General features: G+C 36.2%; 1 protein-coding gene across 2 annotated transcripts; it reads left to right on the top strand.

Annotated features, from left to right (window-relative positions):
* The first annotated feature begins 14,292 nt into the window (after positions 1-14,292).
* On the top strand, positions 14,293-51,175 carry LOC131160256 (protein SET DOMAIN GROUP 40). 2 transcript variants are annotated; one of them, XM_058115708.1, is made up of 6 exons: positions 14,293-14,589; positions 14,701-14,848; positions 15,057-15,188; positions 15,360-15,500; positions 16,765-17,058; positions 50,457-51,175. In XM_058115708.1, the coding sequence occupies exons 1-6, from the start codon at positions 14,357-14,359 to the stop codon at positions 51,120-51,122; spliced, it is 1,614 nt and encodes a 537-aa protein (XP_057971691.1). In that variant the 5' UTR covers positions 14,293-14,356; the 3' UTR covers positions 51,123-51,175. The 2 variants fall into 2 exon arrangements, with proteins under 2 accessions (XP_057971691.1, XP_057971692.1); XM_058115709.1 differs by lacking the exon at positions 16,765-17,058 and having other exon boundaries at positions 14,299-14,589.
* Positions 51,176-72,089: the final 20,914 nt, after the last annotated feature.

Here is a 72,089-nt window from a genome sequence, read left to right as displayed (position 1 = left end):
ACCAAGGCACTCACCTTACTCAATAAGTTCTCAAGTGATAGATTAGTCTCGTACTCACATAGTTCATACAAAAGTTTACCGGTGAAGGCTCCCAAAAATAGGGAAATCTACCCGCCCATACAAGTAGTTTTCCTCTACCCTAGCACGTTATGCAGCCTATTGCTACACCTGATACAACCAGGGCACTCGCCTTTCTCAGCAAGCCTTTGGGTGAAGAGTTTGTCTTGCCCAAACGTAACATGTTCTACTAGCATAAATATTGATAATACCATAATACATTATTTTGTTTGCCATTATTCTACATTTCTCAACTGTTCATGTTTTCATCTTTTACATTTCATTTCATTTCACTTTATGTGGCTCTTTCCCATTTTACATTGTTCTCATTTCACATTTCATTTTCGTTTCATTCATTTCCATTTTCATTTCATTTCATAACATAGCCAGCATCTTTCAACTGTTTTACTCAGTATTTTCAACTATTTTACCTAACATCTTTGAGCTGTTTTACGCATGATTTTTTAACTGTTTTACCTAACATCTTTTAGCTATTTTACCCAACATCTTTTAGCTATTTTACCCAACATCTTTCAGCTATTTACCCAACATTTTTTAACTGTTTTACATGGTTGCATTAACACTCACATGCAACATATTTCATATAACATTTTCATACTCAATTCCTTTCCTGTATATCCTACATCTCATACATATAACATATTTCCACACAACGTTCCTATTTACTCATGTCATATTATTTAGGAGTAAAATTCATATATATTTCCTATAAAATAAGCCAGCCCACATTTAATATTTACATGCTGAAAATATACCTTCCATTTCTTAAATAATTATCTTGAAAGTATCTTTCACTTTTATTAGTTTAATTTCACATATACGTATCTAATATAACAGCCCTAGACTCAAAAAGCATAATTTAAATGGTTGGCATTTTAAACTCATACAAAGACATATACACGTATATTCATAACATATTTCATTTCCCAATTAATTCATAAAAATTTGGTTTAACATATATATTCCCCCTTACCTAGTTTCTTGAACTACGCCAACAGGGACCCCAAAAAGATACCTGTGGCGCTCACCCGGACCCTGAAATAAAAATCCTAATTCCATTAAATCAACCCTAAATAAAATACAATTTTAATATTTTCTAGGCCTATAAATTTCAAAGAAATGATTATACCCTCAAATACAACCAAGTTACTTAATTCCCCAAATCCCACTCTCGCTTTGGAGTGGGGCCTAGGAAACCCAAATTGGAAATTTACTCTACCCAAAAATGACGACGATGACGACTAGGACCTCGTAGTGGTGCCTGATCGTCGATTTAACGGCAGATTTAAGGAGAATTTGAGAAAATGAGGAAAGGTTACCTTACCCCAAGAATAGTGCCTCTGTCGCTCCCAGAACAAATACGCTACGCTAGAAATGTCAGTGGCGGAATTAGGAAACTAACAGTACCTTCCGTTTTTTGATTGGCCGAATATTTGCTGAAGAAATGAGTTGAGAGAGGAGGAGAAACAGAGAGGAGAGACGTGAGAGCGTGAGAAAGAAATAGAGATTGAGAGAGATGAGAAAGAGAGTACTGGAGGCAAGTTCAATCCAAATTGATTTTGGATATTTGAAAGAAGCTTCCTGAACTTAAACTAATTTATATATATATCCATCCTATTATTTTTTTAATTAATTTAATTTAACAATGTTTAATCAATTAATTTAATTTAATAATGTTATATTAATTAATTAATTAACTAATTTTATTTATTTATTTATTATTATTTTTTAGGGTCGTTACAACTGACATACTCTAATGACTCACCTTCTCATTTCAACTCAAGTTTCGCCTTTCCACTTAGAAACAAAACCGCCAATAGATTGTTGGGATTTTCTGAACCTTTCGAATGATCCAAAAAAACACAGAAGTCATTCAATGAATTTTTGTCTCTAGGTATACAAAGCTACACTCGATAATCTTATTCACATCTCAAACTCTAATATAGTCTAATCTACAGGACCTAGCAACCTAAGTTCTAAGCATATCCATAACTAGGCAGTGCAATTCACATCGCACTTCCGGTTGGCTATAGGCTCTGATACCATACTGTAATGCCCCGACCCTTTATATGGCCCCAGAGTGTTACTATACATACATAACCTATACAATCAGAAAACATACATCAAATACCCGCCCTAAATAAGGACATATGGGTATATCAAACTGATATGTACTTTCATATATTGTGAAAAATATAAACATTCTTATGGATTCTAATAGACATACCAGAGGATCTAACTGTTCCTTACATACATTCATCCGTACGTAAAACATAAACTGTATTACATTCCCCAAAAGAAACCATTCCTGGCTAAAAACCCAAAACTCGTACAAAACTTACGTCAACTAACCAAACTCTACGCTCCAAAGTTTTTCTAGAAAACTAGGACCGATTTCATGTAACTCCTGAAAGAAAGGTTGTAAGATTAGGGTGAGACACTTCTCAGTAAGGAGGAAGATCTTACATCAGTGTGTGACTGTACAGTTATATTCTTGTTGGAAAACAATTACATAGATTGCATATTCTCAATACTGTGACATATATAGTACATATATAAATTCCTGATAATAGATAACTCAGCAACATTACAAGTAAGAGTTTCCTAGGTTAGGATAGGGTATAGGCCCATACACTATACAATCCCTTTGCCCGATACTGAAACCTGTGACTTTGCCCATTAAAGCTTTTAAATCATGTATATGCATATCTAGAACACCGTTCATCTTGAAACTATCATAACTATGCCAATAACTCCCCGTGGCAAGGGTTGTGCGATAAGAAAGCACTGATTAAGCCTTGTTTGTGTAGGCATTATCAAGCATCATAACATACTACAGCCTAACTTGGCCATCACCACCCTGATCCCTTTTGACTAGTGGCCCTTCTTACCAAGCCTACTACTAGGTACCCACACTGAAAAATAACTGCGTGTGGTTGCACTGTATCTCTATTTTGGGAATGGTACCGAGCCTACATAAAATAAGCCTCTTAAGGCCACATATACTATTGAGCTTCTTATGCTCTGTGTATGTTCACAATCTCATTCATGTATACTTTCATTCATACTATGGTAAAAATCAGCTCGTAACCTCTCGATTTTACCCTTTTCTCATACTTGGCACGGTATCTAACCGGCACCTACTTTCTGCATTTTCTGATAACCACTTGGAATCTTAGCTCTCATAGTTCATATACATACATCTCAACTCAGTATAGATTCAATTCATATCATACGTTACACTCATTTGGTCAAATATATATTTCATATAAACTGGTTCGTAAAATATCATCTCTACTGCTATTAAGAGTTTCAAGCATCTCCTACTTTAGTTTTAGTACAAATAAATTAGTTTAAGAAGTTTGGAGATCATATGCCAAAAACCCCATTTTCGCCAAAATCGTAAAATCATGAAAACCGTAAGAATCGGCATCTATACCCGGTAAAAATTTGCAAATAAGCAGTCAAAAAGTACATATAAACACAAGCTACATATCATGTGGTTTTGTTTTCTAAAAATACCGATGTAAACAAATCCCCTTACCTTAATCCCAAAAACCGAAACACGAATGAATCGATCCAAAAGAACAACACGAGATACCCGAAACCTAAAAATCGAAGAACAATACTTCACTATAATCTCAACTACTGCATAACTACCGAACCAAAAATGAAATTAGATCCTTGCCTCGATTTTAGGAAAAAATCTGAAAGTCCTCAGATCAAAAATCTAATCTGCTATAACTATAGATATTCTCCTCCTAATCCACGTAGTGACGTTGGATTGTTGATTCCAGCAACAGACGACACAAAATCTTAGAGAGAGAGAGAGAGAGAGAGAGAAGGCTGGTTCGAGTTCTAAAGAGAGAGAGAGAGAGAATGGAGATAACTTAGCATGGAAGTAATGAATATTCTATTTATAACTAGGTTGACTCGGCTAGCCTCGTCGACGAGTCAGAGTTCTCGTCAACAAGCCAAAGAAAGTTGTTCGTGGCCGAGAAAGTGACCTCGTCGATAAGCTTGAGATTTCAAAATCTTTGAAAATCCCTTGGTATCTTATCGTCGATGAGTCCCCACGTCTCGTTTCCGAGTCACAAAAGAAACTTTGTCGATGATAAATGGAGCCTCGTCGACAAGTTCTACTATTTTATCTTTTTTAATTTCCCTTCTCTTTTCTTTATTTATTTTTCGTATTTGAGTCCCTATAGCTCCTGCATTTTTCAACCCAAACGACATTACTCTATAGCAATAGAGCCCTCTTTTAGTGATGAACGTGGTTTTCTCTTCATCCTGTGGATGTATGAAAATTTGGTTGTAACCTGAGTACACATCCATGAAATTTAAAAGTTCATGTTTTAGATGTGGAATCCACCAGTCGGTCAATTCATGGTAGAGGAAAGATATCTTTAGGGTATGCCTTATTTAAATATGTAAAATCGATGCAGGTCCGCCACTTCCCATTTGACTTCTTTACTAGGACTACATTGCTAAGCCACTCTGGATAATTGACCTCTCTAATGAAATTAGCTTTTAGGATCTTGTTTACCTCCTCGTCAATATCATTACTCATTCTAGAGCGAAACTTCTCTTCTTCTGCTTCACGGGGCAGTAGTTTGGATCTACCTGCAATCTATGCTCAATGACTATGGGGTCAATCCCTGACATATCATCAACAAACTAGGCAAAAATATCTGCATATTTGCCCAATAATCTTACCAGCTGCTCCTTCAATGACTTTGACAATCAGATTCCAATCTAAACACACTTCTCTTGGTTGCCTTTTATCGGAATGCTGACCAGGTCTTCTTCTAGCGTGCTGATCTAGGAGTACTCACCTCTTACCTCCAAATATTCTATTGTTAGGGTTTCCCATCCCTCTGTATTCCCTTTCAGTGCCATCACATAACAGTTACGTACCACCATCTAATCTCCTTATACTACTCCAACCCCATTTGGGGTAGGAAACTTGACCTTCAGATGATAAGTGGAAGTCACGGCTCGAGCTGTGTTGAGTGTTGGATGATCCAATATTATGTTGTAGACTGAACAATAGCCAACAACCACAAAGAACCTACTATGGAGGTGTCTTTATAGCCAACGAGAGTGTAATTGCGCCTAAAGGATGGACTATGTCTCCCTTGAATCCCACTAAAGGTGTTGAAATAGGTTTCAAGTGCTCCTTTCCAATCTTCATTTCCTATAGTACCGACCAAAAGATTATGTCATCATGGGGCTTCTACAAACCTTCTTTAACTTCTCTGGTGAAGGTGATGGTCTCTTCCTGCTTCTGCTTTTTATGATTTTGTTATTTTTCTTCCATCGGGAGCACTTATTTTGCATACCTCTTCAAGGCACCTCCGCTGTCACCTTCACTTGCTGGTACCCCAAAGGTTACATCGATCTCTCCCATGATCTGATTTATCTTCTACTCGTCCTTTGGTTTTTTATGGTTACGAGTTTCTATTTGGCGATCACCTTTTTCCACGAACCTTGATAAGAATCCACTTCTTATTAGGGTTTCAATCTCATTTCTCAAGTGGATACACTTGATTACACATCAAAGTTGAGTAATTAGGCATTTAAAATTGTGCATTAGATATTATAATTTTAATTAAATGTCTGATTATGTTTAATATTTTAATAGTGAGCCCAATTTATAATATTTTGGTTTTTATTCGATAAATTACGGATTTTTAACATTTTATTATTGTAGGACAATTTTTGGAAATTAAAGAAGAAATTAAAAATGTACGTGGGTCGTGCATGAGAGGAACTATGTACGTGAACCATGCACGTGATCGTATGCACGTATTTACTTGAAGCCGTGTATGTGAACCATGTGTGTGCGTGGAAGGAAGTTGGTCTGAGTCAAGGATTGCACGTGAAGCCATTCCATTCACGTGTGCACTAAGCTGGCCCTGAAGGGGAGCAGCATGACCAGGCCATGAGTTGGGCTTTACACTTGACGTGACCACGTCCATGTGGAATTGAGCTTGCCTATGCCTGAAGAAAAAAAAAAAGTGGCGCCGGGTCTCCAAAGGGCAGCCGAATATATATAAAAAGAAAGGAGAGGTTTTGGGAGCAGCTTTTGGTAGGGTAGGTTTTGCTTTTAGTTTTTGTTTTGAGTAGGGTTGCTTTTGTATTTATTGGGGAGTAGGCTAGGGTTTAGAGGATTTATTAGGTCTTTCTTTTTAGCTTTTGTTGGAAGCCGTCTGCGGGAAGGGAAAAGAGGGAGGGCAGCAGCTCCTCCTCCAACAATTCGGCTTGCTCTCTCTCTCTCTCTCTCTCTCTCTCTCTCTCTCTCTCTCTCTTACTCACTCATTCTCTCTCTATCTCTCTTGTTTGCATTTAAATCCTTATTTAAACTATTATTGTTATTTTCAATTGTGTTTTATTTAAAGTTTCTGTTGGAGTTTTAATTATTTTGGTTGGGAATATTTTCATTATTAAGTTTAATTTGTTTCTTTTAAAGTCATTCTTAGAATTTAAATAATTGTTGGATTTTATTTATCTTAAGTTCAATTTATTTAATGTCTGAGTTTTTATTGTGTTCTAGTTTATGATTTAAGTTGTTAAAGAGTCAAGTTTGTTTCTTTTTGTTGGATTTGGTTTAATCTTCATTTAAGTTCTTGATTGTGTTAAAGTTTAGTTTTTTTTTTTTTTTACTTAGTGTTTGATTGAGGTTTTTAGGGTTGCATGCTTCAGTTAAGTAATAAAGTTATCATTTTTAGCGTTTGTCCAAAATTTCAATCGTATGATTTTATTTCCTATCTGAATGGTTAAACGTAGGATTGTGTTCTGCATTTAATTTTGTTATCGTCTATCTTATTGTGCATGTTTCCCGTTTCTTGTCGTTAATTTTGTGCGTGTCAGGTTTATAGTTTAGATCTTGCTTCATTTCAATTTCATCGCAATATCTCAAAAATCCCAGGAATCAAATCTGAACCATATTCAATAAACCTTTTACACGAGTTTGGAATTAATTTGCATTCACTGAGGAGATGATCTGACCCTTGGGATAATAAGTACATAACTGAACTCCTATACTTGGGATAGTCTTTGTGCTGCTTATTTTTAGAGTGAGTCAAGTTTTTGGCACCATTGTCAGGGGATGTCAGATTTAGTTTCAAACTAGTATTTTTCCCTTTTATTTTGATTTTCCTCATGAAAAAAAAAAAAGAAGAAAAAAGTTTTGAAAAAATATGGTTGCACTTGCACCACGTGCGCTTATGGATTTTTTGCAGCCCATACAAATCACTACACCGTCTTACACTGCTTTACCTAATTATGCACTTAATTTCCCGATTAAGCATAGGAGGATGTTAGTGATACCTCAGTTCCACGATATAGAATCTGAGTGTCCTTATCAGCACTTGACGGATTTTAAGTTGACTTACAATAGTGTTATTACTAGAGCTGGAATTAATGAATTTACTAAACTTTGTTTATTTCCTTCCTCTTTGAAGGATAAAGCGAAGATGTGGTTTAATTCTTTGAGAGCTTACTCTATCTCAAATTGGACTGATATGGAACGTGAATTTCTACATAAGTTTTTTCCCTCACAGAGAACTCAATTTTTGCAGGAACAGATCAATCAATTTAAGCAATGAGCTAGCAAGACATTTCATAAAAGTTGGGAGCGATTTAAAGATCTGGTTAAAATGTGTCCCTACCATGGATTTGAATCATGACACCTGATCAACTATTTCTACACTGTGTTGACTCTTGCATCAAAACAGTTTGTCCATATTATGTGTTCAGGAGATTTCTTCGACAAGGAGCTTGATAAGGCATTGGGTTTTCTGGATCATTTCGCTGAAGATGCTCGGTAGAGGAACATTAGGATTAATAGAAAACCAAGTGCAGCTCAACCATTGAGAGCAATACATGGTGGAGAGTGGTATGAATTGATTGATGATATTGATGTTCAGGCACATCTGGATGAAATCACCAGAAAATTGGATGCTATGAAGATGGAAAAGGAGAATAGTACAGAGCAATATTGGAATCAACCTCCCTAGTTCTTTGCACCAACTTCTTAGCTGACATATTATTAGACTGCACCTGAACATCAGTATCAGCCACATTAGATTCCTCAGATCTATTATTTAGCAGCACCCGCTCCACCAACGAAGTTTCTTGAGGATATCATGGCGCAGATGGCTAATACACTTCAAAAATTTATGCAGATTAACACTCAGACTATAAATGAATTGCGGGGCACCATTAATGAGATGAGCACGCAATTGACTACCCTAGAAAAAAGGGAATTTTCAGCACAATCTCAGCCTAATCCTTAAGTATACTAGCAATAACATCAACAAGTACATAATGTCTCAGGGGATTCTTTTGAGATAGAGAAGACTGTTAGTACTCTGAGAAATGGAAATGAAGTTTCCCGACCTAAGATACCCATTAACAGACAAACAGTTGTCCTGACACCTGAAGTTACAACTGAGACAGATGAAGCTAAAGAAGAATTAGAGGAAGCGAGCCCGAAATTAAAGAAGTCAAGTCAAGCCCAGCCAAATATTCAAGTGCAAGTGATAGCCATGGAACCGTCATTACCTATTGTAGTAAATATTAAGGATTGTAATGTCAAAGCAAATCCCTGCAACGGTAAGGTAATTGGTGCACCAAATGAAGAAGTTGAGTAGAATGGTAAGAATTCAACTTTCAAGGAACTAGGTAAAAATTTTAATGTTGATGCATATGAAGAACTAAAGGTAACTGTTCTGACAACTTCTCCTCAAAAACCAGTTCTTGAAGAAGTAAATTTCCTGGAAAACATACTGAATAAAGATCCTTTCTTGTTAAAACAAGAAAGTCAATATGCACATGTATTGTCTGGTACATTAAAAAGCATTGATTTATTTGAGGCTAAAACATTGATTTATTTGAGGCTAACTTTTGTGCAGGTAACAAGACTGATTCATTATGGCGACTCAAATTTGGAGACCTGCTAGTTCCATTTATAAACTTGCACCCACCAGATGAAATTCCTCCTGAGCCTCTACCAGACAGATTTTGATGTTTTTCTTTCCTTTCTTTTCATTTTGTTTTATCTTGCTTTATTTTTAGGTACATTTTTCCTTAGTTTCAGTTTTTATTTTCCCTCACTTCTCCACCCAGGTATGCTCTACTTCCCTTATTATCATCTTTTTCTTTTCCCTTATGCTTTCACATTGAATACAATGTTTCACTTTAGTTGGGGGGGAAGGGTGACAAAACACATTAAAAAAAAAAAAAGTATATGGATGATTAGGCCATGATTAATGCTGACTTATACCTTTTACATACCTGCATATAACCTAAGAGTTACACACTTAGTCCCATCACTGACATGATTCTGTATGCTCTCTGACAATGTAGTGGGTTATTTATGTGCAGTTTCTTTTTATATGGCTAATCTAGGAATTGTAACTCTATGTAGGTTGATTAGTAGTTCATTTGTGTTAATCTGGTTAGATAAACTCTTGTATTTACATGGTATCTCATGAGGTTAAAAACACACATTCACGTGATTTGAAGCACTTAGGGTTCCTTGTGAGCATTGAGAGAGCACTCGTGGCGACTATGACACCTTGTGAGATACTCTTGAGCCATTTATCATTCTTTTGAGCTTTTGACGTCAACTCAGAGTTCATGAAACTCAATTTTTCCTTTTCTTCTGGATAATTCTTTGTACACTAGTCTCTGTTTTTTACTTGCTAGCCTAGAGGTGACATCTAGTGGGGAGATAAAAACCTAGGTCTTGTAGCTTACTCAAGATGTGAAGGCTGAACCAACCCTAGAAATAGACTTATTTCATGGACTCCTGTTCAAACTTAATTCACATGGGTGGTATGAAGACAATAAAAGAAGTGTAATGATTGTCCTAACTAACCATGAAAATAAAGAAATTGAAAAATGAGCAGAAGAAAGAAAAAAGGAAATAGAAATGCACTTGAATGAGGTGAAAGATTAATACATGCTCCACACAACTACAATAAAAATTCAGGGACACAACACATGTTCTCCACATATGAAGACTCTTCAACCGCCTAATGCCTCAGATGTATTCATGTCTAGTTTGTGAATAAGTTGATTTAGGGTAGTCTTGGTTGGATATGACGAGTAGGTGAGAAGAAGATATGGTGAAGAACTTAACACCTCACAAATAGGCTGGATCATTTTCAGACTAATCAACTCCGTACATTTAGCATTTGTTCCTTACAATATGTGGGATGTTTGATCATAATAGTCCTCCTTACATATGATGAGTGAACCCATCATTTTTTAGTATTTTTTAGGGTATACCAGGGAGACCGAGTCAAAACGACTGTTCTGTAGGTGTCCATGGATATCCTGGGTGTAACGAGTCATACACATTACACATGTCTCGAGATTTCATCTATTTATACTCGAATTTATATGGCTACATTAACTCTAAATTGTTAACTCTATGTGAGTATAATATTCTTAATAGCTATATAATGATGAAAGTTGCATGAGTGACTTGCTTCGGAGTTGTGTGTATAGTATAATTGTATATGAATGAGCTAGTGTGTAATCTAGTGATATTCCTATATGTGAAATGGTATATTTGTGTTGCATGTGCATTCATTTAATATTCATTTGAATTGGTGTTTGTGGGTATCACCCTGGAAACCCTCACAAAACTACAACCCATCCACTAGGATCGACTTAGGGGTTTAAAGCCTTATTGCATTTGGTAAATGCAATCGTGTTTCTCGCGAAAGAAGAGGTAGATAGGATTTGGTAGTTTTCTTAGTTTTTACTTTACTAGGGACTAGCAAAATGTTAGTTGGGGGTGTGATTACACATCAAATTTGCGTAATTAGGTATTTAAATTCATGTATTAGAGATTATAATTTTAATTAAATGTCTAATTATATTCAATATTTTAACAGTGAGGTTAATTTATAATATTTAGGTTTTTATTCGATAATTTACGAATTTTTGACATTTTATTATTGCAGGACAATTTTTAGAAATTAAAACCAAAATTAAAAATGTACGGGGACCGTGCGTGAGAGGAACTGTGTACGTAAACCATGCACGTGACTGTATGCACGTATTTACTTGAAGCCATGTACATGAACTGTGTGCGTGCGTGGAAGGCAACCGACTTGAGTCGAGGATTGCACATGAAGCCATGCCATTCACGTGTGCACTAAGCTGGCCCTGAAGGGGAGCAAATGACCAGGCCGTGAGTTGGGCTTTATACTTGACGTGACCACGTCCACATGGAATCGGGCCTGCCTATGCGTGAAGAAAAATAAAAGAGGCATTGGGTCTCCAAAGGGCAGCTGAATATATATATATATAAAAAGAAAGGAGAGCTTTTGGGAGCAACTTTTGGTAGGGTAGTTTTTGCTTTTAGTTTTTGTTTTGAGTAGGGTTGCTTTTATATTTATTGGGGAGTAGGCTAGGGTTTAGAGGCTTTATTAGGTCTTTCTTTTGGCTTTTGCTGGGAGCCGTGCGTAGGAAGGGAAAAAAGGGAGGGCAACAACTCCTCCTCCAACAATTCGACTTGCTCTCTCTTACTCTCTCTCTCTCTCTCTCTCTCTCTCTCTCTCTCTCTCTCTCTCTCTCTCTCTCTCTTATTCTCTCTTTATCTCTCTTGTTTACATTTAAATCCTTGTTTAAACTATTATTGTTACTTTCAATTGTGCTTTATTTAAAGATTCTGTTGGAGTTTTAATTATTTTGGTTGGGAATATTTTCATTATTAAATTTAATTTGTTCCTTTTAAAGTCTTTCTTAGAATTTGAATAATTGTTAGATTATATTTATCTTAAGTTCAATTTATTTAAAGTTTGAGTTTTTATTGGGTTCTAGTTTATTATTTAAGCTGTTAAAAAATCAAGTTTGTTTCTTTTTGTTGGATTTGGTTTAATCTCCGTTTAAGTTCTTGATTGTGTTAAAGTTTAGTTTTTTTTTAGTTAGTGTTTGATTGAGGTTTTTAGGGTTGCATGCTTCATTTACGTAATAAAGTTATTGTTTTTAGGCGTTTGTCCGAAATTTCGAACGTAGGATTTATTTCCCATTTGAATGGTTAAACGTAGGATTGTGTTTTGCATTTAATTTTGTTATCGTCTATCTTATTGTATCTGTTTCCCGTTTCTTGTCGTTAATGTTGTGCGTGTTAGGTTTATTGTTTAGATCTTGCGCCGTTTCAATTTCATCACAATATCTCAAAAATCCCATAAACTGAATTTGAATCATGTTCAGTAAACTTTTTACACAAGTTTGGAATTAATCTGCATTCCTTGAGGAGACGATCTAGTCCTTGGGCTAATTATTATTCGACTAAACTCTTATACTTGGGATAACCTTTGTGCTGCTTATTTTTAGAGTGAGTCAACACTCTTCCGTATCATGCCCATGATCCTTGTGGAACTTGTAGAATTTGGATGTGTTTCTTTTATATGATGGTGCGTGCATGGGCTCTGGCCATGAAACATAACCCTTTTCCTTGATGTGCATCAGGACATTTGCTTAGGAGACGTTCAAAGGGGTGTAGGACTGTAACTTGGGAGCAAGTCCTAACTCCCTTAAGCTGTTGGGTGGTATGCTATTCTTTTGTCTTTTCATTACTCTGACCATTTCTTCCGTATCTTTTAGGCCCTTTCTTTTCAGGTCGGTTCGACTCCCTCTTGTGACCATCACCTCTTCTAAGTTGATGTATTTCTGGGTGCATGCTATCAGCTCTCCCATATTGACCAGGGGCTTTTTTCCTAGTGAATTTAGGAAATCCCCTGACTGGAGAGCCATTGTCAAGGTTGCTACTGCCACTTTGTGATCTAACTTCCGAATCTCCAGGGTTGCATTAACAAAATGATGCATGATTTTTTTAACATTTCCATTTCTTTTTAAATAAGGCTAATTAGATGAGTTGAAGTTTTTGCTGTCTTCCGGCTACTGATGAAGTGTCCAATAAACAACCCCTTCATTTCGAAAAAAGATCCAATGGAACCAGGCTTCAAGGTTTGATACCATTCCTTGGCATTCCATTTTAGAGAGGTTGCAAATGCTCGACATATGTTTGTATCTAGTGCGCCTTGCAATTGCATCAATACTTTAAAGGTGTCCAAGTGATCAACAGGATCGGACAAGCCATCGTACCTTTCTATATTTGGAATTTTAAACTTGCTAAGTAGGGGAACATCCATTACCTATTTGGTGAAAGGTGGATATGAGGATTTGATCGAGGACTCCTTGAAGGAGGGGTTGCTGCGAGCTTCCTTAATCATTTTCTCCAATTGATCATTTTTTCTTTGAATTTTTCTTCTAGTTTGTGTGACCATTGTTCATAAATGCCCAAGCTACTTGCGTCCTCAACGTTCTTCATTAGATTAGAAGCCCTATCAGTGACTTCTGGTGGGATTGCATCCTTCCCATCTGATTCGGGTTCTACTCAGTTAGGATGACGAACAAGTTCCTTTTGATCCCTTTTCTGCTATAGGATCATAGTGAAGATATCCTCCATCATTTTAAGGAATGCTAGGAATTCACCTCTCGTTATGTCGAAATTATCAACTGGTGTAGAATGTATGGAGTGGGGGTGATTAATCACCCATAGTAGGATCTGACTTTAAATTGTGCGAGGTAGTATTGTAAAAACCTCTAAAAGAATTTCCACAAACACCGCCAACTGTTGCTATCTGAAAATTGAATGATCTTTGTAAATTGTTCCTTGATCACCACCATCTGAAAGAGATCAAGTAAGAATGACTTAGAGAATTCGAGGTATACTCCGGTCGATCATTTTGATGCCTAAGTAAGAGACTAATGAGAGACTATGAATTGTAACAGTAGAAAAAAGTGGATATGAATGAGATGATTACCTCTTCTCCAAGTCCCTATTTATAATGGTGGAGGTTGACCATCTTTTAGTCCGACATTGACGAATATTTTATTGCGCTTGTGGGGATTACAGAGATTTTATAAGCATTTATGTGAAAGTTTTAAGTATAGTTTGGTAACCAATCTCTCTAATAAATGTGTCGTTCGTCCTTTTTATTAAATATATTTTTGTGTCGTTCTTCCTTTCTAGTAAATATATTTTTGAGTATATCAGTTTGTTTATTAGTTAAGTCATAAAATTAAATTTCAAAAATATTTATTTATATATTGTAAGAGGTCAAACGAGCTCATAACCTGCTATTTGCGAGCTGCTTGATTCATTTGAACCACTATAGGGTGATTGAACCGATGAACCGGCAAACTGGAGTTAGTCCTGGTTCGGTAACGCTAACACTGCCGGTTTTTCATGCGGGGCCCCGACCAGAACCCGAACGCCTCCCACTCTCATGCTCCATGGCCGATCCTTTGCACGAGAGGTATGATGGAACTGGAGCAGCAAAATCACCTCGAGAGGTTTCTGAAATGGGCGGCGAAGTTGGGAATTTCTGACTCGTCCACCAACACCGTCGAACCTGAAATCCCTGTTAGTTCCTGTTTGGGCCATACTCTGTCGGTCTCAAATTTCCCTGACGCAGGCGGGTACGACGTCTCACCTTCTTTCTCATCCCTAATGTTCTATAATTCATTTTCTTCTCAATTACCGAAACTTAGATGACATTTTTTCTTTCCCTTGTTTTTGCTTTGCTGCAGTAGAGGTTTGGCTGCTGTTCGTGATCTTAGAAAAGGAGAATTGATTCTCAGAGTTCCGAAATCGGCCTTATTGACCAGGGAAAACCTGTTGAAAGATGAGAATCTCTCACTCACTGTCAAAAAACACGCTTCTCTTTCCTCTTCTCAGGTCCTATTTGTTTCCCTCGAGTTAGTGATTTTATTGTTGTGTGTTTTTTTTTTTTTTTTGATTTGTTTCTGGGAGTATGTGAGGAAAAGAAAGACCTTTTTGTGCCACTTTTCTTAGGAACAAAGTGGTGGAAACTTTGTTATAGTCCCTTTGATTTGTTGTTTGGAAACTTGTCTCTGCATTGATTGTTTATTTATTTTTCCGGCAGATTTTGGCAGTATGCTTATTAGCAGAAATGGACAAGGGAAAAAGTTCTTGTTGCTACCCTTACTTAATGCAGCTGCCGCGCAGTTATGGCCTACTAGCGAGTTTTGGTCAATGTGAAATGCAAGCTCTGCAGGTTTAGTATCTGATTAAATATGTATATGGTTCTTGGTTGCGCTACATTTTATTTATATGATTTAATATTTGTTTAAAAAAAGTATGATTTATAGAAATAAGGATTTTCTTTTAATCTATGACTGTTGTTAAACATTAGCAATCTTTCTAAAATATTTGGAACCACAATTAGGTGGAGGATGCTATTTGGACTGCAGAAAAGGCTGCATTGAAGGTTAAATTGGAGTGGGAAGAAGCTAGTGCCCTCATGCAAAAACTTAGGATCAGGCCTCAACTTCAAACTCTCAAGGCTTGGGTTTGGGCTTTTGCAACAGTGAGTTTTGATCTACCTCTTTGTTAGAATAGTAAAATGCCATGACCTAGTGAAATCATTGGATGGGCGATCTGGATGTGGTCCTGCTAGAAAACTTACTGTTAAATATAATAATATATTGAACCAGCATTTTTCAGAAGTGTTCTACCAAGATTCCAAGTTCGATTCATATTTATAATCATTCATTCTGGGCACTTAGATTTTTCTTATCCTCTTTTACTGTTTTTCTTGTTGTATGCCACAAGGATACGGAATCTAGTCATGTGAAATGGAAACTCAACACCACAACCTAAGTGTTTCTCTGGCAATGTCAAAGAACAGACAACAACAGCAAACAACTGAGCCTAGGTCCCAATAGGTGGGGTATGGGACAATATCTGTCACTCAAAAATGTTGGGAGATCATGTTTAGAAAACGTGCATTCCTAAACTCCTAACTCCTTCCTTACGAAAACCATGCAGGTAGTTACTTATTTGACTTATTGGATAGAGTGCCAGTTGTTATGGACGGGTTTGGGCATTCCTTTATGTACCCCTGACTTTATTCTTAACATCGCCCACTCAAACATGATGATGGGCACGATCTTGTACAGTTGTACTTTTCATGTTATTCCTATTTCTGCCATAACTTTAGCTCAGTTCATGCAGACAAATGGGTTGTAGGACAGGCAATGTACATAAGACATTCATGCTCCAAACTTGAAACCTGTCGAGGGCAGGATGGAGACATCAACCCAAAACGATGAAGGAAAAGTTAAGGCGATATATTTTTGTACCCAGGCTCATTTGGTTACATGGTAATTTGCCCATTTGGCTAGACAACAATGCTAGAATTTTGAAGGAATCTGCTACCTCTCTTCTTGTTTGGGTTATAGTGGTTCACTTTGCCTCTCTTTGTTGCTCTACCAGAGGTTTCTTTAGAGATTTTTCTGACTGACAGGCAGAGAGATTGAATAGCTTGACTAAGTATGTATTTTTTTTTTGCTTTTACTTCTTTTCCCTTTTTTTTTTTTGGCTTCTGGAGTGCACGTTATCACTGTTGTTTCACACTTTCCTCTCTCAACATATTTCTTTGTTAATTAATGAAATAAATGGAGAAAACACAGTCAATAATACTACATAATATCCATGTGAATACGTAGTATGCATCCATTTGTGTCTTCATTTGGTATGATAAAAATTACATTATTTTCAGTATTTTTCCTTCTATATTTCTAGTTTTGCAGTCAATATAATTAAAACTGGTATATTATCTATGCTTGAAGATATCCTCCCGGACACTTCATATACCGTGGGATGATGCTGGATGTTTGTGCCCTGTGGGGGACTTATTTAATTATGCCCCACCTGGAGATGAAACATATGACTTTGGAGATTTGGGTACTCAAATGCATGCCTCTTCATTGCGTGTTGGTTCATTTGGGAATGGACAAGCTACAGGAAAATCAGACTTAGAGCAGTTTGATGCCCAGGAACAGAGGCTAATAGATGCAGGGTATGAGGAAGATGTTGCTGCATATTGCTTCTATGCTAGGAAATATTACAAAAGAGGAGAACAGGTATGGAAAAATTTGTTTTTCCTTTCCTCGAAAACTTTGTAAGCATTTTCGCAGTGGCTTTTGATTGTTCTTGTAACTTTGAATTATTTCACCTGTTGTCTTGTTTTCCTAGCTTTACCAGTCCTCTAGGAAATTTTAGCGAACTTGGTTTTAGGCTTTAGGGTATAGGAAACTTGGTTTTCCTTTCCTCTAAAATTGACTCAGCATTTTCACAAGGGCCTGTGATTGTTCTTGTGATTCAATTACTTCATTATTTCTTACCTCTTTTCTCATTCTTCTAGCTTTATTAGTCTTTATCTAGGAAATTTTATAATTTCTAATAGACTAAGTTATGACTAATGTCAAATTTCTAGATTGCATTTGCAACAATTTAAAATGTTGAATTGTCTTACTTGACCATGGGTGGGATGCTATTGCTGGAATTATTTAATTAATACAACTTACTCCAGTTCTTGGAAATATCTGTCTCAAAATCTGTCAGTTGGAAATATCTGTCACAAATCTGTCAATCTTTCTTCTTTAATATTCATTATAAAGTGTGTAATGGGGAGAGAATTTGTTTCTGGGAGGACTGTTGGATTCGGAATGTGCCGTTGGCTATTGGTTTCCCTTCTTTGTTTCATCTTTCTAATCTCCATGAGTCTCCCTATTGCAGCATTCCTCATTTTGCGGGAGGGGGGGGGGGCATTCGTGGGATCTTCACTTTGAAAAGAAATTCAATGAGAGGGAAACTATTGAGCTTGCTTCTTTGACCATTGTGCTTGATTATTGTTCAGGTGGGGTTGATAATGTGTTTGGAATCTTGATTCTTCTTCGGTTCTCATGCAAATCTTTTTTTCTCTCATTTGATTCATCTCCCTAATGTCAAATCTTTTGGCCTCTATTCCCTAGTCTGGAAAGCTAAAGTTCCTTCGAAGGTCAAGACCTTTTCTTGGACTGCTGTCCTTGAGAGAAATCAATGCTAATGATCTACTTCACAAGTGAAGACCCAGCAAGGCCCATCCTGATATTCGTGTTCCTTCAGGAATGGGGAAACCTGCTCTCACTTGTTTCTGCATTATACCTTTTCTTGGGGACTTTCGAATAGTTTATTTGGAATACTTGAAGAAATTGGGTATGCTCAACTTCTTAGGATTTTTTTTTTTTTTTTTTTTTAATTTTAAATTTGTATGACTATGTTAGGAGGCTTTGTTAAGAAAGGAGAGGAAAGTTTTCTGAAGGCGGACGTTCTTGCTATTATTTGGTGCATTTGGATGGAAAGAAATGCCAGAATATTTGAAGGGGTTGCAACTTCCGATAATATGCTTTGGAGCAGAGTGGTCTTCTTGGCTCTCTTTGTTGTTCAACTAATGGATTCTTCTGGCATGTTTCTTTGGAAAACGTGCCGCGGGATTGGCTGGCTCTTTCTTAAATTGCTTTGTTTTTTACCTTCTGTATTTTCGTCCTTCTTTATAGATTAAAAAATCTTCATTAAAGCAAGAAGATTTACAGAAGAAGAGAAAAAGATATCCTCTAAAGTGAAACAAAAAAACAAAGAACAAAAGAAATAAAACAACAAAAGAACAAAAGAAATAAAGTATTTAATTCAATGCTGCCTTCCAATCCCTTTGGATGTTGGACAGCAAATACCCTTAAAAACCCTAGCCAAAAACATAGATTTCTCCCAAATCAATTTTGTTGGAGTATTATGGTCTTAAAAATCCTAGCGTTCCTTTCAAGTCAAAGTGCCCACAATATAGCAAAAACAACGCAAATCTAAAACCTTTTCTTTTTCCTCTTCCTTCCAAAACCCCAGGATTGTACCAATATGAATTCAAAAACAGTCTTCAGGGCCACCTAATCCTCGCCAAAGCAAGAAAACAAATTTTCTACAACACTCTCCTAAACTCACAATGCAAATCAAATGGTAATTAGTCTCTCTCTCTCTCTCTCTCTCTCTCTCTCTCTCTCTCTCTCCTTGTCACACATCATGCAAACATCAGGATTGAAATCTTTATAAGGCCCCTTAATCTAAAGCAAGTCGTTTGTGTTAACCTTGTTGATAGCCAAATTCCAGATGCTTCTAAGGAAAGACCCGAACAGTCCCCAATCCAAAGCCTAGCATCACCTTTACTATTGAATAGGGAATTCAAAACATTCGAAAGGCAAGTGCATCTTCAATCTCTCTCTTATTGAGACTCTTGAAAAAAAAATGGAAGCCCCAAGACTCAAGACCCCCATTAGAAGAATAAAATTTTGAAAATGATGCATCCTGCAAAGAGGAAAGTCTATACAACCAAGGCACAAGGTGAAGTCTCACCCACCCATATATTTTCCCAAAAGTGAACCCTATCCCCAACACCAATAGAAAAATTGAATGAGAGGAAAGAAATAGCCGTAAACCTGTGAAACAAATTTCCAAGGGCATGCATGAGAAACAGTGTCACTCCCTTTGGTATCCCACCCATTTTTATGGATACCATACTCTTTATTATTTTGTGCCATAATGAATCGGACTCAAAGGGAAATATTCATAACCATTTACCTATTAAGGAAATGTTCTAGAAGCCAAACTACTAATGCCTAGGTCTCTCTTAGATTGTGGTTTCTTGACCACCTCCCAACTAACAAGATGATCCCTTTTATCCTCTCCAATACCCGACCCAAATATCTTCTTGAAAGCAAACCCTGCCCCCAACACCATTAGAAAAGCAAATAAGAGGAAATAAATTGCCATAAATGTGTGAAACAAATTTCGAAGGGCATGCATGAGAAACAATGCTACTTCCTTTAGTATCCCACGCATTTCTATGAATACAATACCTATTCATTATTACCTTGCGCGATAAGGAATCAAACTCTAGGGGGAATCTCCATAACCATTACCTATTAAGAAATTTTTTTTAGAAACCAAACTACCGATGCCCAGGCCTCCCTCAAATTTTGGTCTCTTGACCGCCTCCCAACTAGCAAGATGACCCCTCTCATCCTTTCCAATACTTGACCCAAATATCTTCCCAAAAGCAAACCCTATCCCCAACACTAGTAGAGATACGAATGAGAGGAAAGAAATAGCGATATACCTGTGAATCAAATTTCCAAGGGCATGCATGAGAGACGGTGCTATTTTCCCTAGTATCCCACCCATTCCTTCTTTATTACTTTGTGCCATCGATGCAGGAGCAGCATCAAGGATTTGCAGCCATGGAGGAGATTAGAAGAAATCGAAGAGAGGAGGGAAAGGGAAGGGAGGAAGAGGGGATATGAGGGGAACTCATCTTTACTTCTCACTTCTCAAATTCAAATTGAACAATAACTGCCCACAACATGGCTTTCACACACTATTTATTTGAAAGCCTATTAACATGAAATTACATATAAACCCCTAAAACTACAACATTATGAACATACCCCTCCTAGAATACACAAATACTACAAACAAGCCAGCAATATACATATTCCTAATACAAGCAAGCTAAACGCACATAATTAAACAATTAACTAACTGTGCACATTTGGTTTTAGGAACCAATAAACCATTGACCCTATTCTTGGACATAGCCTCCAAATTGGGTAGAAATGATCCATCCAAATTCTTACTTCTCGTCCTATGTCAATTCCCTCCTTCTGAAAAGAATGCGACTCCGTTGAGTTGAGGAAGGTACCAAGGAGCCCATCACTTAGTGAGTGGGAGAATTCGTGATGGCATCAACTTATACTTGTTGTCAATGGAGAGGGAATAGGAATTCTCATATCCATCATGCTTAACCTTCCTATCAAATAACCATGGATGACCCAAAAGGATATGAAAGGTTTGGAGAGAAAGGATATCACATTGCACTTTCTCCACAATGGAACCAATCTTGAAGGTAAGTAAGCAGCGATCATGGACCTTTAAGTTGGTTTTATTCACCCAAGCAATTTTGTATGGGTTGTGATAAGGCTCAACTTCCAAATTCAACTTCTTCACAGCTTCTTAATATACTACATTTGTGCAACTACTAGGATCAACAACCAAAGTACAAAGCTGCTTTTGGCGTATCACATGAGTTTGAAAGATGTTAGTTCGCCTCAATCTTCTTATTCTTCATCTTGTGGGAAGAGAGCATATGTTGACGCACTAAACAGTTTTTCACATTGCCATCATCATCTAAGTCACTTGGGATTTCTGTTTCAACTTCAACAATTTGAATTCCATCATCATCATCATCATCTTCTTCTTCTTCTTCTTCTTCTTCTTCTTCTTTTCTCTGTAACAGCCATGACTTGGTTAGGACGTTGTGCAACTCGATGCCCAAAACCTTGATATTTAAATCATTTAAGTGATGCTTGGCTCTCAGCATTTGATTTGGAATGCTCGGGGAAGAGGGTGGGGGGGGGGGGGGGGCTTCCAATGGTATTATTGTGGACTCCTTTACCCAATTGCTTAACTAGATTCTCTCGTACAACTTCGCTATTATTCTTCTCAAATCGAAGGGCTCTGAGGTAGCTCTAGTAGGATTATGTTGCATATCCTCCCCAATCTGAATGGCAACTTTTACTGCATCCCCAGCTATAATGAGACAACATGCAATTTGGAGGTAATAGCTGGCTTCAACCCTTTTTTGTAGAAAGCTATCATCACATCCTCTTTCCATTCTATGTCTGCATGAGTAGCCAAATAATAGAATCTTCTAGTCACTGTCTTTTCTTGCTTCAAATCAAAGAGTTAAAGATGAACACGCTGCTGATAATTGGGAGGCACAAATTGCTCCTGCGTGGATCACTTCATCTCATCCCATGTAATCTCGCCGAAACTCCTTTTGAAGATCTCCTGTTGTTTACTCCACCAAATTCAAGCAATCCCCTTCAATTTTGATTCAGCCAATAGCCTCATTTACAACAAATCATCAACTTCATTAGGAGAACCATCACCATTAAAATCTAAGACTTATAGTGTAATTCCCTTATGATTATTTCGGCCTTCACACAACTCAAAATTATGAGGGACAACAGCTATTCCACTATCTTGTTTGGTAGAAAATTCCATGGGCCTTTTACCCAAGGCTGTAACTCGGCCATTAGCCTATTCAAAGCATTGGTAATAGTCTCCAATTTTCCATGTTTTTCACCCTATTGGATAACAGTTCCACCTTTGCAGATAATTCAACATCGGTCACCATGATGCAATTATATATTGCGAAGGATTCTTAATTGATTTGTGAACAAGTCTCAATTGTTCATGCAAACCACAAAATTCACTCTCAATTATTTAAGAACAATCTTCAAGTCACCTTTAATCTTGAGTATCACGTAGAAATGAAATTAATTCACTTAGAAAACTCACAAATGCAGCAATAGAACCTGATTTTTAGTGCTGGCAGCAAGAATTTCTGATTTATCATAGCAAATTATCACACATGCAAAAAGATCAAGTCTAGAACCAAAATAACATGCTGCATAACAAATTCCTAGGAGAAAACACCAAACTCTTGGGGCTAGGACCAATTTCTCCTGATTCTGGCAATAGGAGAATACTCTAAAAGTTTCTCACTTGCAGGTTGCCAGCATGTGGGGCACGTGTGCCATTGGCGTGGGTGCTTTTTTGGGAGATGGTAGATTGAATGGTGGTAAGTTGAATGGTAGTGGTGGTGTGTCAAAACAACTCTGACAAGGATGGATTTTGAAGGGGTCAGCGACTGGAAAATTTCAGGATGCTTTTTTGGGAGATGGTAGTTTGAATGGTGGTAAGTTGAATGGTAGTAAGTTGAATGGTAGTGGTGGTGTGTCAAAACAACTCCGACAAGGATGAATTTTGAAGGGGTCAGCGACTGGAAAATTTCAGGATGCTTTTTTGGGAGATGGTAGATTGAATGGTGGTAAGTTGAATGGTAGTAAGTTGAATGGTAGTGGTGGTGTGTCAAAACAACTCCAACAAGGATGAATTTTGAAGGGGTCAGCGACTGGAAAATTTCAGGTAGCGTGTTGGGCTTCACAACTGGATAGACAGCAAAATTTTGAGAGGAATGGTTGCGGTGATTTCTATTCCAATGGAATGGGTGGTGTTACAGGATGTTCATTGGAAAGTGGTGTTTGAAGAATTGGGGACATGACCGAATTTTTGAAATTGTTTGGAACTGTTTTTTTTTTTTCACTGAAATTTTAAGGCAGAAAAAAATCAAGGAGAGAAAAAAGAAGAGAAATAGAGAGAACGAGAGGGGGAAGGAAGAATAAAGAAGAAGATGAAGCAGCAGAGACGGGGAGAGAAGTTACAGAACTGTGGGGAGAAGGAAGAAGAGAAGAAGAGTGGGGAGAAAAAGAGTGAAAAGGAAAGATGAGGAAATTGAAATGGAAAAATGGGATTGTGGTTGGGCTCTGATACCAAATGATGTAGGGGCGGCATCAAGGATCTGCAGCCATAGGGGAGATTAGAAGAAATTGAAGAGAGGAAGGGGGAGAGAGGTGAGAGGAGACACAAGGTAGAACTCACGATCACTTCTCAAATTCAAAATCAACAATAACTTCCTATCTTTCACACACTATTTATGAGAAAGCCCCTTCATATGAAATTACATATAAACCCCTAAAATTACATTACATTACAAACATACCCCTAGAATACACAAATACTACAAACAAGCCCCCAACATAAATAATCCTAATACAACCAAACTAAATAGACATAATTACTAGCTAAGCACATTTGGGTTTGGGACCCAATAAACCATTGACCTATTCTTTGACTTATGCGTCCAAATTGGGTTGAAATGATCCATCCAAATACCCACTTCTTGTCCTACATCAGCCACTGTTTGGAATCTTCTCTAGAGATAAGAACCTCCCATGGTGGGTTGCCCTCATTCTAAACATTAGGAAGTTGTTGGGCCCTTTGAAGGTCCTGCTGTAAGGGTTGTTAGTCTCTGAAAAGAGGAAGGCCCTAAGTTCATTAATTGTTAATCTTCTTTCTTCCAAAGATAAACAGAAATGAAAAAACTTTTGGCACTTTTTTCGATTATCTTGAAAGAAGCTGCATCCTCAATAAGTGAAAAAATCTTGCTGCCAATGACCAAAGAGGATTCCCTCGATGACAGAAATAATCTAAGGTTTCGAAAGGAAGTAATGATAGGCACTCTGTTTGGGTTTGGATTTTAGGTTTTCTATGGTTAAACAAAAAGGTGACAGGATAAAGCTAAGAGTAGGGTTGTGCTGCTAGAGGTTTAGATTAGGAGATGAAGCAATTGGGCTAGAGAGGCTAGGCTTGCTAATGGAAAGATGAGGAAAAATTTGATTAGGGAGTTGGAGATGGGGGGAGGGAGAATTATTAAAGATCCTAATAAGACTGCTTCTGAGATCTCTAATTTCTATGAAAATCTCTAATTTGAGGAGGAGGCTTGGAGATTGATTGTTGAGGGGTTAGAGTGGAATCCTATTTCTAGAGATAATGCTTTGGTTAGAGAAAACTTTTGATGAGGAGACAGGGATAAGGCTCTGGGTTTGGATGGTTTTAATTTGGCTTTCTTTCTAGATTGCTAGGATATTATTAAGGATGACTTGCCTAAAATTTTTGTTAAATTTTACGGGAAGGGGAGGCTGAGCAAGAGCATTAATTCCACTTTTATTACCCTTGTGCCTGAGAAATCTAGATGCATTAAGGTAGAGGACTTAAAACGTATTAGTCTAGTCTCTAGTGTGTATAAGATCATCACCAAAGTTCTAGCTAATAGGTTGAGTGCGGTGCTGGATAAGTCTATTTCTACAGCTTATAATGCCTTTGTGGGGGGAAGACAAATAGTAGATGCTATTTTGGTGGCTAACGAGGTGGTGAAGGATATTTATGGGAGGAAGAAGAAGGGTTTCATTTTTAAATTGGATTTTGAGAAGGCCTATGATAGACTAAGTTGGAGTTTTTTTGGTTAAAATTTTTTGCGAGAAAGGGTTTTGGTGAGCGTTGGCGTAGGTGGTTGAGGGGTTTTTTGTCTAATGTGTGGTTTTTGATAAAAGTGAATGGGGAACCTAAGGCTTGGTTTAGGGCTTTGAGAGGTATTAGACAAGGTGATCCACTTTTCGTTTTTTGTTCGTTTTAGTAGCCAATGTGTTGAGTAGAATGGTGGATAGGGCTGTTGATAGGGGGATGTGAAAGGGTTGGAAGTGGGGAGAGAGGGAATGGTGGTCCCTCATCATCAGTTCTTGTGGATGATACTATTTTCCTTTTAGAGGATCTTAATTTTTCTTTCAGATGTGTTTTGGATATCCTCAAAAGTCTTTTGAGGAAAAGCTTTAGGTCCTAGATTCCTTGATTATCATCACCAATAATCACAATATCATCCACATATACAATAAGCAGAATCATGCCGGATGAAGTATGATGATATAAAGTGATCAATTGTACACTGTCGGAGGCTAAACTCAAGTACTATAGCACTAAATTGACCAAGCCATGCTATGGGAGATTGTTTTAAACCCTTTAATGATTTCTTGAACTAAATTTGAGCTTGGCTCCCCTTGAGCAACAAACCCCCAACCCTAAGTGGTTGCTTTATATAGATCTCCTCTTGGGTATCACCATGTAGGAAAGCATTCTTCACATCTAGCTTATGTAGAAGCTGATGATAGGTGGTGGCTAAGGAGATGAATAAACGTACCGAAGCAAGTTCACTCCTGAGGAGTATGTGCCTTAATAATCCAAACCATACACTTGAGTATATCCTTTAGCTACAAGGTATGCCTTCAATAGAGCCATGAAACCATTTGGATTGACTTTCATGGTATACACCCAGCAACAACCAACCATAGACTTATTAGGAAGAAGAGGCACCAACTCCTAAGTATTATTATCCTATAGTGCATGCATCTCTTCATCATTAGAGTCATCCACTCAGAATTGGATGGGGCTTCAGAAACAGATTTTGGAAGAGGAAAAAATGATAGAGTACTAACAAAACAATAATATGAAGGTGACAAGAAATCATAACAAACAAAATTAGAGATAGGATATTGGGTACAAGCATGTTTACCTTTTAAAACAGCAATAAAGGATCAACATCTTGGGAAATGGGATCATCTGATGAGGGAACTAGAGGCGTAGAAGTGGAAGCTAGAGGAGATTCTCCTCCCTTGAGTCCTTGTGTGTACACTTGCAAAATGGGACAACCCAAGCAACAAGGACTCAAATTGGATGAAGATATAGGAGGATTGTGTAGAGATAATAGGCTAGGATCTAGAAGGCTAGGTAGAGGAAGGGACTCATCAAGGTCAACAAAACTTAAGGAATCAAAATAGTATAGTGCAGACTCAAAAAATGCGACATCAATAGAGTCAAATAATTAATGTAAAGTTGGGCTATAACATCGATATCCCTTTTGACTATAGTAAAAGTCCATAGAGATACATTTGATAGCACAAGGATCCAATTTATTAGTTCCTGGACTTAAGATGGACTAAAGACATACTATTGAATATATGAGGAGGAAGTGTGAATAAAGGAGCTTTATGGAAGATAATTGAATTTGGGATTTTACCACCAAGGATAGAAGATGGCCTTTTATTGATGAAAGAGCAAGCAATAAGCATGACTCCACTCCAAAAAATTTTGGGGACATTCATTTAATGCAATAGGGCTCAATTGGCTCAAGAATATGCCTACTTCTCTGCTCTGCAACTTCATTTTGTTTTGGAGTGTGGGCACAATATGACTGATGGATTCTACTAGAGTTAGTCATATTGGAAATGAATTGAGTATTGAAGTACTTTGGAGCATTATCACTATGATGTATCCTAATTGGCATATCAAACTGAGTCTTTATTTGAGAACGAAAGGCACAAAAGATATTAAGCAACTTAGAATGATCTTTCATTAAATAGAACCGAGTCATTTTGGAGAAGTCATCGACAAATGTGACATAGTACCAAAACCCAACTTTGATGTGACACAACTAGGATCCCAAACATCGGAATTGACTAACATGGAAGTGCAGACAGTCCATTTATTGACTTGGGAAGCAAAGGGAACTTGATGATGCTTTCCTAATTGTAAAGACACATACTCAAGATTGAACGGGAGTGATCTTTCATTGGGGAGGGAAATTTGGTCCTGGTCTTTGGATCAGTCGGGAGTGTTTTCTTGTAAATCTTTTTTCGAATTCTCGACTCACTCGAATTCTTCTTTCCCACTCTATCGTTTCATCTAGAAGGCTAAGGCTCCTCCAAAAATCAAGGCTTTCACTTGGTTGGTTGTGTTTGATATAACTAATACCTGTAGCTTGCTGCAGATTAGGAGACCTTTGAAGGCTCTCTTTCCCGATGTGTGTCTGCTCTTTTACAAACATTCAGAGATGGCTTCTCATCTTCTTTTGCACTATGATTATTCTTGGAGGTTTCGGAATATGCTTTTTCGTAATTTTGGAGTGAGCTGGTTTTGACCTTCTTCGATTGGAGAATAGTTAGCTATTTCTTTCAAAGGCTTTTGTACGAGAAAGGACAAGGCAGTCCTTTGTAAGTATGGAATATTCACAGTTTTATGGGGGTTATGGTTGGAGCGTAATGCAAGGATATTTAATGGGAAGAATTAAATGGGGTGCTGGTTTGGGGAAAAATTCAGTATTTAGCCGCATTGTGGTGTGCTTGTTTGGGTTTTTTCAGGTGAATTTGTGTCCACGAATTACATGGAGATTGGAAGAACATTTTGAGAATGGCAATTTATTATTATTTTTTTCTGGTATTTTTTAGCTGGTTTTACTGGATAATTCCAGGCCTTCTTTGGGGAGATGTCTCATTCTCCCTGGTGTAAATTCTCTTCCTATGAATGAAATTTTCTTTTTCTATAAAAAAAAAAGAAAAGAAGAAAAGACGCACACAAGATTAGATATAGATGATAGAACTCAAAGTGGGAACTAGCTGTTTTAACTTGTCTAATGACGGATGACTATAAGGCAACAATGGATTTGATGTGGTGTAGTAGCGACACTGCTAGCAATAGGATGATAGAGCAACTCAAAGTGGTAAAGTCCACTAGCCTCAAATCATGTGCCAATCATCTTCCCTGTCTTCAAATCCTGAATTATGATAGAACCAGGAAAGAAGGTTAAAAAATAATATAGTGTCTTTGTAATTTTACTAATAGACACGAGACTGAAGGGTGATATAGGGATGTACAAAATAGAAGAGACAGAGAGATGGAAGGAGTAGGATTTTCTGTTCCTATCCTTTAATTGTAATAGCGGAGCCATCAACAAGGGTTTTCGATAGATTTTTAGAATACTGGGGGTTAGAAAAGAAGTTGGTGTCACTTGTCATATGGTCAGTAGCAGCAGAGCTGATAAGCTAGGGACTAGTGGGAGAGATGCCAGATGACATACAAACTGTAGGATTACCCTTTTGTGCTAAAGATGCAATGTGATGAGATGCTTGCTGGGATGTCTGATACTGCAAGAACCTTGAATACTCTTCCTCTGAGACAGTTATAGTATGCCATTCACCTGAACAAGTGACTGACGAGGGAAACACACTTTTGGGATTTGGGGATGCCATCCCAATGTACAAACAATCTTTGGTACGGCAGCAAGTCAGAAATATGCAGCGAACAAAATGCTCTTGGGATTCACAGACTCTGTACCAATGCTCACAAACGAAACCAATGACAAAACAAGGTGAACTTCTAGACTAATTGAAACAACCACATAAAAGATCAACCATTCAATCAACCACGAATGAGTCACCAACAACCAGATACCGGACTGTATACTGCCACATCCCCCAAAAATTAGCCTACATGCGCTGCCATGGTCACAAAACACCAGCTGATCACCTTAATAATACCGAACAGCAACTAATGAATTGCCATGTGTGAACTATTGAAAAAGGTCAAATATTTTAACAAGAAACATGACCAGCAACTTGATATTATGGTCTATGGAAGAAATCAAATATTTCTGGAAAGAATTGGAACAGAAAACTTGCTAAAAACCTCTTATGCGCTGGCATGTGGAGTCAGAGCTGGCTTCAGGCTGGCGCATGGTGGCAAGTGGGGCACTCCATGGCTATGAAATTTCATTTGTCAATATATTGGCAGGCTGTGTGTGTACCTGCGGTTGTTTTTGCAGGATATGAAGGGTTTCTTTGAGTTTCTGAGTGGGCAGCAGGTTTGAAGTTTAGGGTTTGGTTTTGGTTTGAGGTTGAGAATTTGGTTTTGATATGCACTTAGGGTTTAGTTGGATCTTTCTTCGATACCATGTTGAAGTATTTGGTGAATTGAAAAACCTGATCACGGGGATAGTTCTCTCCCTCTATTTATAATAAATGTCAAAAAGTACATACCAATGACCGTAATACCCTTACTAACTCACACTTATTATCATAACACTAGCACATAATAATAATGCCAGATGACCAAAATAACCATTAACATGTTTGATTCTTTTTATGCTCAGGTGTGGATTGATAAATGTGTTTAAAGTCTTGATTCTTTTTGGGATTTCTCGTGCAAATATTTTTCTCTCATTTGATCCATATCCTTTGGGCTCTTTTCTCTAATTTGGAAAGCTAAAGTTCCTTCAAAATCAAGGCCTTTTCCTGGATCGAAGACACAACAAGGTCCTACTTCTCGATATTTGTGTTCTTTGCTTCAGCAGACCTGCTCCCACTTGTTTGTATGTTGTTTCTTCTCCTGGGGACTTAAGAATAATTTTTTTTGGGATATTTGGAGTAAATTGGGTATACCTGGCTTTGTTGGATTGTTTTTGTATTGCTACATTTGGAGGTTTTGGTAAGAGAAAGGAGAGGAAAGTTCTATGGAGGTGTACTGTTCTGGCTATTATTTAGTGCATTTGGATGCAAAGAATTGCCAGACAGTCAAAAGGGTTTGCGGCTTCTAGTAATATGCTTTGGAGCAGACTCAGCAGAGTGGTCTTGTTGGCGTCTCTTTGTTGTTCAGTTGATGGATTCTTCTGGCATGTTTCTTTGGAAGACATGCAGCAGGATTGGGTGGCTTTACTTTCTTGAAATGGTTTGTTTCTTTCTACCTTCTGTATTTTCTTCCTGTTTAGTTGCTTACTTATTTTAATGGGAGAATATCTTGTCCTCCCTGTTTCTTATTTTTTACTTTTTTTTTTCTTGATTGCAGTCTTTCTTTCTTCCCTTCATCCAAAAAAAAAAAAAAAAAAAAAATCCCTGCCTAAAGAAAAGGACTTTCAAAATGGAATATTGTTGTGGTACAAAAAATGATGATTTTTCCAGTAGGGGCTTTCAGAGTTTTCTAGGCTGTAATAATATCTTTGAGATCAACACAGTATTCTGAAATTTGTGTCAGTCTCCAAATAGAAAATTCTAGTTAAGACTAACATTGGTATGACATGGTTTGCAGAAATGGATAAGAATGTATTGGTGTATATTGAGGAGCAATCTGTCAGAGAACATTTGTGGTGATGAAATAGTCTCAATGTCAATATGTTCAATGGAGCAATTTTCTTGAATAAAGAATGTTCATCCCTTGTCTAACGTTCATATAAGTTTTAGGTTTTTTGAAGCTCACAAAATGGTTAAAAATGTGGACAAAGCACATAATGCATCAAGTTTGCTAATGATTCTAGGGAGTGCTGTAACCTTGATATTTGTACAGAGTAGTGTTGGGGAATCCATGATGGTCGATTTATGCATGCCTGAGGTCTAGAAATTCTGCCAGATGTATACATTATCATGATGGTTCGTAGCAATTCATCTAAAGTGGTCTTTTATTTTTTAATTGGGTGAGGAGTATTTAACATTGTAAGAGAAGAATCAATTGTCATCATTTGTTGGTCATTCAAAGTGGTGATTTGTTTTTTAATTTGGTGAGGACTATTTAACATTGTAAGAGATGAATTAATCATCATTTGGTTTATATATATTTGTGTTTGCTGAGTTAGTAGAACATCATTTTCACCGCATTCGTCGTGCATCACTGTTGAAGGCTTCCAAGCATTTATAGTAATCATACCATAAAATAGTGCTTGAAGTATCATCATCATCTCTTAAGATATGTGTTTACATTTTCAAACAGTTGTTCTTCATGTTCCCTTAACCAGGTTAAAAGGTATAACTTGATTTTCAGGAGGGAATTAGCTATAAATTGGGAAGGCTTCAAGAACCACCTTTTGTTTATCCAAAGTAGGCTTTCAGCCTTTATCGTCCATTTTTGCTCCAGCACCAGCAAAATGGTTAAGGGAGCACATAAAGTAGCCGATTAGTTTTTTGTGGAAAATTCAGCTCCTTATTGATGGTTTTTGAAAACTCTTTTTAGAAAAAGCTTAAGTGAAAAAAAATAAAATAAAATCCAATGCCTGTCTAAAATGATCCAAACTGCATGTTCAACACTAAAATATTTAAAATCAAATCAAAGTCTTAGCCCCATAACAAGTTTCAAAAACCTATCTTTATCTCATAGCTTCCCCCACCACCCTGGCGCGCGCGCGTGCCCAAAGTAAGCCTTCAGGCTTTATCCTCCATTTTTTGCTCCAGCACCAGAAAAATGGTTAAGGGAGCACAAAAATTAGCTGAGTAGTTTTTTGTGGAAAATTCAGCTCCTTATTGATGGTTTTTGAAAACTCTTTTAAGAAAAAGGTTAAGTGAAAAAAAAAAATCCAATGGCTGTCTAAAATGATCCAAACTACATGTTCAATAGTAAAATATTTAAAGTCAAATCAAAGTCTTAGCCCCATAACAAGTTTCAAAAACCTATCTCTCGCAGCTTCCCTCCCCCCCTGTGCATGCATGCACACACACATACACACAAAGTTACCTGGATCCCTGCCCCACCCCCCCCCCCCCGGGGCGGCGGGAACCACAGTCTGGGTTGTGTGTACTGATTGATGGGTCAATTGCATCTTGGATCGATGGGGGTCGGGATCGAATTCCCCAAAAGTGGCAACCCCGATTTTTTAACCGTTCTCAAATAAAAAATCATATGAAAATATTCACAAATTTCAAAGACCATGCAAAAGTATTCACTACTGCTGTGAAGCCTGCCAGGGAGGGGGATAAGAGAGTTTAGTGTGGCTGCAAAGCCTGTGATGAGAGAGAGAAAGGGGCTTACTGCTGCTGCGAAGCCTGTGGCGGAGAGAGAAAAGAGGGCTTTATTCTGCTGTGAATGTGGATGGATTTGAACTGACCAGGGGGAGGGGGAGAATTTTATTTGAGTGCAACAGGTAATCCTGCCATACTGAGTAAATAATTCGAAACATGCTCCATTTGACACAGCATATTGACTAAGTGGTTCATGTGTAACATGATCCGAAATGGCATACCAACTAAGCCTGCTCCTCAAGAACTGCATACCACTTAAGTAGCATACCCTGTTCCCATACCCATACCAAATATTCACTACTGCTGTGAAGCCTGCCAGGGAGGGGGATAAGAGAGTTTAGTGTGGCTGCAAAGCCTGTGATGAGAGAGAGAAAGGGGCTTACTGCTGCTGCGAAGCCTGTGGTGGAGAGAGAAAAGAGGGCTTTATTCTGCTGTGATTGTGGATGGATTTGAACTGACCAGGGGGAGGGGGAGAATTTTATTTGAGTGCAACAGGTAATCCTGCCATACTGAGTAAATAATTCGAAACATGCTCCATTTGACACAGCATATTGACTAAGTGGTTCATGTGTAACATGATCCGAAATGGCATACCAACTAAGCCTGCTCCTCAAGAACTGCGTACCACTTAAGTAGCATACCCTGTTCCCGTACCCATACCATGACCCAGAACACCATGCTGCAGTTAACTATGCCCACACACAACTCAATTCTAGCTGGCTTTGTGGACTTATTGAGCACATTCCTATTGGCCTGATTTTATTTGATCAGTAAAGAGAAATTTCATAAATAGGGCACCAAGGGAGGGTCGCCATGTACAAACAAAGAAAAGGAAGAGAAGACAAAAAGAGATGAATCAACAGTGTGTTAGTGTATCCAAGAGATAAAAAATTGTATGTCCCCAGCATGTACTGCCTACTAAAGCAAAACTTCCATATCTCAGGAAAGTTTAAAAAATAATTCATAAAAGTTTCATGCAATTACAACTAAAAAATATTACCCTGGATTTTGAGCCTTGGATTTGGATTTGTTTGTATTTGTGTGGGAAAATCCATACAAATCCAAATCCAAGACCTGAAATCCACACTCCGGAACACTACCTTAGAGAAGATGCCGGAATGGTTTCAAATTTTAAGAAAATACCCACATCACATATTCTGAACAAAAGACAAGGACAATACAGATTTTTCATAGCCATTGAAAATGCACATTAAAATAGCAAGCTGACAAAGGCATTACTCTCTTCTCTTCTATTAGCCCTAGTGGCTAAGGTTCCTCACTCCGGTTTGTTTTGATGATAACAACCCATTAGTGGTTCTTTAGTTTGCTAATATCTTTCCTCAAGTTCACTGCAGATAACCAGGTGGACTCTAAAGCAAGCATAAGAACCAGATGAACCTTGATGAAGTAATAAGCAATGACATACACGAGGAGTACTTAAGGCACAACCAATTGAAGTCCACATTTTAGGATCATATGTACTGGGTTGTGTGTGAGGTAGGAAACCCTTGTAACTCTTACGACATGATGTTGGTAAGAACACTCAGCAAGAGATTGAGCAATTGCATCTGCTTGCTAGTTCATAGGATTAACGAACTTAATTAGTATTCAAACATATTTTTGCAAGATATCCTATAACTAAACAAATTTTTATAAGGACAAGTTTTTAACAAGTTAGTATTTCAATATTTTACAAACTTGGTCCCCACTTTAGTTAAACATTGGTCAAAGCACTCAAATAAATTATTAAAAACAAGTGCTTAGATGGATTTTTGGAAAAAGGGCATGGCCTACAGAAAACCATCGATGGTTTGGAAAGTGCCTAGAAAACCGTTGACGGTTTGGGCCAAGGCTGCTGTCCTTATAAGAAAACCATTGACGGTTTCTGAAATGCTCAGGAAAATCGTCAACAGTTTCTGGCAGAGGCATAGCACATTAAATGAGTTTAAAACGGCTAGAACTTGATTTTTCTTGCCTCAATAAATGTCAAACGGCTACCAAACGGCTAGTTCATCCCTTTGGCTATAAATATAGCTCTTCAGCATTTATTTTATACATTGATTGAAGCATTTAGTTGTTGAGAAAATGAGTGCATTCATTCTTGCTCTTAATTGCTCAAGCTCTTTTGTTGTTTATTCTTAGTTATATATTAGTTGCTAAAAGAGAGTAGTGTGAAGTTTTATTTGTATCATCAGCTCTAGAAGGAGCGACCTTTTGTAATCTCTACATGCTTTGTTGAGTGTGATCCTTGAAGGCTATTGGTAAGCTTTCGTTAAGGTCAGTCTTGGTGAACATCTTGGGTGTTAGCTCTTGGTGAGCAGTTGGGCTTTGTATCTCTGTTGTAAGGGCTTCCCCGCCTTGAAGGGGATTGCTTAGTGGATTTGGGAATCCTTGGCTTGGTGCTAAGGTGTAGACGTAGGCTTGGAACCGAACCACGTTAAATCGTTGTGTTGACTCTCGCTTTCTCTCTCTCTCTCTCTCTCTCTCTCTCTCTCTCTCTCTCTCATCTTGTTATTTGTTGTATTTGCTTTGTTATTTATTGTGGTACTCTTCACTTGCATCTTGCCAAAGTTTTATTTTGTAGCGATCCTTTTTGTTCGCGAAAAACGTCTATTCACCCCCCATCTAGATGCACACCCGGGCCAACAAGTGGTATCAGAGCAAGTTGCTAGACCTTCGAAGTAACTTCTAGAGTGCAAAGATCCAATGACAGACATGTTTGCCCAAGGACAATCCGTTGACCGTCCACCCAAGTTCTGCGGAGTCAACTATCCGGCATAGAAGGATCGAATCCAAGCATACGACTTCAAAATGTGAAATGTGATCACCGAAGGAGATTACGTATTCAAGGATGACATAGGTGAGATCATTCCGATTGGGAAACTCTCAGACGCCAACTCAAAGCTAGCACAACTTAACTTCGAAACGAAAAACTTTCTTTATTGTGCGGTGAATGATGAAGAATACAACCGAATCTGTGGATGCAACACGGCAAAGGAAATGTGGGAGAAGCTCGAGGTAACGTATGAAGGTACATCTCAGGTTAAAAAATCAAAAAATATATATGTTAGTTAAAGAATATGAAATGTTTAAAATGGAAGAAGGTGAGTCGATTACCTCCATGATTACACGTTTTACACATATAACAAATGGATTAAAAGCACTTGGTAGGGAATATTCTATGGAAGATAATGTGTAGAAAGTTCTTCGTTCATTACTAAAATCATGGCATGCAAATTCTACGTCAATTGAAGAAGCAAAGGACCTATCTAAGGTCACTCTTGATGAGCTCATTGGGTCTCTCGTGACTTATGAGATCAAGAAGAAGAACGCTGCAGTTAAAGTGGAGATGCCGAAAAAGACATCAAGAATTGCCTTAAAAGCTGGAAAACAAAAGGAAACTATGAAGGAAGAAGAGAATGATGATGATGATGAAGTAATTCTCCTCACAAGAAGATTCAGAATTTTCTTGCTAAACAAACGGGCTGGTAAGCAAAAGGAAAAAGGAGAATCAAGCATAAGATGTCTGCAAGAAGACTGGACACCAATTGGCTGATTGCCCACAATTCAAGAACAAAGGCAACAACGAGCAAGGAGACAAGAAGAAATATAAAGCTATGAATGCAAATGGATGAGACGAACTAGACAAAACTTCAACCAATGAAGAAAATGAAGAAGTTGCAAACTTCTGTTTTATGGTGGATGAGCAAAATGGGTAAAGTCCGATGACGAATACTTTCCCTCAGATGAAGAAATAGAAGAAAATTGTAGGAAACTTTATATTGAGTTGATTGCTTTTAAAAAGAAAAATAGACTTTTAGAAGAAACTCATTCAAAATGCAAACAAAAGCGAATTTGTTCATGTGATGCTTTAAAAGATGAAAATGCTTCTCTCAAAGCTGAAAAAGAAAAGCTTGTCAAGAACTCCAAAAATGACAAGGAGACCTTTCAAAAAGAAGTTAGAAATTTGAAAATCCAAATTGTTGATATTCTTCAAGAAAATTCAAACTTGAAAAAGAAAATTGAAGATCAAAATAATATCATTTACAAATTTACAAATGGAAATGAAAATTTTGACAAGTTATTTGGAATCCAAAGGTTTGGAATTTTTAAGAAAGGATTAGGATATGGTTTGTTGTCATCTAAATCAATCGGCTTTGCAAATCTTTGTGCTAAGAGAAGCTATTTGACAAGAAAAAACCCAGCACCCAAACCAAACCCTTTACACGCTAAAAAAGTTTGCTTGTATTGTGAAAGAAAGGGTCATGTACGCTTCACTTGCCCTTTTGGAGGAAACAGAACAAAAGAAAAGAGGTATGAATGGGTGATTAAGGATACTAACCCTCTAGGACCCAAGGCAATATGGGTACCAAAACAAATTGCTTAGTGCTGTGTGCAGGTTTGCTTGAAGACAAATTCTACAAAGAACAAATGGTTCCTCAATAGCGGTTGCTCAAGACACATGATGGGAGACGCCGGCAAATTTATTTCACTCACCTACAAGAAAGAAGGGTTAGTGACGTTTGGAGACAACGCTAAGGGTAGAATCATCGGCAAAGGTAAAATAGGTAATTCCTCTTTGTCTATAAAAAATGTTGCTCTTGTGGATACACTTAAACATAACCTATTAAGTGTTAGTCAGCTGTGTGATAGGGGACTAAATATTATATTTCAATCTACCCAATGCTTGATAAATGATTTGAATGGAAATACTATACTAGTAGGTAAGCGTGAATCTAACATCTAAGCAAGTTTATGGACTTAAGCAAGTACCCAAAGCTTGGTATGAATGATTAAGTAATTTTCTTTTTGAAGGTGGCTTCACAAGAGGAAAATTTAACACTACCTTGTTTTTGAAACATAAGGAAAATGATATGCTAGTCATTTACGTGGATGATATCATTTTTCGGTGCTACAAATAAGAATATGTGTAAAGAATTTGCCCAAACTATGCAGGAAACATTTGAGATGAGTATGAATGGGCGAATTAACCTTTTTCCTTGGGTTGCAAATAAAACAAATGAAGAATGAGATTTTCATTAATCAAGCTAAATACGTCAAGGACATGCTTAAGAAATTTGGGCTTGAAATGGGAAAATCAAAAGCAACCCCTATGAGCATAGCAATGAAACTTGATAATGATGAAAAAGGGAAGAATGTTGACCAAAAGCTATACTGACCAAAAGTTCAATATGTCCACAAGCAGTTCAGTATGTCCACAAACAATTCAGTATCAAGTTTTTGGTCAACATTTTTCCCTTTTTCATCATTATCAAGTTTCGTTGCTATGCTCATAGGGGTTGCTTTTGATTTTCCCATTTCAAGCCCAAATTTCTTAAGCATGTCCTTGACGTATTTAGCTTGATTAAAGTAAATCTCATTCTTCATTTGTTTTATTTGCAACCCAAGGAAGAAGGTTAATTCGCCCATCAGACTCATCTCAAATGTTTCCTACTCCTACATAGTTTGGGTAAATTCTTTACACATATTCTCATTTGAAGCATCGAAAGTGATATCTACGTAAATTTGTATGACTAGCATATCATTTTCCTTATGTTTCAAGAACAAGCATGGTTCGAAATCGTGGTAGTGGGTAACGTCGCATAATGGTCGCAGGACGTGGGAGATGCGGGTGTTACGTAACGGGAAGCGGGCGTAACGACTGTGAATTTTTTTCACGCATGCACAACCATGCCAAAATCGAAAAATAAGCATGAAATTCATTAATGCATGATTTTTAATGAATTTTGACAACCTTCATTCAACCTACAAATGCTTTTTAATAAGCATTATGATTTTTATATTAATTTTAGTGCGCTGCTTACAATAAAAGGCATATTTTTTTAAAGTTTGCATTAGTTTAATGGGTAAAAAAGATGTAGAAATGTAATTAAAATGAAGAATCAATTGATTAAAGACATAAAGTTACTTAAAATGAGTCAATAGACCCAATAATTTATATTACAATACAAGAATTTATATTACAATTTACAATTTAAAAAAATAAATATGGAATTGTAAATCTTACAATTTAATTATTTAAATGGTAGTGTACTTGAGGCACTTGAGACTTGACTAATTGTGTAGAAATTAGGATTTATTATAAATTTTAGATCTAATATTAAATTATTAATAGTCAAGGTATTTAAAAAAATAATTATGTAGAATATTAATTAATATTTTTTTACTAAATCTGTAAACTCTCTGAGTAACTTTATAAATTTTATGTTTTAATAATTTTATACTAATTTTTTTATTTCAATTAATAAATTCTACTTATATAATCATTTATAAATTTGCATACTAATTAAATAATAAATATAAACTGAAATTATAAAATAAACTAAATTATTAATTTAGAATAAATTGGTAATTTACAATTACATTAACCAATGAAGTAGAAGAACTGAAGAAACATACCCACTCCCGAGTCTCGAGTCCCCACCGAAGCTGCGAGAGAGCTGCAACCTGCAAGCCCCCAAAATTTGGGGGAATCGAAGGCTTCAAAACTTATTTTTGGAGCTGTGAATGGAGGCGACCTGCAGAGCACATCTCCTTCAAGCACGAATTGAAGATTGGAAGCTGATTTTTGGGTTCTTACACTAGACAAAGGAGACGAACTGACGAAGAGGGAAAAATTGAAACACCTTCAAGGGAAAAATCAAACACCTTCAAGACGAACTGCCAGTCAGCTGACCTGCGATGGCTGCAAACTGCGAAGAACATCTTCAAGGCAAAAATCGAAGTTGATTTTGGGGATTTTGAAGCTTCAGATCAGTAGATTGAAGCTGTACGAAAGAGACGAAGAGTGAAAGAGGGAACAGCACAACAAATCGAAGCGTCGAAGCTGCTTTCGTTTCTTTGGAGGCTTCAAATGAGGAGATCTAAGCTAGATGATGGAGAGAAACACACAAAACGGAGCAGATTTGAGGAGATAAGGAAGGTACGCAGTAGTGTAATGGGCTGTCGGCTGTAATGTGTCATAACGGACGTTACGGGTTGTAACATTAGTGTAACGGCCGTTATGGGCCGTTACGGTTCTGTAACGGCCATTACGCACGTGAATTTTCTGCTCACCGCTAATGCGGGCTGTAACGGTATCGGAGAGATGATTTTCTGTTACATAACGGCCGTTATGCTACGTAACGGCTATTATTTAATACCATGAGAACAAGGTAGTGTCAAAATTTCCTCTTGTGAAGCCATCTTCCAAGAGAAACTTGCTTAATCGTTCATACCATGCTCTGGGTGCTTGCTTAAATCCATAAAGAGCTTTTGAGAGTTTAAATACTTATTCAGGGTGTGTATGGCTCTCAAAATCCGTGGGTTGCTTAACATAGACTTCTTCATTGATATACCCATTTAGAAAAGCACTCTTTACATCCATTTGGAATAACTTGAAGTTTTTATAGCAGGCAAAGGCAAGCAGCTTCCTAATGGCTTCAAGTCTTGCTACAGAGGCATAAGTCTCATCATAGTCAATTCCTTCTTGTTGGTTATACCCTTGAGCAACAAGCCTTGCTTTGTTCTTTCTTATTCCTAAATACCCATTTTGTGCTTATTATCATTGTGTTCTTGGGTTTAGCAACTAATTCTCAAACTTTGTTTCTTTTGAATTGGTCAAGTTCTTCTTGCATGGCAATGGTCCAATTCTCAACCTCCTCAAGGCTTTTAGGCTATATTTGGGATACGAAGGCTATATGATTACATCCACTTCTTGAGTGAGACCTAGTGCTAACTCCTTGGGAAGGATTACCAATGATGAGATCGGTTGGGTGATTCTTAACAAATTTCCAAGCTTTAGTGAGTTCTAGATTTTCTTCTTCCGGTTTCATGCGCTCTTCTTGAGTTGAGGATTCTTGATGATCATTTTTGATTTTTTGGGAATTTTCATGTTGTTCATCATTTATCTTAAGTTGCTCAAGTTCCCTTTCAACTGCTGTTTTGGGTGTATATGGGTTAGTTTCATAAAAAACAACATGTGTTGACTCTTGAACAGTTTGGGTTCTTTTATTAAACACTCTATAAGCTTTGCTGTTCATTGCATACCCTATAAAGATTCTTTCATCAGATTTTGAGTTAAATTTTGCTAAGTGGTCTCTATCGTTTAATATAAAACATTTGCATCCAAAGACTTTAAAGTGTGAGATGTTTGGTTTTCTACCCTTCCAATATCTCGTATGGGGTTTTGCCTATTTTGGATCTGATGATGACACGATTACTAACATAGCAAGTTGTACTAACGACTTCGGCCCGAAAATATTTTGGAAGATTATGTTCATTAAGCATTGTGCTAGCCATTTCTTGGAGCGTTCGGTTCTTTCTTTCAACTACTCCGTTTTGTTGTGGAGTTTTTGGTGTGGAGAATATGTGTGAATAATCATTTTCATTACAAAAGTCTTCTAATTCTTTGTTCCTAAATTCTCTTCCCCTATTACTCCTAATGTGAACAATTGGCATTCTTTTTTCATTTTGAATTTTTCCACAAAAATAAATAAAGGCATTGCAAGTATTACTTTTGTTTGCAAGAAAGATTACCCACGAAAATTTAGAGAAATCATCAATTATCACAAAAGCATACAATTTTCCACTAATACTTGCAATATCATTTGGTCCAAACAAATCAAGATGTATCAATTCTAATGGTCTTGTTGTGGATATCATTTTCTTGATTTTGAAAGATTTAACTTGTTTTCCATATTGACATGCATCACATACTTTGTCTTTGACATAATTGTCTTTTGGTAAGCCACTCACTAGCTCCTTAGAGGATAACCTATGCAATAAATCCATGCTAGCATGACCTAGCCTCCTATGCCATAACCAACAATTTTCATTTGTTGCAACCAACCAAACATCTAACGTCACAAGTTTTAATATCATCAAACTCAATTGTGTAGATGTTAGATTGACGCTTACCTACTAGTATAGTATTTCCATTTAAATCATTTATCAAGCATTGGGTAGAGATTGAAATATAATATTTAGTCCCTTATCACACAGCTGACTAACACTTAATAGGTTATGTTTAAGTGTATCTACAAGAGCAACATTTTCGATAGATAGAGGAATTACCTATTTTACCTTTGTCGATGATTCTACCCTTGGCGTTGTCTCCAAACGTCACTAACCTTTCTTTCTTGTAGGTTTGCGAGATAAATTTATCGGCATCTCCCGTCATGTGTCTTGAGCAACCGCTGTTGAGGAATCATTTGTTCTTTGTAGAATTTGTCTTCAAGCAAACCTGCACACAACGCTAAGTAATTTGTTTTGGTACCCATATTGCCTTGGGTCCTAGGGGGTTAGTATCCTTAATCACCCATTCATACTTCTTTCCTTTTCCTCTGTTTCCTCCAAAAGGGCAAGTGAAGCGTACATGACCCTTTCTTTCACAATACAAGCAAACTTTGTTAGCGTGTAAAGGGTTTGGTTTGGGTGCTGGGTTTTTTCTTGTCAAATAGCTTCTCTTAGCACAAAGGTTTGCAAAGCCGATTGATTTAGATGATGACAAACCTATCCTAATCCTTCTTTGAAAATTCCAAACCTTTGGATTCCAAGTAACTTATCAAAATTTTCTTTTCCATTTGTAAATTTGTAAATGATAGTATTTTGATCTTCAATTTTCTTTTTCAAGTTTGAATTTTCTTGAAGAATTTCAAAAATTTGGTTTTTCAAATTTCTAACTTCTTTTCGAAAGGTTTCCTTGTCATTTTTGGAGTTCTTGACAAGCTTTTCTTTTTCAGCTTTGAGAGAAACATTTTCATCTTTTAAAGCATCACATGAACAGATTTGATTTTGTTTGCATTTTGAATGAGTTTCTTCTAAAAGTCTATTTTTCTTTTTAATAGCAATCAACTCAATATAAAGTTTCCTACAATTTTCTTCTATTTCTTCATATGAAGGAAAGTATTCGTCATCGGAATTTACCTAATTTTGCTCATCCGCCATAAAACAGAAGTTTGCAAATTCATCTTCATTTTCTTCATCGGTTGAAGTTCCGTCCAGCTCGTCCCATCCGGTTGCATTCATAGCTTTATATTTCTTCTTGTTTCCTTGCTGGTTGTTGCATTTGTTCTTGAATTGTGGGCAATCAGCCATTCGGTGTCCGGTCTTCTTGCAGTTGTAACATCTTATGCTTGATTCTCCTTTTTCCTTTTGCTTACCAGCCCGTTTGCTTAGCAAGAAAATTCTGAATCTTCTTGTGAGGAGAATTACTTCATCATCATCGTCATTCTCTTCTTCCTTCATAGTTTCCTTTTGTTTTCCAGCTTTTAAGGCAATTCTTGATGTCTTTTTCGGCATCTCCACTTTAGCTGCAGCGTTCTTCTTCTTGATCTCATAAGTCACGAGAGACCCAATGAGCTCATCAAGAGTGACCTTAGATAGGTCCTTTGCTTCTTCAATTGACGTAGAATTTGCATGCCATGATTTTAGTAATGAACGAAGAACTTTCTACACATTATCTTCCATAGAATATTCCCTACCAAGTGCTTTTAATCCATTTGTTATATGTGTAAAACGTGTAATTATGGAGGTAATCGACTCACCTTCTTCCATTTTAAACATTTCATATTCTTTAACTAACATATATATTTTTTGATTTTTTAACCTGAGATGTACCTTCATACGTTACCTCGAGCTTCTCCCACATTTCCTTTGCCGTGTTGCATCCACAGATTCGGTTGTATTCTTCATCATTCACCGCACAATAAAGAAAGTTTTTCGTTTCGAAGTTAAGTTGTGCTAGCTTTGAGTTGGCGTCTGAGAGTTTCCCAATCGGAATGATCTCACCTATGTCATCCTTGAATACGTAATCTCCTTCGGTGATCACATTTCACATTTTGAAGTCGTATGCTTGGATTCGATCCTTCTATGCCGGATAGTTGACTCTGCAGAACTTGGGTGGACGGTCAACGGATTGTCCTTGGGCAAACATGTCCGTCATTGGATCTTTGCACTCTAGAAGTTACTTCGAAGGTCTAGCAACTCGCTCTGATACCACTTGTTGGCCTGGGTGTGTGTCTAGAGGGGGGTGAATAGACATTTTTCGCGAACAAAAAGGATCACTACAAAATAAAACTTTGGCAAGATGCAAGTGAAGAGTACCACAATAAATAACAAAGAAAATACAACAAATAACAAGATGAGAGAGAGAGAAAAAAAAAGAAAAGAAAAGAGAGAGTCAACACAACGATTTAACGTGGTTCGGTTCCAAGCTTATGTCCATGCCTTAGCACCAAGCCAAGGATTCCCAAATCTACTAAGCAATCCCCTTCAAGGCGGGGAAACCCTTACAACAGAGATACAAAGCCCAACTGCTCACCAAGAGCTAACACCCACAGTGTTCACCAAGAGTCACCTTAACAAAAGCTTACCAATAGCCTTCAAGGATCACACTCAACAAAGCATGTAGAGAGATTAGCATGTAGAGATTACAAGAGGTTGTTCCTTCTAGAGCTGATGATACAAATAAAACCTCACATTACTCTCTTTTAGCAACTGATATATAACTAAGAATAAATAGCAGGAGAACTTGAGCAATTTAGAGCAAGAATGAATGTTTCACTAATTTTCTCGATAACTAAATGCTTCAATCAATGTATAAAATAAATGATGAAGGGCTGTATTTATAGCCAAGGGGACGAACTAGCTGTTTGGTAGCCGTTGGGCATTTATTGAGGCAAGACAAATCAAGTTCTAGCCGTTTTAAACTCATTTAATGTGCTCTGCCTCTGCCAGAAACCATCGACAGTTTTCCTGAGCATTTCAGAAATCATCGTCAGTTTTCTTGTAAGGACAGCAGTCTCGACCCAAACCGTCAACGGTTTTCTGGGCACTTTCCAAACCGTCGACGGTTTTCTGTAGGCCATGCCCTTTTTCCAGAAAACCATTTAAGCACTTGATTTAAATAATTTATTTGGGTGCTTTGACCAATGTTTAACTAAAGTGGGGACTAAGTTTGTAAAATATTGAAATACTAACTTGTAAAAAACTTGTCCTTATAAAAGTTTGTTTAGTTGTAGGATATCTTGCAAAAATATGTTTGAATACTAATTAAGTTCGTTAATCCTATGAACTAGAATGCTGATGCAATTGCTCACTCTTGCTGAGTGTTCTTACCAACATCATGCCGTAAGAGTTACAAGGGTTTCCTACCTCACACACAACCCAATACATATGATCCTAAAATGTGGACTTCAATTGGTTGTGCCTTGAGTACTCCTCGTGTATGTCATTGCTTATTACTTCCTCAAGGTTCATCTGATTCTTATGCTTGCTTTAGAGTCCACTTGTTTATCTGCATTGAACTTGAGGAAAGATATTAGCGAATTAAAAAACCACTAATGGGTTGTTTTCATCAAAACAAACCAGAGTGTATGTTGCTCAAGCAAGTTACTGCCATTGTTGTTACCTTGGTGCTTAAAATAAAGTACACTGAAAATCCTTCTGATTGTAGACCAATTGGCCACTGTATATCTTCTACAAATTTATAAACAAGATCCTTACTCGCAAGCTTCAAATCTGTTTGAGATCTTTTGTGGGCAATAACCAGACTGCTTTTGTCAAAGGGAGAGCCATTCGCGATAATATTCTTCTGGCCATGGTAAGAACTTGGCCCTGGACAACGGGCAGAGATGGGGTTCTCCATTGCCAAAGTGCACCCTTTGCATGGCTGAGGCTGAATCAGTTGACCATACCTTTCTCCATTGCCTCTGGACTAGAAATCCTTGGGACGTGGCTTTGACTCTTATTGGACAAAGATGGATTACTGCTAGATCTGTGGGAGGGGAGCTCTAAGCCTGGAGAGGGATTCAGGCATCAAAAGAAAAGAGGTAGGCTTTGTTTCTCATTCCTCTCACAATATCTGGTGTGCATAAAAAGAGAAGAACAGAAGGGTTTTCAAAAATTCATTCTCAACGCTTCAGTTCAGCCAAGAGCAGAGGTTTAATGCGGTTACTAGCTGGCATAGCAGGCTTGTAGCAGATGAGTTTAATGTAATTTTTGATTTTTTTTGACCCCCTACAAGGTGCTTGATTTATTGTACTAGGGTTTGGCATCCCCTTGATGCCCTTTTAATTTATACTTTTTTTACTGAAAAATATCCTTCTGGCCCAACAGTTGCATAATTGTCAATCTAAAACTGGAATTCATTAGTTTGCTCTTAAAGTTGGCTTGAAGAAGGGTCAGGACTCAATTTGGCATTCATTGTTTCTGTTCTCACTTCTATTGACACTCCTCCTTTCATTTCAAGGATTAGAGAATATATCTCCAATCCTCAATTTTCTATCTCCATAAATGGATGCATTGGAGGTTTCTTCAAAATGTGCAGTGGGCCTAAGACTGGGAGATCCAATTTCTCCCTTTCCCTTTTGTGATGGTTATGGAGATTCTTTCCAAGCTTCATAAAGGAGCTTCTTCTCATGGAAATTAGAAGCATCACAGTGAATGTAGCAGGAATTCAATTATTAATTTGGGTTTTGCTGATGATCTTATGGTTTTTGCTCATGCGGATGCAAGATTTGCTAGTTTTATCAAACATGTGCTTCAGATCTGCTTTCTCCTTCCAGGGCTGCAGTCTAATCCTACCAAATAAACATTATTTGTATCCTGTATTCCTGACCATGTCAAGATCCTTATTCAGCAGATCTTGGGAGTGGAAGTGGGTTCTCTGCCTGTTAGATATCTTTGAATTTCTCTTATGAGTTATGACTAACAGGGTCAGTAGGAAGGAGTCCGATTTTTACTTGTTGAGCAGATTTCTTCAACAATATATAGCTGGACTCGTAAACATCTATATTATGCTGACAGATTAGAGTTGATTAAGTCTGCTCTTGTCAGTATTCAGGGCTACCTGTCTTGAGTTCTTTTTCTTCCTTCTGCTGCTATTAAGGGTGTCGATAAAGGGATTTAAAGCCCTTCTTCGGAATGGAAATGACTGGCAGTCTCAATGTTGTAATGTTGCGTGGTCTAAAATTTGTAAGCTTCATGCTGAAGAGGGCTAGGGATTAACTCTATTTCAGATTGGAATTTGGCTTCTGCAGCTAAGTTGATTTGGCTTCTCTCTTAGTCAAAACCTTTTCTCTGGGTTTGTCGAATTCATTCTTGTAAGCTGAAGAATAGTAGCATATGGATGATTAAACCTCCTCTATTTTTTTGAGTTTGGAGAAAGATATAGTGGTCAATTGCTTTGGCTTCTGTATTGGTGATGGAAGAACTACGTATGATTGGCATCCCCTAAGTCCTTTAGGCGTCAGATTTGGTACTTCGCTAGCTTATGATCTGGGAATCTCTATGGAAGCAAAATTTCCCTGTTTGATTAAATAAGGGCAGTGGAATTTTCCTAGAAGTGTTACTGCAGAGCGGCTGAAATAGGAAATGGATTGCAATCTCAACCCAATTATTTTGTTCAAGAATCAGTAATTTGGACCGTCACTCCTTTTGGTTCCTTTTCTTTTACTTGTTCCTGAAAGCACATTAAAGATAAGCGTACTATTTCTTTTAAATTTATTTTATCAGTAAAGAGAAATTTTGTTAGCAGGGCACCAAGGGGATGCCATCCTGAGGTACAAAACATCAACCACTCTGTAGAGTGTCGTAAACATCAAGGATTACATTAAGATCATTAACATTTTGCCTGCTAAGACATTTGGAAACAACAGCAATCCACTGCTCTTTGCAAATATGAAGCAGGGTAGCTGTATCTTTGAAGGCTCTCTTTTTTCTTTCTTTCCAAACACACCAAAAGATGGTGAGAGGGATGAGATTCAAAGCCTTTCGCTTCTTCTTGGTGGCTTTGATGCCTTTCCAAGCCAAAATCTCCCCTTCAATGGAATCTGCAGTAACCCACTGATATCCAGTTAAGGATGGAACCATATTCCACAAGTTCCTTGTCCTGAGACACCAGAGAAGAATGGTTGACTGATTCTGCATCAGTCATACAAGAAAACATCTATTTGTGACTGTAAGCCCCCTTTTCTGCAGATTGTCAAGGTTAAAATACTTCCATGTGTGGACACTCAAATGAAAAAGGCAACCTTTGAAGGGGCTGTTGTCCTCCAAATATGAATCCAAGGGGAGTTTTGCAATTTGTGCCCATTGTGGAGAGTTTCTTTTAGAAACTAGAAAGATTTAACTGTGAAAACACCATTTTTGTCCAAATGGGTTCGTTGGGGATTTTTGGTAACTGAAATGATAGAGATTGCTGTAAAAGTTCCATAGTGCATGAAGTTGCCAGATTAGCTGGCACCTACTACTATTGGCCATTTAGCAGGCACTTAGTTCTCTGGTTCAAATCCCATATCCTTGGACATGCTTTTTTATGTTGGCTGGCTGCCCTGAACAAATTAGCTACTTTGGACAGACTTCATACTTGCAAACGGCTGGACAGTATTAATTGTCTGTTCTGTTGCTTTCATTTGGAAACTAGTGATCATGTTTTCTTTCTCTGTGCAGCTACTAGCTCCATCTTTTATAGACTCGCTTTGGCTCTAAATGTTCCTTCTCTCTCAAGATCTTGGCTGGAGATTATTGACTGGATTCTCTCTCTTGGAAGCAGTACTCAAGCTACTCTCTGCAAGCTCTCTTATGCTCTCATGATGTATTATCTTTGGAAAGCAAGGAGTAAAGCTATTTTTGAGAATTCCCCACCCAACATGTTGAAGTTTTCGTTGTATCTTCTTTGATGTTATACAAAAATGCTGCTTAGATGTCTGAGAGTGTAGGTCCTTTGTAGGCTAAGCCATTTAGCTTTTTTTTTTTGGTACTGCTTCCCCTTTGGCTGGGCTAATATATTCATCCTTAATTTCTTCAATACATATATATTCGAAAGATCAAATATTTGTTTTCCTATATTTAGAAGAAAATATTCATTTTTTTTAAATGATCCGGAACTTCAACTTGGACAAGCCCTTCGAACCTACTTAGGCGGCACCAAACCGGGGGGATTAAAACATTGCTGCCTGCCTGTTGATGCATTGTTGATAATTCACTAGGTAAACTACTATTCCATTACAATTATCTATTGTTAGTTCATATACAGTTAATAAATTGACATATTTTGATTTGAAATTTATTACCTTTTTACTAATAGGGCACATTGTTCTAAAAAATTAGAATTTAAAATAAAAGTCATATAGTATAGATTAATATAGCATATGATACTGTTCTTGTAAACATGACAAAAATTTGCTATTGAGTTATTATATAATATTCTTAAAAATTTATAAATATTGTAATGAATTGTTTGAATAGCTAATTACAGTGTTACTGAGAATGTGGAATGCTTCGGTTCATGGAATGGGAATGATATTACAGAAAAACACATGCTTTAAAATGTGGGAAGTTAGGGTTATACTTATATGGATTTATTGGTGAAAAATGTGTACTGGCGCTCGTAAATGTTGGAGAGGATGTTGGGGTGTTTCTAAATCTAAGAGGGATTACTTTTGTGAAATAGATTAATAAAGACCGCAGATAGAATTACAATGCAATGATTACCCATTTTAACAAATTAAAAACCACATTATGCGAAGTATTGAATTAAAACTTTGGAAGGTTAGATTTAGAATTCTGTTTCAGAATGTTTGTATGTTTCCTAGGTTGTTAGCATTTTCCAGTAACTATGGTTATATCCATTGTTTCATAAGTCACGTGTGGCCATAGTAGGTTATCTGGTGCATGTGTCAGGTATTTTTAAATTGTCGCTTAATATAATAAAGGGATGTTTTTTGACAAAACATTTAATTTTTATTTTTGAGAATTTGTAATTTTAAATTATGACATACATGTGTTACATGTGAAAATTTCAAAATAGAGATTAATTTTCATTTTTTTTTTTTGCATGGGCATGATGAAATTTAATTTTTGTATGAAATTTATTTTTGTTTATAGGGACAATTTAACTCTTTGTATTCCATGTTTTAGTGATGGACCAATTGATTAAGAGTATTAAAAAGGAGATTCCATGGTGTATGTTGTTTGCAGATGATATTGTATTAATTGACAAAATTAGGGATGGAGTAGAGGCTGAGTTAGAATTATAGAGAAAAATTTTGGAATCTAGAGGCTTTAGGATTAGTAGAAATAAAACAGAATATATGAAATGTAATTTTAGTAATGATAGGAGGAATATTGGAGACAAAGTTAAAGTTGATGATAAAGAAATAAATAGTATTTGTAGATTTCGATACCTTGGATCTATTATGTAAGCTGAAGGAGAAATTGAAAATGATGTAATGCATAGAGTTAGAGGTTGGGTAAAATGGAGAAGTACTTCAAGTGTGCTATGTGATCGTACAACACCCTTAAAATTGAAAGGAAAGTTTTATAGGACAGTTATAAGACCAGCTATGCTATATAGATCGGAATTTTGGGCGACGAAGAAACATAATATCCAAAAAGTAAAAGTTGCCGAGATGAGGATGCTTAGATGGATGAGTGGTATGACATTGAAAGATAAATTAAGGAATGAACATATTCGTGGTAAGTTAGGTGTAACTCCTATAGAAGATAAGATAAGGGAGGGACGACTCAGATGGTATGGACACTTGTAACATAGGCCTTATAGTGCACCTGTGAGGAAGAGTGACTTAGTTACTGTAGGGGGCAGTAGAAGGGGTAGGGGTAGACCTAAAATAACTTGGGAGGAGATAGTGAGTAAGAATTTAATATCCTTGAATCTATCAAAAGAAATGGTCCATGATCGCATAAATTGACGGAAAAGGATTCATATAGCCGAACCCACTTTGTGGGACTAAGGCTTGGTTTTGTTGTTGTTGTTGTTGTTGTTTACATTTATATATAGTACTGATCAAGTTTGTTGCTTGGTTCCACTTTCTCCATGATCTTCCTTATGCCCTAACAGCATCCACAGCATCAAGTAAGTCACTCTTCCTTGTGCATGTAGTTGCATTCATTCTACATATCCTTACATTTTTTATCGTATATCTTTGTGATTTCCCTTGGTGAATGGTGGGTCTTTTCATTTTTTAAGATCACAGAAAGAGGACCAATCAAATAAGACATCATCTGCCATTGGAAAGTAGCTTGGGTTCCTAGGTGTGTACATGTGTGTTGCATAGGCAAGAACATAACAGTTTTCATGATACTGGAGCATTGCATTTGTAATTGTGGCAATGTTATTAGTAAAATCCATTTCCACAACTCCCAATGTTAGCTTTTATTTTGCCACCAGAACATGAAAATTCATTGGTTTACATTTTTGGTTGGTCTCTTTTTTTCTTTTTTTATTTTCCTTCTTTTTTTTTCCCTTCTCATTTAAGGGTTTTCTTATGCTAACTTCCGGTTTCCTTATTTCTGCGAATTCAAATTACATTTCATTTCTCCTTTTCTTCCAGTGATGATGTAAGATTAATAAATCAGTGCAGGTTCTTTTAAGCTATGGTATGTACACAAATTTGGACCTTCTTGAGCACTATGGGTTTCTTTTAAATGAAAATCCAAATGAGAAGGTTTTTATCCCCTTGGAGCCTGACATCTATTCCTTCAGTTCATGGTCTAATGATTCAATGTATATTAAAGGAAATGGCAAACCGTCTTTTGCACTACTCTCTGCTTTACGGCTATGGGCAGCTCCTCCAAGGCAGCGACGATCTGTTGGACACCTGGCATATTCGGGATCTCAACTTTCCACAGAGAATGAAATATGCATTATGAATTCGATATTGGAAAAGTGTCACATTATTTTGAAGAATTTGCCAACATCGTTTGAAGAAGACAGCTTGTTACTATGTGGTGTTAACAAAATGCAAGACCTGTGCAGCCCTGTGGAGCTGAAGAAGGTGCTCTCGGATTTTAAAGGTGAACTCCACACTTTCTTTGAAACCTATTGCCTGCAGAGTGGAGAAGGTGGTACCAAGTTAGATCTATCTGAGAAGACTAGAAGTTCCATTGACAGGTGGAAATTAGCAGTCCAGTGGAGGATGAGGTATAAGGAAGCTCTTCTTGATTGTATCGTTTATTGTAGTGAAATAATTGACCGTCTTTCTTGTCAAAACATTCAAACAGGGATGGATAATTTAGTACTGCGTTAATTTTATATTGCTTTGGTTACAAGAGGAGTATAATAATTATGGGCCTTTTAATAGATGGAATGGAATCTCAAAAGTGTTCTTTTGTTTGGTTCCAAAAAAATAATCTGGAATGCGATTCCAACATATTTATAGTTCCTTCAAATGCTAGAATTGCTATTCCAGCCTGTAACATATACCAGAATGACTAAAAAGCTCCGCGCAAACTTCAGCCTCTTTGAGTTGGCTTTGACCATTGAGATAGGAGGGGGCTTGCTCATCAGCCAATAGGTGATAGGAGCACAACGGCCTAGCCAAACCTCAAGACTTGCATGCATGAAAATCCACAAATTCAACAGGTTAAAAAGGAATATGGTTTCGCCAAAGGTGTCACCGTAGTTTGTGGCGAACTCACTTTGGGAGAAAAAAAACATGAGTTGCTTATATGCAGCAGGAAGGATACAATTATGCAATACTCATTAGTGAGTATTTGGTATATGAAGGTATTTATAATTCTTTTCATATACAAAAATATGAAATCCAAACTATAGGTGAAATTAGACCACCCCATGTCATCTGAGTTACAGTCCAAATCCAACCTTTAATTATTTGAGCTTCATCAACAGCAATAACAACGGGGCATTAAATTGTCACACCACTCCAGCCAACAGCACTCAACAAATAACCAAGATTTCATTCAAATGACAACAAAATTTACTAATTGGTCTACAATTATTAAGAAACGAATGCTTATGATCTTTATAAAACACATAAAACCTTTCAAAAGAGGGGAAAGGGGATTGGAGGCAGCCAATTATTCGTTGAACAACTATTCATAGTCCTCCCTAATAAGACACTTTTATTTTTATTTCTTTGTATGAAATTTAATATATATTCAAAACTATATGGCCAGCCAATACTATGTCACAACTCCAAACAGAAGAGGTGGGAAGCGGGGTTCTTGCCATTAAAGATATCAAGATGCTAAGGATATGAAGACTCAAGGAGAGGAGTACACGGTGGAGGATCTGGAACTGGTCTGAGTCGATGAGGAAGACCCATATCACTTTGGCTCTGCAATCACACTTGATAAGGAGCTGCAAATATCTTTTGGAGGAATGTAGATGTATTTACTTGGATTTTGGAGGACATGTTTGGAGTTGAAAGTTATGAAACAAAAGAAGTAGACCACGACTCTTGAATTAATGCAGCCAAACAATCGAGGACATCCAAACGCTCTTGAATGCGTACTTCATAAGTAAGGTAAGCTATCTCAACAGCCTATTTGATACTGTTTTGGTTAAAAACTCGAATGGAAGTTGGCAACTTCAACACAGCTCGCCCAAAAGGTAGTTTCCACCTTCCTGAAAGTCGATCCTTTGGGCACAAATTTTTAGGTTTGGTAGATGCGTTTTTGGCCTATAAACCAAATCTTCATGTGCCTAAAGGATGAGGAGAAAATCTAAACCTGTAAATAGAAGATGGGACATATTGCTATCCCATATTGCCATTTGGACTAAAATATGGGAAGCAAGCTAGAGAAGAAGAAGCTTTTGGAATATTGAAGAGGTGTCAAATGAAACTAAATTTAGTTAAATACGCTTCTAGGGTATCCTTCGAAACATTTATGGGTTTTGTGGAAACCAAAATAGAGATTAAAGAAAATTTGGTGAAAATAAAACCATTGAAAAATACGAACCCACACTAGAACATTCATGAAGTCCAAAAGCTGATAAACTGAGACACTACTTTTTGCCAATTCATATCCCAAGTCCCCATTCTTTGTCGTGCTTATAAAAACCTAGTAGTTTAAATGGATGACAATGTAAAAATGCCTTTGAAGACCTTAAGTTCTTGGATGCGCACCTCCCTTGATTACCAAACCTTGTTATGTTGTCAAGGAAGATGATTGACAACACTAACTAATCTACTTTGTTAGCGAACTTATTGGGGATGTGGCTCATATTCTGAGTGGGACACATGCACCGAGGAAAGCAGCATGAAGCGAGGGACCAAAGCTGGGGGCGAGTTTTTTGAGGAATTTCCTCCGGAGGATTGCTACAGAAGTGTTTTAAATAAACTATAGGTCTTCTGTACGCATTAGATTGAAATATAAGCATCATTATGTAATCCTAGAAAGATTAAGTTTGGTGTAAGCTTCAAAAGCTTTGTAAGCTTAATTGAGATAGTGAAAACAATCGATTCACCTGTGGACGTAGGACGAACCACGTAAATTCTTATGTATTTTATTATTACTTTCATTGATTCACATTGTTGAGTGATTGTTAAGTTCGTATAGTTCATCGTCGAGTGCTTGCTTGCTTGTTCCATTGATTGTTTCGTGAGAGTTTATGTGAGGTCTTCCACTGTGCACACTCGGCATGGACAATTGGTTTCTGAATACTCATTGTTTGGGAACAACAATTGGTACCAAACCCGCGTGATTGTTGGTGTGGTGAACAATAATTGGTATCAGAGCTATTGGGTCTCAATGGCTGAGATTTCTTCTGCGAGGTTCAAGGTTGGTAAGTTCGATGGAACGGTGAACTTCGGGCTGTGGCAGAGGAGGGTGAAGGACTTGTTGGTGTAGCAAGAGATGGTGAAGGGTTGAAATTGGAATAGCTTTCCCAAGAGAGGGGGGGGGGGTGAATTGGGATTTTAAAAATTTTATTCCCTTTTTTTAATACTTATGTGTTATAATAATAATCACACCTCAAACACAATCACAAAGTTTATTCAAATTAATCACAACCAAAACAAAATAACCAATCACTTGATTCTTGTAACAATAGCCTTGTAGAAATATGTAATGCTTGCTGAATATGTATAAGCCCTGTGTCAAAATTCACAAACACACTTCTTCCCAATGTTTAGTTTTTAAATAAACTTCCAGTTTAATAAGTTAAGGATGATCAACCAACGTAATCCCTTTCAGTTTCAACAATCAATGCTGATCAAACTAAAACAAATTATCTTTCAGTCTATTTAACAACCAAACACTTAGAATTTAGAGTTTTATAAAGCATCCACGCAATTTATAAACTTTGCTGAAAAATAAAGAGTAGGGAAGAGAGAGAGAAACACAAGGTTTTACGAGATTCAGCTTTAACACAACCTACGTCCTCGCCCTTGGCAAACCACCAAAGGATTCATTGTCGTAGTTCCTTTACCAGGCGAAATAACGCCGATTACAATACTCATTTGTTAAGGCTAGAGCCCACATTCTCCAAAGAATATTTCCTTGTTTGGTCCAACGATTCAACACTCGAACCATCAATCAATCTGCTACAAGGATTTGAAATAAGACGTACAAGAATTGCTCCTCAAAGAGGCGATTAGTACAGATAAAAACCTATATACTTCAATAAAATTCACAATATGAAATTCAGATTGAAGCTCTAAAATTTTTTCACCATATGATTCTTTCAATTGATGAAAGAATTAGCAATTGTAGTGCAATATCAATGAAAAAACCAGCAAGACTTTAGTAAACTTCATGGAAGTTATGAGCAACAAAGAGCTTTGAAAATTTCAAAATGTTTGAGAGAGATTTTGATTGCTAAATTTAATTCTTGGTGTAGAATCAATGTAACTTGGGTGTATTTATAGATGTAGAAGTGTATCTAACTTTATCGGTGAACCCAACCGATACATTAAAAACATTTTTGTACATATTACATGTTTCAAACAATAAGCTGGGATGTATACATTTAAACTTATGTACATGCACTTTCTTATGATATGATGTAAGCTCAGTAGAGTAAGAGTGTTTATATAAATAATTAATGCACAAATAAAGCATATGAGAATATCAAAATGATTATCATGTTCTCTAACAAAGATTTTTGCTAATAAAAATGTTTGGAGAATTTGGAGTTTAATTAAGAAAAAATATTTGTGCAATAAAGGATTTCTTCCAAAAAGGTTTATCAAGAAAAATAACCAGAAGAAATCTTAAGGCTACTCTCAAAAATGATTTTAATAAATGAAGATGCAAATGAGAGTAAATGTAAATAAATATAAAATAAATGCCCAAAACAAATATGCTCTCCTTTAAAATAAATTTTGAAAAAAATAAACGAAAAGAGAGTAGAAAAGATTTGATAAAAAATATGCCACAAAGAAATAATTTTATCAATAAAAATTGGTTTGGGAGAACTTTGATTAACAAAGGGTTTAGAGAGAATTTGGAGTTAATCAAAGTTACTAATCTAAGGTTATGAAGGAGTATTTATAGATTTTCAGGAAAATAAGACTGTTAGGGACATGCTCGATATTATTAGAAAAGTTTAATTAATTTTAAACGTGTTTTTTAACATTTAAAAATGCTGGAACCCGAGAGGTTCGGTTGACTGAGGCATGGTTCGGTCGACCATAGTAGGCAAGCTCGGTTGACCGAGCACATGTTCGGTTGGCCAAGCTCTCGTAATGATTTTGAATTTTAAACAACTCGGTTAACCAATGGGAAGGCCGGTCGACCGATTGAGAGGTGATTTGAAACCCTTCATGGGTTCGGTCGACTTAGGGGTAAGAACGGTCGGCCATTCAACAGGTTCGGTCGACCATCGATGTTTTGAACTATGAGTTTGGTAGACCAAGTTGGTGGAAAAGTGAAATTCTCAAGAGACGGTTGACGGTTGACCGAGGAAGGTTAGTTCAAAAGTGGGTCGGTCGACCAAGCAAGTCAAACTTTTGACTTAGGACTGGTTCGGTCGACTAAGCTGATTTGAACTAAAATGGTTCGGTCGACTGAGACTTTTGAATTAAGCCTAAAAACCTAACGTCGGTCAACTTTCGGTTGATTGAAGTCTGTTTTTGCCCCAATTTTGACCATAATTTATTTCTAAACCTTTTGTATGATTTTAGTCTTTTAGGAAAAGGTATTCTGTGAAGTGTGTTGGCTCTTAGGGTCTGTCTATGGTCATTGTGAGCATTTTATCCATATCATGCAGATGCATGCATTATTACAGACCAGGGATACATAAAAACTAAAATGCATATACAAATTAAATCAGATGTCTTATTCTTGTTCTTTTGCTCTTCTAATTCTTCATGGAATGCACCAGACAATTTGTTCTTTAAATCCTTCGGGCTTCAATTTCTCCTTTACCTCACGTGTGTGCTGAATCATAAACTTGTTCAAAAACACTAAATACAAACATGAGAAATGAGTGCTTTGTCATCATTAAAATAGGGATCAGACTCAAAAAGTCAACAGTATAGAATGCTTAATCTTGTACAAATTCTGCTATATTATGAGAGTATTTTTCTTGTACGAATGACTTTATATTGTTGGTTTTGCAATTTGATGGTTTGGGGTTAAAATTGTAGCCTTTCGAGAGGGTATTCTTGTTAGACAGGGGTCTCCACCTACCAACAGAGAGAGGTGTACTCCACCTATTGAACAAAGTGGGTAAAGGAAATCCTCACAGCAAGTTGCTTGAGACAAGGATATAGGTAGTAAAACGAACCTTGTAAAAAATCCGGTGTTCAATCTTCTTTCCCTATCTCTTTAAATTCTACACTTTATAATTTACTATGTATGTTATGAATTCATTAGGAAAATTTTGTTGAATGCTAAGTTCGGTTTTGAAGTACTTTGAATAAATTCATTGGGTTGTTAATGGTTTGTATGTTTTAAGTTTTCAATTAAAATTCAGACAAGTGCTGAATCTTTGAATTCAATTGTTGGTTGGTTAAGGTAAAGATATTGTGGTTGTTTGTCTATTTATAGCTTAAGTAGTTAACTTGCTTTTTTTATATTGTTGGATTTTTTCTCAAATACATACTTGGAATTTAATTGAATTCAGAGTTGATTGTGAACTTATTAAAAGCTAAATTCAGAATTTGATTTTCAATCTCATATATACCTAGGAATGTTAATTGGTATAGTACTGGTCGCTAATTTGTTGATTGTGATTGAGATTGTGGTTGGTATAATTTAAAAGGTTGAAAATAAGCCGAGTTTCCGCATAATAATTTTTAAAATACCCATTTCATCCCCCTCTTGGGATCACACTGTTACTTTCAACATGTATATATAAGTTTCCCAGAGGCTTGCCTTCCAAAACCCAACTTGTCCGACATCTCAATTCAAAATTTAAAAACAAACGTTGAGTAATTGAGCCAAACCATCGATAGTTTGCAAACATACTGTCAACGTTTTAATACCGAGAGCAAAGAATTGATGTAACAAAACAAAACAGTCGACTGTTTCACTGAAATTGGACCAAACCATCGACAGTTGTAGGGAAACCATTGATGGTTTCCTCTTACAAATCAACAATCCTATTTTCTTCATGTTTTTTCTTTGTACATGACTTACACTCAATATATGAGCCGCATATTACAACAATAATACTGCAAAATATTTTTTAGATGTAATTTTCATAGAAATTTAGTGACTAAACACATTATAAAATAAATAAATATAGTTCAATATTTTTAAATTCAAGTAACTTATCAAACATAATATTAAAAATGAATAAACTAAAATTTCAAATTTCAATTTATAAATTGAAATTATAAAATTGGATCTTAGTTCTTCAGCATCTAAAGTATGAATGTTAAATAGAAAAAAAAATTCAAATTTACATTAATTATTTTACCATTATTCGAGAGAATTCGATGAATTTTCTTGATTTTATTCAAGTTGCTTTGTTATTAAATGTGGTATTGAACTAGGCCCAGAAAGCAAGCCACAATTTGAACAACTATCCAATCCAAGATATAATATATATATATATATATATATATATATATATATATATATATTATTTGTTATGATACATTTAGTTGCGTAATTTTCACAAAATGTATATAGAAAATATTTTGTAATAATTTGAAGTATTTTTTATGAATTAAAAGTATTATTTATTCAATTTTTATAATTTTTTAAAATTTTAAAGAATAATAATTAAATTATAATGTTATACTTATGTTAACTGATTGACCCCCCGACTTAGAAGTTAGGTGTTTATTTCACTTAGAAGTTAAATTTTCAATACATATTATAATAGATTGACCAACTTTTCTAACTTGATTTATTAAATTAATTAATATCATTTCCTTTGCCTATCATATCAAGATTGAGTTGGAGGATAAAATTTTCATTTATTAAGGATAAAACTTAAGTTTTTCACTAAACTTAAGGTTCATTTTGTTAGTAAAATTAAACCTCAAAGAGTTTTGTGGTAGTTTTTGAAAACTTATGGGTTAAAATGTTATATTTTAGAAAGTGAGGGGATGTTGTTGGATTTTATCCATAAATAATTACATATTTCATTTAAAGGTATCCTAAATAGGCCAATATAATTAATTAATTTATTTTTTGTAATATTCATTCAAAATCACATACATATATTTTAAATGTCACACTATTAGTTGAGGAGGCAATAAAAATATATTTTAATAATGGTTGTAAGTATTTCCAACAACTTTACAAAACAAAACTAATTAGATTTGAGTGAATAGAAATATTACACTTATCTATTCAATATCACATTTTTATTCACCCGAAATTTTGTGTATATTGTACTATGTGTATGGTACAATCATATATAGGAGCAGATAAGTAAAAATGTAATTTTTGGGTGTTATTATAGTACTATTCTTATAATATTATGTAGAATTCAAAAAGGCATCACATTGTATTGGTGATACTATATTTATAAAGCTTCCAATAAGGTTAACATATTAATTAACCGAATTAAATCAATAAATAGAATAAAAAATATGAATAAACTATAAATGTTTATAATTTATTTTTATTTTCATATTATCATACAAGCATCAATATGTGCATGCTCAACAGCCTTTTATCTTTTTAAATTTTAAAAAAAATTGTAAAAAAAAAATAGTTAAATTTTTTAAAAACAAAACTATGAGTGCATCTTAGAATAGTTATGGATAGGCTAAAATTTAGTAACGCCCCCTAAATTTTCAAAAAATGACACTTCACTGCTCGTGTTTTTAAAAACTACCAAAAAATCCTCTAAATCTTAATTTTATTACCAAAATAAACCTTCCTTTAGTTGACCATTAGTCAATTATTATGTATATATGAAAAAAAATTAATTTGTCATAATAAAATGATACTTTGAAATAACATTGGTTTAATAAATTAAATAAAAAAAAATCAACATAGTGCCTTGAAAGTTAACTAAGTGATTTGAAGACCTATCAACATAATTTCTTGAAAATTAACTAAGTGACTTGAAGACCTGATTGATTCTCAAATTAATTGGTTTCTCATTTCCAATCACTTTAGATCAAACAATTGATATCAACATAAAAAAAAAAAAAACTATTATTATTTTAAAATTTTGAAAAAAGTATATGAAAAAATAAAAATGACTAATAAAGCATCTAAAATATCTAGTAATTATAATACTACAAAATATTTGTTAGATGTAATTTTATAGAAATTTAATAACTGAACACATCATAAAACAAATAAAATATAATTCAATATTTTTAAATTCAAGTAACATATTAAACATAGTGTCACACCCTGATTTTCCTACCATTTTTTTTTCAATATAAAAATATACAATAATAATTAATCATCTAACAAACATGTCTGATACCATATATCAACATGACCCGATCCAAAGTGGGGTACCGAGAAATCCATCCATCAAAACATACTATCCATGCAGCAGAATACATAAAGTGTTTGAGTCCCATATTTAAATTTAATTTCTAACATATTTAAAAACATCAATATGATCAAATCCCCGCAGTTTAATCTAATTCCAAAATATTCCTCAAAAATCTATTTAATCAAATCCTTATAGTTTAACTTAATTTCAAAATATTCATCAAAAATCTAATATAATCAAATCCCGTAGTTTAATTTAATCATAGAAATATTTCTAAAAATCTAATATTATCCAATCCTGTAGTTTAATTTAATTCTAGGAATATTTTCAAAAATCTAATATTATCCAATTAAGCAGTTTAATTTAATCTTAGGAATATTTCCAAAAATATAATATAATCCAATCTTACAGTTTAATTTAGTCCTCGAAATATTTCCAAAAATATAATATTATCCAATCCTGCAGTTTAATTTAATCTCAGGAATATTTCTAAAAATCTAATATAATCAAATCCTGCAGTTTAATTTAATCTCAAGAATATTTCCAAAAATCTAATATTATCTAATCCTGCAGCTTAATTTAATCTCAGAAATATTTCCAAAAAACTAATATAATCAAATACTGCAATTTAATCGGTTAAATTTTTAAAACAACAAATATAATTTATATTCCTCACCTTAGTATTAGAGTGGTGCCTAAGATTCCCAAATCAAAAATTTGCTCCGATTAACTTGCTCAGAATCAAAGCCGGGACCTCATGGTGGTGTTTATTTTTTAATTTGACTTACAGATGAAGACAAAAATGAAAAGAGAGAGTGGGCGCAAGAGGAGTGTTGGAATTAGTGTATTCCCAAGAGGAGGGTGAATTGAAATTTTAAAATTTCTTCCTAAGTTAAACAAGATATTAGCAGTAATTCGCAACCTAGAGTCTTTCTAAATGGATTCCAATACCCACAAGAATTTAACTGAGCACAAAGCAAGTAAGCAGGCTCAGTAATTCACAATCATATACAACAATAAAACATAAACATTCAAGTGCAGAAATTTAAATTGCGAAAATTAAAATCTGGCTCAAGAAATGTTATCGGGGTTCGGTCAATGCTGCCTACATCCCTGCCTTAAGCTCACAAGTAAGAAAATTCCACTAGTTGCTGTTAGAGATGGATCCAGAAACACAGCTAGAGACGCGTTGAACTGAGTCAGAAAACACGTGAATTTATTCTCCATTTATCTTATGATTATAAACTTCCAATTTGTGATTTATTTGTATTGATTCACATTTAATTATAATGTAAAATCCAAGCCTATATAAAGAGGCTGTGGAAAGTGATATTGCACAATAGAACAGCACAGTGTAGAGAGAGCACAGAGAGTGCAAAGAGAGTTGAGAGGAAGAAGGGAGGAAGAGAAAGAGAGAGAGAGAGAATTGTAACATTTTCAGGCGAGTTAGTGAATTTTGGTGTGTGCTCCGTGGACGTAGGTCATTTTTGACCGAACCACGTAAATTTCTTGGTGTCACTTTCTTCTAGATGCTCAAAGGGTCCTAACAAGTGGTATCAGAGCCCGGTTGGAGCAGAAAAGTCAGATTAGATGTGATCCCGAAATTCAGAGCTCTGTCCAGTAAATCAAAACTGTGTTTTGAGGCCACCATTGCATTCACCTCGCAGAGACGAAGAGAAGGGTGTCCTCCGGAGCTCAAACGGAGTTCAGAAAAGCCCGCATGCGCCCCCATGCGTCTTGTCAGAGCAAGACATCTCTCCACGCGCCGCACGCGTCTTCCTCGCCTGAACAGCCTCGACCCGACTTGGTACGCTACCTAGCTTGACCCGAAAAACTCTCAGTCTTGGGTGAACCCGAGATCCAATCCACGAATTGGATCCGACCCGCCGCTCAGAACAGGCCACGTCAGCTGACACGCAAGCGGAGCGTCACGTCAGCAGGTCCGCCACGTCATTAGTGGGTCCCGCACTGCCACGTCAGTGCCACATCATCAAGGGCCATCGATGACACATCAGGAGGTGACACGTCAGCTGCCACGTCACCATGCACGGCAGCACTGCCACGTCAGTAGGTGCCCACGTCAGCAAGTGCCACGTCAGCGCCACGTCATCAGTTTGACAAGGTTTGACTAAAAACTTTGACTGAGCTTTTCGGGGTCTTTTTGGGTTCGTTTTTCGAGCGAATCGAACCATTTATAGGGTTTTTGATCGTTCCAGATCCATCCGTGCTATCCATTTGAGCTAATTCCATCTCTAGATTAGCAAATCGAGATATCGAATGAAAAGAGCTCAAAAATTGAAATGTTCAACGGGAATAATTTCGATTTCTGGAAGATGCAGTTAGAAGACTATTTGTTTAGGAAGAAATTACACTTACCGTTGAAGGGTAAGCCAACATTCATGAACGAGGACGAGTAGGAGTTGCTTGATCGAAAAGCCTTCGGAGCCATTAGAATGACATTGTCGGATCTGTGGCATTCAATATCAAGCATATAACATCCACCAAGTCTCTGATGGATGCGCTCTCAAATATGTACAAGCAGCCATCAGCTGCAAACAAGGTACATCTCATGAAAAGACTATTTACGATGAGCATGTCTGCAGGTGAGAGTTTCAGCAGGCATCTGAATAACTTCAATGAGTTGTCTGATCAACTCGCCTCAGTCAGGATAACGTTTAATAATGAGATTCGGGCTCTACTGATTCTCAGTCAGTTGCCTGAAAATTGGAATGGTGTCGTCATTGCCATCAGTAGCTCCACAGGAAAAATTGAAGCTTGTATACGATGAGGTTGTCAGCATGATTTTGACGGAGGAAATAAGAATGCAGCCGAACCATAGCTCCAATTCGAGTTTAGCCTTGAACATGGAGAATCGAGGCAGAGGAAACAGGCATAGACGATCAAACAACCGCGGTAGATCTAGGCCCAGGCGTCTCAATCTGAAAATCCCAGAGGTACTCAGGACACAAGTTCCCAGAGCACTAAAGTTATTAAGTGCTGGAACTGTGGAAAGACTGGTCATTACAGGAACCAGTGTTGGAGTCAGAAGAAAGAATTCGAGACAAGTGCAAAGACAAAAGCAAATATTGCTTCTGAGAATGATGAGATGTTGATATGCTCTTCAGAGAGCAAGCAGGAGTCTTGAATCTTAGACTCTAGAGCCTCATTTCATGCTACATGCTGCAGAGATTGCCTAGAGGAGTACGCACCAGGTAATTTTGGTAAGGTGTACCTTGGCAACAATCAACCTTATGACGTAACCGGCAAGGGAGTTGTGAAGATCAATATAAACGGGTCAGTATGGAAGCTGAAGGATGTCAGGTATATTCCAGACTTGTGAAAGAATTTGATCTTAGTTATTCAGTTGGCAGATGAGGGATACACGACGAAATTCATTGGCGATGAATGGAAAGTCTCAAAGGGTGTACTAACAATTGCGCGAGGTAAGAAAAGCGGAACACTTTTTCTAACCTCCAATGCCTCCATGTCTATTTCAATTGCTGTAGAAAATGACGACAGCAACATCTGGCACCAACGACTTGGTCACATGAGCGAGAAGGGACTCAGGGTGATGCACTCAAAGGAAAAATTGAGTGGTCTACAGTCAGTGCAGGTTGACATGTGTGAGGATTGTATAGTCAGGAAATAGAAGAGGGTTAGTTTTTAGATAAACACCCATGAATGTGTTGGGACACATCAGCAGAATACCGAGAATCCTCAGGTGGAGGAACCAGTGGAGCAGATTGTCGCACCACCATCTCCTACTCCAGCTCCAGAGTTTAGGAGATCTACTCGGTCCTATGTACCAGATAGAAGGTATATTGATTACTCACTTCCTACAGATGGAGGAGAGCCCGAATGCTATGATGAAGCATGTCAGGTGGCAGATACGAGCAAGTGGGAGCTTGCGATGAAGGATGAGATGAAGTCCCTCACCTCCAACAGAATGTGGAAGTTACCCAAAGGCCTTCACAACAAGTGGGTGTACAGAATCAAAGAGGAGCATGACGGCTCCAGAAGGTACAAACCTCAGTTGGTAGTCAAAGGCTTTGAGCAGAAGGAAGGGATTGACTACACCGGCATTTTTACATCAGTTGTGAAGATGACAGCCATCAGATTAGTCTGCAGAAATCAAGCAGACAGGAAGGTGGCGACTACAAAGGAACTAAAGTTGTGTTCAACTTCAGTTGGTCTTCATGCTTGAAGACACATATTATGAGCACATAATTTATTCATGATACTTTGGTTGAGGAGGTGTTTCTGTCTCCAAGTGGGAGATTGTTAGAGATGGAGCCAGAAACACAGCTGGAGACGCGTTGAGCTGAGTCAAAAAACGTGTGAATTTATTCTCCATTTATCTCTTGATTATAAACTTCCAATTTGTGATTAATTTTTATTGATTCGCATTAAATTATAATGTAAAATCCAAGCCTATATAAAGAGGCTGTGGAAAGTGATATTGCACAACAGAACAACACAGTGTAGAGAGAGCACAGAGAGTGCAGAGAGAGTTGAGAGGAAGAAGGGAGGAAAAGAAAAAGAGAGAGAGAGAGAGAGAGAGAGAGAGAGAGAGAGAGAGAGAGAGAGAGAGAGAGAGAGAGAGAGAGAGAGAGAGAGAGAGAGAGAGAGAGAGAGAATTGTAACATTTTTCGGCAAGTTAGTGAATTTTGGTGTGTGCTCCGTGGATGTAGGTCATTTTTGACTGAACCACGTAAATTTCTTGGTGTCACTTTCTTCTGGATGCTCACAGGGTCCTAACAGTTGCCCACTTCACGGGTGGAGCGACACCTATTACAACACCTTACCAGGATGATGCACCTAACTCTCTTAACTGGGTCTGAACCAGTTCAGTGCTTTCCTAACCGAGTTAGAGCAATTTAGGACTATTCACAGCGCTAGTCTCCCTCTTCCAATAACCCATTGGGAATACAAAAAATAATTAATAATTTTATATACAAACATATGTGCTTCTAAACTAAGTAGATGATGTACAACAGGATGCTCAATACACTCATGTATGATGGGATATTCAGCTCAAGTGAGATTTTGTTAACCAATGTGTTAACTCTCAACAATATGTGTATTAATATGTATATATGAGAATGAAACATTTGATTTCAAGATAATATATTCGCAATATGAATATTCAAAGATTCTCTACAATCCTAAGCAAATATCACAATAGTATTTTTCAAATATCAAGCACAATGGATATTTGGTTTTAAGCTTGCTCAAAATATTTTTATCAAAACACAAAGCAAGCTTATGAAAGTTGCAATAGGGATGCAAGTTCTTAAGCAAATGAAGAGTTTTCCCAATCCAATATTTATAGGTAAAATACAATGGGAAAAACTTTAAGCTGCTCTCCAAAATCAACAATCAACAAATCAAGTATGTGAAAGAGTTTAGCTTGCAAAAAGTATGTGAAGAACAAAAATGATCTCTTTAAAAAATATGTGATTGAATGAGTATGAGAAAGAGATTTTAGCAATATGCTTGTATAAGGTGGGAGTATGAAATAAAGAATTAGGCCAATAAAATTTTCAGAGAAAAATTGGCTAATCGATATGCTAATCTTCTTCTAATTAGGACAAATGAGGTGGCATATATAGTTTTTGCAAAAAATATAATCGTTGGGGACAACAAGGGTATTTTGGAAATTGTTTAATTATGTTTAACAAGAATTAACCCTGTTTTATTGCGGAAAAAAATTTGCCAACCCGATAGGTTTGGTCAACCATATTCAAGGTTTGGTCGATCATATTGCTAAGTCTGTCGACCGTGGCAATTTTTAACTACTGGAAATGGTCGATCGTCTCAAGGTGATTTTGAACCCTTCATAGGTTCGGTTTACCATGGCTAAGGTTCGGTTGACCGCTCATATGGTTCGGTCGACCGTAGCTAATTTGAACTGCACAAACGGTCAACCATGTTGTTGGGGTGTCAGACTTTTTAGGCTTTGGTCGACCAGGGACGATACGTTCAAATAAGAACGGTCGACTAAGCAAAGTCAATAAGTTGACTTCTGACCGGTTCGGTCGACCGAGGCATTTATACTGCCAAGGGTTTGGTCGACTGAGACCACTTAAAATGTGCATTTAAGTCCTATTTTTGTCTCTATGCTTCATTAACCCAGTGTGAATAAGCATGAGACATTTAAGATATATGGGTGATGGTTCCTATGGTCATTTTAAGACCTCTTGAGCATATGCACCTCATCATGTATGATATGCAAATATTACAGACCATTATTACAAACCAACAAATTATAAACTAAATACAATACAATAAGAACAAATATTTTCTTCTTCTTTTACTTTTGCTCATATGATTGGTCATAGAATATGTCGAATGATATGGTCTTTATGTTCCTCCTAACTTTTATCTTTTCCTTGTGTGTGCGCTAAAATATTAAGCCTTCTCAAGCACTGAATACACACGTAAGTAACTTGCGATTTGTTATTATCAAAACCAGGAATCAGACTCAAAAGTTCAACAAGGAGAGAGAGAGAGAGAGAGAAATTCGGCTGGGGGGCTTCTTTGTTTCCAATTGGAAGTCTTCAAGAAGCTTAAGATTTAAGCTTCTATTATTATATATACCATTAACATTATAATATTATATATATATATATATATATATATATCTATTATTATATCATATTCATATTAAATTTATATACATTACTTTTATCCTTATATATATGTATATATCTTATTATATTATTTATTTTAATTAATTCAGTTTAATAATATTTAATAAATAATAATTAATAATTATTATTTTATTTTTTTTACACTTCCATGCATATAATTTTTTGGGGTATTACACATAGTCTTAAAAAAAAAGATAAACTAAAGTGTCAAAATTGATTCTTTATAAATTAAAATTACAAAATTAGATTTTAATTTTTCTATGTATAAAATATGAATGCTAAATAAAAAAAATCAAATTTATATTAATTGTTCGACCTTTTTTGAGGCAAGTCATTGAATTTCTAATTTTATTCAAGTTGCTATGTTGTTAAATATGAAATTCAACCAAACCCAGAACAATAATTTGACCAATTCTCTTATTCGAGCTGATATTTTAAATTATGTTATTTGTTAAAAATATATTTATTTATATAAATTTCATGAAATGTATATAGCAAATATTTTGTAATAATATAATTATTAAAGCATTTTTTTTTCTGAATTACTAGTATTATTTATTTATTTTTTAATGTCTTAATTTTTTAAATAAAAAATTAATTATGTTGTCATGTTTATGTCAACTAATTGACTCGACTTAGTCGCTAGGTGTTCGATTCACTTATAAGTTTAATTTTCAAAACATATTGTAATTAATTGACCAATTTTTCTAACTAAATTTATTAAATAATTACCATTTTTTAATTTATCTTATCGGTAAAATTTACATTTTAGTATGGATAACTTTAATCTTTTCATTAAACTTAACAATTAACTAATGATTAAACTTCAGGGGGTTTTGTGGTAGTTTTCAAAAATTCAATAGGTGAAGTGTCATATTCAGAAAAATAAGGGGGTGTTGCTAGATTTTTTTACCCCCTATGGATAATTGCAAAAGTACTTTGAGATAATTTGTATCATTACAGAGATAAATTTGCGATAATCATAAAGGCATTTTAGAGTAGTTATGGGTCATTATAACAGTATCTTGGAATAATTATAAATAGTTAAGAATAAATATAATATTTCAGAGAGAGACATGAAAGGGAGAGTCTCCTATATAGCATTAGAGATTTTATGTCATGTATTTTTCTAATATATGTGATTGTACTTCTACTCCATAATACTTAAGATCCCGTATGATACTTGAGTGTCTACTGGTCTACACACATGGGTTGATAGCATCGCTTTGCATTTGGAAAGCAAGTCTGTGGAAGTCAGCAAGATTTAGACAAAAAAAAAAAGAAAAAATTCCAAGCACTTTGGGCAGTCGAGGCAATTGCTGGCCTCTTTCTAGCTACTTGCAGCAGGCATCTTCCTTGCATCTTAATGAAGAAAGATACCCAAAGAAACAAGCTCCTCCACTTTTCCCGACTAAATTTATTTGGCGACAAAGACCATATTCTTCCATGTTCCATTGTCAAGAAATAAATACTTTGTGGAAAACATGTTTACGACGAATGCTAAATTTTTCCATTTAATTATCTCGAATTTCTTAATTTTAATCTACTCTTCTGACTAGAATGACCAACAGTATATGAAAATTTCATTTTAAGTCAATAATTACTCACAGCAATTGCTTTGTGTTTTGTTTTGTTTGTTTGTTTGTTTATGTATTCATTTTTGTTAGTCATCCCCAAGTTGAGGTGCAAAAGAAAAAGTATCTATTACATGTGTGTGCATGGAAAGCTGGAAAATAATCTATCTTCGCATCCAAAGAAAATAGAGAAGTAGGCGTCATAGAACAGAGACTTCTACCGGCAAAAATCTATTATGACAACCTTTTTTGTTGCTGAAGGGAAAATGCCTAGGCAACATACTGTATTACAAGTAGTAGTGGTGCGATGTATTTCGAAAGAGACTCTCACTTGATTCAAGCGTAAAAGGGTATGGGTATGGGTATGAGAGGGCGGCTTTCATACCCTCCAAGTTTGGTGTCGCACCGTAGTGTCCAAAGTGACGCGATGGTGGTTGAAGTCCTCGGCTGGATAAAAAAAGAAAAAGAAAAAAAGGTGTGGGTATGATTATGAGTAATGAAATTAAGATAAAATATAATCATATCACTATGGGACTATTGGTATCAAGTTCATGGATCTATACTTTTTTTCTTTTGTGATATATCTAATTCTATCAATAATGGTCGTATTCATGCTCTCTGCAACTCTATTATGCTAAGTTGTCTTATGAACACTCTTCTGAAGCATGATGCCATGGTCTCTATAATATGCCTCAAAAAGTCCTCTCTATTCTCTTTTATTGTCATCTCTAACACATCTTAATTTCCTTCTTATTTCTCTTTCAACACTAACATGAAAGTTCTTGAATGTTTGGAATGCTTGGCATTTTGTCTTCAAAGTATAGACCCACACTTTCCTAGAAAAATCATCAATAATAAATTCCTAGAAAAATCATCACTAATAAAGGTGAAAAAGCACAAGGCACCATCTAATATTTTGTCCCTCATTGAGCAAACATTAGTATGCACAAGATCAAGAATACTAAATTTTCTATGTGAAGGAGATCTATGAAAGGAGACATGATTTTGTGTACCAACCAAGCAATGAGAGCATGCCTTCAACCCCATACCTTTCACTTGAAGAAGCTTTTTTCTAGTGAGTGTCTTTTGGCTTGTTAAAACTTGATATACATTGTTGGCCCACAACCTAGTAGCTTGAACTTTTAGGTAAAGTGGTAATCTAACATGGTATTAGAGCTAGTTACCAAGAGGTCATGGGTTCTAGTTTGTTGCCTGCAATTTAAAAAAAATAAATATTGCATTCCTTATTATGGGTGCTATTTATCATGTGTTTATCTCTCCACGTGCTGTCAGGCTGCACATGCGGGGGAGTATTAAAGTTTGATATACATTGTTGGCTCACGACCTAACAGCTTAAGCTCTTAGGTAAAGTGGTAATCTAACAAGGCCTTTCTCACTTAAGTGTGCAGGCCTCTTATTCCAAAGCTTTATAGAGGAATCTTTAATTGTATTTAACTCCCCTGTGCATACTTGGACATGAGTAAAAGATAAATATAATGGGCCTTTCACCTTTTGCCATGACAAAAGATCCTTAGGTGAGCTTCCATTTATTGCCACCAAAATGATTGAAGTACCCTTCATCATCTAGGATGCCTATGGAAATCAATTGAAGTCTTGAATCTAGAACATGCCTGACATTCTTTAGTAGTAGCTTGCAACCAACATCTATCACCAACCAAACATCCCCAACGCCATAAATTTTGGACACAACTTGATTAGCTATCTACATATAACCATAGTCACCACTAGTTTAGGTTGCAAAGATTCCGTAAAGAAATATGGAAAGAAGTGCCTAAGTCAACAAACCAATTATTGTTTTGATACGCAAAGTTTACATTAGCATCGTTGGAGATAATCATGACATCTCCATCAACTGCAGTTGTAACAAGAATTTCCGTTTCACGTTTCTGCTAATTCTTGTCTCCGCATCTATCTTGATTTTTTCTTTTTGAAATTTTTTTCCAATTTTAACTGATGTGCTCCAAGCCTCCACAATGGAGATACTTAACATCCTTCCTTAACCAAGACTTAGACCTCCCTGCTGAGTTGTCTCAGTAACCTAAACTATGAAAGTTCCTATTCTTGGTTCTCCCTTGCACCTTTATGAGAAATGCATTTGTCCATGAAGTGAAGTTAAGCTCTTCCTTCTAGTCTTTTTTTTTTTTGTTTTTTTTAAATAAGCTCTCCTTGATTGTATTACGTTAAAATTTGGTGTTGAATTATTTAATACCACAACTAGAGTATTCCAATTATCCAGCAAGGTATCCAATAGCAAACAAGCTTACAACTCATCTTCCAAATTAATTTTCATATTAGACAACTGATTCACAATGTCTTGGAAAACATTTAAATGTTCGAACATGTTCTTCTCATATTTATATCTCAAGTTGACCAATTGCTTGACTAGGAAATCTTTGTTTTGAGAAGTTTTCCTTTCATGCTAGATTCTCTAATATTTTCTACAATGAATGAGAATTTACTCACTATTGTCAATCCATTACTGAATAAGATCGAAATTTTTTCTGTTTGCTTGCTTCCACTTCATATCTATTAGTTTTATCCACTGCTTTGGCCTGATCACCTTCAGTCGAGTCATACCAATCTTTACTGAATAAAGTGTCTAACATTCTTGATTTCCATATTAAGTAGTTTGATGCCGCCAATTTAAATTGCATTCCTGTTGTTATCCTCCCTTTTAATTTGCATAAGATACCAATTTGTTGGGAAAAATAGTGGAATAATTGAACTTGCACAAAAAATTTACGCAACCTTTCCTACCTTGCACAAATAAAATAGAACAATAGGCAAGAGATTTAATCACTAAATTCCAATTTCAGAATTTAATCCGGCAATGTAGCAATTAAATTACCAAATAAATAAATAAATCATTGGAAACAATAGTAAAACAATAGAACATCCAAAAACAAGATACCAAGAATTTACATGGAAAACTCCAAATCAAGGAAAAACCATGGGACCTCTCGTCTATGCCAAATTCACTAGACAAGACAAAAATATGAGGGTCCACAAGGCTTTACAATAGTTACATTGGAATTAGTGTGATCCCAAAAAGGGGGTGAATTGGGTTTTAAAATTTTTTTTAGCTAATTTAAACATTTACACTTATTCACCACAGTTCATATCCCATTTAATATAATAGCGTGTATGAAAAATGATGAAACTATACGTTCAAACATACACATGTGGCATATCTCATTTGACTCATACATAAATTTAAGTGCGGAAATATAAATGAGAAAGAGAGAGAGTGACACACAAATTTGTTATTGAGGTTCATCCAAACCAACCTACGTCCCCACCTTGGGCATACCCCCTAAGGAATCAACTATCTTTGCTCACTTAAACGGGCGGAGTGGAAGCCATTACAACCTCTCCTTATGGGGAGAGGTAAACCCTAACTCAATTATAAGGTTGAGCCCAACTTGTCTCCCTTACGGGGCGAAGACTCTCCAATTCAATTTTTTGACTGAATTGAACCGGTCTCACTTACGAGGCTGAGACTTCCCAGTTCAATTTACGGGATGAACTCAACTGGTACATAAAAATATTTTTATACATAAAAATGGTTCTAAAACATACAAGCAGAAGTGTACATATTTAAGTTCATTATATGCACTCTCTAATGATATGAGTTATGCTTAATAGAGAAAAAGTGTTTTTCTCAAAATGATATTTTCAATCTTTGAAGAGAAATGTATATAATGAATACTTCAAGGATTTGGATCCTAATAAAAATATTCTCTCAAAAATAGTTTTTAGAAAAATAACCAGAGAACCTAGGGTTTTTGCTTTCAAATAGTTTTTTGCAAAATGAAGATTTAACAATGAAAGCACCAATACAACAAGGTTTTTCCAAGCATAAGGAAATATGAATGATAAAAATGTGCTCAAGCCTTTCAAAAATAACCCATAAAGATTTTCTCCTAATAATATTTATCAACAAAAATATATGGGAGAATCAAGAAGCTTGCTCTCAAAGAAAACGATTTTAAACCAATGAAGAATAAATGAGAGTAAGTGCTTTGAATGTTAAATGCCCAAAATGAAAACACTCTCTTTCAATAAAATATTTTTCAATAAACAATAAGTGAAAGATAGTTTGGAGAGAATATAAAAATTTGCCTCAAAGAAAGAAATTTT

The sequence above is a fragment of the Malania oleifera genome, chromosome 7 (assembly GCF_029873635.1).
Source record: "Malania oleifera isolate guangnan ecotype guangnan chromosome 7, ASM2987363v1, whole genome shotgun sequence".
Classification (NCBI taxonomy): domain Eukaryota; kingdom Viridiplantae; phylum Streptophyta; class Magnoliopsida; order Santalales; family Ximeniaceae; genus Malania; species Malania oleifera.
Note: the sequence above shows the minus strand (reverse complement) of the source record. Positions and strands in the feature narration are given on the sequence as shown.

Excerpts from the sequence above, each read along its gene's own strand:
- LOC131160256 (XM_058115708.1), top strand. The coding sequence starts at position 14,357 with ATGCGGGGCCCCGACCAGAACCCGAACGCCTCCCACTCTCATGCTCCA. Across the intron at positions 14,590-14,700 it reads AATTTCCCTGACGCAGGCGG|TAGAGGTTTGGCTGCTGTTC; the intron begins GTACGACGTCTC and ends GCTTTGCTGCAG. Across the intron at positions 14,849-15,056 it reads CTTCTCTTTCCTCTTCTCAG|ATTTTGGCAGTATGCTTATT; the intron begins GTCCTATTTGTT and ends TTTTTCCGGCAG.